We start from the raw sequence: 60,948 nt of genomic DNA on the forward strand, positions 1-60,948 counted from the left end.
ACACTGGGAACAATGGAAAGGTTCTTCTCCTGTGTGTGTCCACTCATGAGCTTTTAGGTCCCCTGATCGGGAAAATCTATTTTCACATTGGAAGCAATGGTAAGGCTTTTCTCCTGTGTGTATTCTCTCATGCCTTTTCAGGTTAGCTAACAGGGTAAAAACATTTCTACACTGGGAACACTGGAAAGGCTTTTCTTCTGTGTGTGTCCACTTATGTGCCTTCAGGCTCGCTAACTGAATAAAACTCATTCCACAGTGGGAACAGTGATAAGGACGTTCTCCTGTGTGTATTCTCTCATGCCTTTTCAGATTAGCTAACAGGGTAAAACTCTTTCCACACTGGGAACATTGGAAAGGCTTTTCTCCTATGTGTTTCCTCTCATGAGCTTTTAAGTCCCCTGATCCGGAAAATCTCTTTTCACATTGGAAGCAGTGGTATGGCTTTTCTCCTGTGTTTGTTCTCTCATGGTGCTTTAGATTCCCATGAATCGCTGGTTTGGGCGTCTCTGGGTCTGGTTCCCCTGAAGGACTCTTCCCGCTGTCAGAGTGAGAGTCTGGACTCTCTCCTGCCAAAGACAGAGTTTCTAGTTAAACAGAGACCTGAATGAAACCTGCACATGATAAAACTGTCTTCCTATGAGGTTTAATCTAGACTGGATCCCTCAATAAAAGAGCAGAACTGGTCATCACAGAGTGGCTGTAGTGCTTTGTAGGCTGGGTAAATCCATTTGAATTCAATGATTGTTTGACAGCATCCCTTTTGATTTAAATAAAGCTTTGCTTACATGTTTGCCTGTGGAAGGAGTGGTAAGAAAGTGACTTGTAAAAACATTAATGAGATATACAGTACCAGTCAAAAGTTTGGACACACCTATTCATTCCAAGGTTTGTCTTTATTTTCACTATTTTCTACATTGTAGAGTAATAGTGAAGACATGGAAACTATGAAAACACATATGGAATCATGTAGTAACCAAAAAAGTGGTAAACAAATCCAAATATATTTTTGATTCTTCAAACTAGCCACCCTTTGCCTTGATGACAGCTTTGCACACTGTTTTGTTAATCACCCTGTCATCGCTGATACTCAAAATATGCTTTACAGCAAAAGCAAGACAAGCATTTGTGTAAGTTTATTGATAGCCTAGCATAGCATTATGTCCAGATAGCAGCAGGTAACTTGGTCACGAAAATCAGAAAAGCAATCAAATTAAATTGTTTACCTTTGATGATCTTCGGATGTTTTCACTCACGAGACTCCCAGTTACACAGCAAATGTTCCTTTTGTTCCATAAAGATTATTTTTATACCCAAAATACCTCTGTTTGTTTGTCGAGTTATGTTCAGAAATCCACAGGAAAGAGCGGTCCCGACAACGCAGACGGAAAATCCAAATAGTCTCCATAATATCCAACATGTCAAACGTTTTTTATAATCATTCCTCAGGTAGTTTTTAAAGTATATATTCGACAATATATCAACCGAATGTGTAGGTTTTTCAATAACAGCGGGAGGAACAATGGTCGCTTTACTCTGTAGCGCAAAAACTCACTCTGAGAGCCACCATCTATCCACTTACCCAATGTGATCTTTCACGCTCATTTTTCAAAATAAAAGCCTGAAACTATGTCTAAAGACTGTTGACACCTTAGGGAAGTCATAGAAAAGGAATCTGGTTGATATCCCTTTAAATGAAGGATAGGCATGCATAGGAACAGAAGGGTTTCAAAATAAGAGGCACTTCCTGATTGGATTTTCCTCAGGTTTTCGCCTGCAATATCAGTTCTGTTATACTCACAGACAATATTTTGACAGTTTTGGAAACTTTAGAGTGTTTTCTATCCTAATCTGTCAATTATATGCATATTCTAGCATCTGGTCCTGAGAAATAGGCTGTTTACTTTGGGAACGTTATTTTTCCAAACATAAAAATAATGCCCCCTAGCTTCAAGAGGTCATGTTAGCAGGCAATATTAACTAAATATGCAGGTTTAAAAATATATACTTGTGTATTGATTTTAAGAAAGGCATTGATATTTATTGTTATGCACTTGAGTGAAGACCCAAAAGCGGTTTAACAGAAACAGAGTTCTTTTAATGAGAAAACAGGAATGGCATAGATCCTCTTCCGACGTTGTCAATGGCACAATAGACTACCCGCAGAGAGGGCGACAAATGAAACATAAAGTTCCTCTGATGAATAGCTAGAGAGTCCCCGTCTTAGCAGCAGAGGAGAATAGCTGGGTAGCGGCGACAGGCTGCAGGTCGCTCTGGGTCGGTGCGGGTCACAGAGGAACGGTGGTACCTGATCACACGTAGCATCAGATGAACTGGACACAGTGCAAACGAAAGACAGTTAGAAGTGTACAGGATGCACCTGCCAGGCAGACTCCGACAGGATAGGACTAGGAGGAAGCAAACGAGACGATAGCTTGCTTCTGGCATGAGAAACACAAACGAGAATCTGACACCGAAAGTAGCAGGAACAGAGAGAGAAATAGAGACCTAATCAGAGGGAAAAAAGGGAACAGGTGGGGAAAGGGTGAACGAGGTAGTTAGGGGAGATGAGGAACAGCTGGAGAAGGAGAGAAAGAGAAGGTAACCTAATAAGACCAGCAGAGAGAGACAGAGTGAAGAGAAAGGACAGGAACAGACATAATAAGACATGACATTTATGGTTAGGTACACGTTGGAGCAACGACATACCTTTTTCGTGAATGCGCACCGCATCGAATATATGCAACACAGGACACGCTAGATGACTAGTAATATCAACCATGTGTAGTTAACTAGTGATTATGTTACGATTGATTGTTTTTTATAAGATACGTTTAATGCTAGCTAGCACCTTACATTACATTTACATTTAAGTCATTTAGCAGACGCTCTTATCCAGAGCGACTTACAAATTAACAGGTAGTCAGTCTCCTCGTGGAGTGCAATGTAATGGGCCATTCCGATTAATCGGTAGACCTCTACTCCACACGTTATGAGCTAAGTATCTCTGTGTTGAAACAGACTAACGAGACCCTACTGTAAATCAACATCAATTTGTTAGGGATGTTGGATCCAACGTGGAGCACGGCATAACTGTCTTTACAGAGTAATGAATGAAGAAGAACTTTGGTTGTTGTTACACGTTGTGATGTTTGTCATGTGACTGTCATTCAGAAAATTATTTCCTGGGTCAGCTGATGATAGTTGAACAAGTGACTAACTAAACAGCTACAGTATTAAGAATTATGTGTAATTATTGAAGAACCATGTTAATGACAGTATCCAGTTGGGTGTTGTGAATCAACTTAAGGTGACTCTTGGATTGAGCAAACTCTGAAATGATTTAGGATTTATGTGCCCATGAAAACTGTTTTCCCAGAATAACATAAGGAAACACTAAATGTTACGTAGTTAGAGAGCATTTCAGAGATCTGAATACAAAAAACTGTCCCACAGCAAGATCCAGTATTTAAGTTGAAGTTCATCATATGACAACTTAACGTTATGACTATAACTACTGTTCCCTGATGGAGGGAAACTAGGTACAAGATACTATTAATTTCAAACCTCGCTAGAAGCCCTGCAGGTGATGAATGTGAGACTCGGATTTATTCCTTAAATTTAATACTGCTCTTCACCAACACAGGAAGTGGCGGGGCCAAACAGATGTTGTAACTCGCTCATAATTGGCACGCAGATCGGTAGAAATAGTAAGATAAATTGGCACTCCAAATGGAAATGGGAAAAAAAAGTTGGCCAATTTTACCGGAAACTTCAGGAGCATAACGTCAGAATTTAGGTAGGCCAGCAGCAGGTCGGTAGGTTTTTTTCTTCTGGTTATACTGATCAATGGCTTCCTCAAGTCATTTGTGTTAATTATTTAATCAAACGCTTGAAGTATCAGTTCAGTAAAAGTTCCTCACAAACAGTTGATTTGATTCAACACATACAATTGATTTGATTCAACACATACAATTGATTTGATTCAACACATACAGTTGATTTGATTCAACCCATACAGTTGATTTTATTAAACACATGGGGTGTGTCTATATGAAAAAATACACGTCATAAAATTTCAAAATTTCAACAAATTTCAATCTATTGGTAGACAGAAAAAATATAATTTTTCCATCTGAGACAGCCCTAGAGCATTCAGACCCCTTCCTTTTTGACAAGTTTTGTTAAGTTACAGCCTTATTCTGAAATGGATTACATTTTTTAAATTATCATTCTTCAGACAATACCTCAATGACATCACAATACCCCATAAAAGAGAGAGAAAAAGTTTAGAAATTCATGCATACAAGGGGTTGTTTTTCTCTAGGTCACGCCAGTAGGTTACAGTAGGTTGAAACTCTCGGTCAGGCCAGTAGGTTACAGAAGGTTATATCTCTCTCGGTCATGCCAGTAGGTTACAGTATGTAGTAACTCTCTTGGTCACGCCAATAGGTTACAGTAGGTTGTATCTCTCTAGGTCACGCCAGTAGTTTACAGTAGATTGTATCCAAGTGGTTCTCTCTCTCTAGGACATGCCAGTAGGCTAAGGTAGGTTGTATCTCTCTAGGTCATGCCAGCAGGTTACAGTCGGTTGTATCTCTCTAGGTCATGCCAGTAGGTTACAGTAGGTTGTATCTCTCTAGGTCATGCCAGTAGGTTACAGTAGGTTGTATCTCTCTAGGCCATGCCAGTAGGTTACAGTAGTTTGTATCTCTCAAGGTCATGCCAGTAGGATACAGTAGGTTGTAACTCTCTAGGTCATGCCAGTAGGCTACAGTAGGTTGTAACTCTCTAGGTCATGCCAGTAGGCTACAGTAGGTTGTAACTCTCTAGGTCATGCCAGTAGGCTACAGTAGATTGTATCCAAGTGGTTTTATTTCTCTATGTCAAGCCAGTAGGTTAGAGTAGGTTGTATCCAAGCTGTTTTATCTCTCTAGGTCATGCCAGTAGGTTACAGTAGGTTGTATCTCTCTAGGTCACGCCAGTAGGTTACAGTAGGTTGAAACTCTCTAGGTCACGCCAGTCGGTTACAGTAGGTTGAAACTCTCGGTCAGGCCAGTAGGTTACAGTAGGTTGTATCTCTCTAGGTCATGCCAATAGGTTACAGTATGTATTAACTCTCTTGGTCATGCCAATAGGTTACAGTAGGTTGTATCTCTCTAGGTCATGCCAGTAGGCTACAGTAGGTTGTATCCAAGTGGTTTTATTTCTCTATGTCAAGCCAGTAGGTTAGAGTAGGTTGTATCCAAGCTGTTTTATCTCTCTAGGTCATGCCAGTAGGTTACAGTAGTTTGTAACTCTCTCGGTCATGCCAGTAGGTTACAGTAGGTTGTAACTTTCTAGGCCATGCCAGTAGGTTACAGTAGGTTGTATCTCTCTAGGTCATGCCAGTAGGCTACAGTAGGTTGTAACTCTCTAGGTCATGCCAGTAGGTTACAGTAGGTTGTAACTCGGTCATGCCAGTAGGTTACAGTCGGTTGTATCCAAGCTGTTTTATCTCTCTAGGTCATGCCAGTAGGTTACAGTAGGTTGTAACTCTCTCGGTCATGCCAGTAGGTTACAGTAGGTTGTAACTCTCTAGGCCATGCCAGTCGGTTACAGTAGGTTGTAACTCTCTAGGTCATGCCAGTAGGCTACAGTAGGTTGTATCTCTCTAGGTCTTGCCAGTAGGTTACAGTAGGTTATATCTCTCTAGGTCATGCCAGTAGGTTACAGTAGGTTGTAACTCTCTAGGTCATGCCAGTAGGTTACAGTAGGTTATATCTCTCTAGGTCATGCCAGTATGCTACAGTAGATTGTATCTCTCTAGGTCATGCCAGTAGGTTGCAGTAGGTTGTATCTCTCAAGTTCTACCAGTAGGTTACAGTAGGTTTTATCTCTCAAAAATCATGCAGAAATGCAAAATTGACTGGCCTGATGAGCACAGGATGGCCGGGCAGTGATAGTTGTTCCTTTCCATCGCTCGTTGTGTTGATTTCATTATGTCCATTTGTTTATGTTTTCTCACTATTGAATCATATTGAAAATGCACGTGCATTTGCAATATGTTTCAATGGGCATTTACCATCACAAATTTGTCATGCTCAAAAATCATGCAGAATTGCAAAATTGACTGACCTGATGAACACAGGATGGCCGTGCAGTGATAGTTGTTCCTTTCCATCGCTCGTTGTGTTGATTTCATTATGTCCATTTGTTTATGTTTTCTCACTTTTGCAAATTCAATTTGCAATATGGTTCAATGGGCATTTACCATTACGAATTTGTCATGCTGAAAAATCCTGCAGGAATGCGAAATTGACAGGCCCGATGAACTCGGGATGGCTGGGCAGTGATTCTGGTTCCTCTCCATCGCTCGTTAGGGTTGATTTCAGAATATCACTTTGGTGATGGTACCTCACTGTTTAAACATATTGCAAATTGACAATAGTCACCAGCAAGTCACTGTCCATCAGTCAATTAGATATCATTCTGACACCAAACCCACTTTTTCCAACTCGTTTAGTAGCCAACTATCACATACTTCAGAGCTGGCCCAAAATTCACAACGCCTTCTGTTCAAACCATAATAAAAACGTAAAACACGTAGTTACGTTCCAGCTGCGGGTCCAGTTCTGATATTATGTGTAGGCCTATGTGAGACGACCCCGAATCCCAAGTTTCGGCTCGATAGGTCATTTGGTGCCCGAGCAAGACCCTAATTGTTGTTGAAAATCCACTTTTTTTCCATGCCTTGCTACGGGGTCCTTGAATGAGCTATCGGACAGAAACGTTGGGGTCCGTCTATATGGGCCGAGCCGGTCGCAATGCACCTAGTCTTGCGACTCTGAGACATTTCTAAATGTCGTCATTTTCGTGATGCAAAAATAAATTTAAGTTATTGCAAATGTACGAGGCTGTTTCTCGGTCCGAGAACCTTCTAGAGCCACGTAACTCACCACGCACTATCGACCTGAGGTCTAGAACAGGTTTCTAAAGTTTCGGAACTCTTAGTCTGACGGTTCTTTAAAAGTTCCAACAAGGTTAACTAATGCAGGGAGTGTATGTCTCTATGCACCCCAATGTGTCCCTCCTTCCAAGCTGTGTGTGTGTGTGATTTAGTTTTTCTTTGAAATTTTATGGGTAAAAGGACTGATTTACAGTTCATGGGCGTTGCCTAATCACACATATGAAGTTTTGTAAAGATCTGACTTTTGTAACCCCTGAGACACCAATTATGGCACTTCCGGTTGGCACAGAAAGCTATAAGTAAACACATATCCTCATTGGGGTATGCTTTTACAGAGTCATGAGTTTTAAGTTTTTACGTTAAGAACTGACTGATTTACACAGGGTTGAATGCACTATTTCTATCAAACTGCTGGTAGGGTATGGATATACACTTTTAGGGTGATTTTAACCACTTCCGGTTGGTCCAGGAAGCTTAGAATCAACACAGGTAGACCTCATAGTGGCTTGATGGATTTTCATTGAAGACAGGTTCATCAGGCATTCATAACCCACATAGGCTTCAGGTTGACTTTAGAGGAGCAGGCAATGTATTCCTATGGGGAGAGATGTCATTGTAATCTGTGAGATCAAAAAACCCTGGTTTACTGTTAACCTATTTGAACTCTAGGGGCAGTATTTAATTTTTGGATAAAAAAACGTTCCCGTTTTAAACAAGATATTTTGTCACGAAAAGATGCTCGACTATGCATATAATAGACAGCTTTGGAAAGAAAACACTCTGACGTTTCCAAAACTGCAAAGATAATATCTGTTAGTGCCACAGAACTGATGCTACAGGCGAAACCAAGATGAAACTTCAAACAGGAAATGAGCAAAATATTTGAAGCGCTGTTTTCCAATGTCTCCTTATATGGCTGTGAATGCGCAAGGAGAGAGCCCACAATTTCTGCCGTTTCCTCAAGGTGTCTGCAGCATTGTGACGTATTTGTAGGCATATCATTGGAAGATCGACCATAAGAGACCACATTTACCAGGTGTCCGCCCGGTGTCCTGCGTCGAAATTGGTGCGTAAACCTCAGCTGCAAGTATTTTTCCATTTAATTCAGAGAAGAAAGCAGACCTCCACGAACGATATATCAATGAAGAGATATGTGAAAAACACCTTGAGGATTGAAGTTCTTCAAAGGTAAATTATTTTATTTGAATGCTTTTCTGGTTTTTGTGAAAATGTTGCCCGCTAAATGCTATGCTAAATGCTACGCTAGCTATCAATACTCTTACACAAATGCTTGTTTTTGCTATGGTTGAAAAGCATATTTTGAAAATCTGAGATGACAGTGTTGTTAAGAAAAGGCTAAGCTTGAGAGATAGCATGTTTATTTCATTTAATTTGCGATTTTCATAAATAGTTAACGTTACGTTATGCTAATGAGCTTGAGGCTATAACTGGATACAGGTTTTTTTCATAGCCAAACGTGAAGAAAACGGAGCGATTTGTCATACACAAATAATATTTTTTGAAAAACTGAACATTTGCTATCTAACTGAGAGTCTCCTCATTGAAAACATCTGAAGTTCTTCAAAGGTAAATTATTTTATTTGAATGCTTTTCTTGTTTTTGTGAAAATGTTGCTGGCTGAATTCTAGGCTTATAGCTATGCTAGCTTTCAATACTCTTACACAAATGCTTGTTTAGCTATGGTTGAAAAGCATATTTTGAAAATCTGAGATGACAGTGTTGTTAACAAAAGTCTAAGCTTGAGAGCAAATATATTTATTTCATTTCATTTGCGATTTTCATGAATAGTTAACGTTGCATTATGCTAATGAGCTTGAGGCTATAAATAGGATCCCGGATCCGGGATTGCTCAACGCAAGAAGTTAAAGGTTAATGCCACATGGTCAAGGTTAGGCTTGCAGAGATCGGGAGGACTTCAGGATCGTACCTGAGGTCGAATTGTGCTTCTCACCCTAACGGTTCTCTCACTGCCACCCAAAAGCAAATTACATTTAGGGCCAGGCTTCATTTTAGGACTACTTTTTTTCACGGTCGCTGCACTCAGAGCGAGCTACATGGAATTGCCATTGCAGGCTCTGTGTGTCTTTAAGCACCGCTCTTTGTCACTCCATCCTTGCTGTGTGTGTGTGTGTGTGTGTGTGTGTGTGTGTGTGTGTGTGTGTGTGTGTGTGTGTGTGTGTGTGTGTGTGTGTGCGTGCGTGCGTGTGTGTGTGTGTGTGTGTGTGTGTGTGTGTGTGTGTGTGTGTGTGTGTGTGAGAGAGCTTTTCTTTGACATCTGTTGGGAGAAATGATTGACTTTCAGTTCATGGGGGTTGCCTAATCACACATATGAAGTTTTGGAAAGATCTGACCTTTTTAACCCTTGGAAACAGCACCTATGACACAATTTTAAGGCACTTCTGGTTTACACAGGAAGCTGAAAGTGAACACATATCCTCCTTGGGGTAGGCAATTATAGAATTTTGAGTTTTAAGTCTTATGTTCAGAACTGACTTATTTACGGAGGGTTTAGTGAGTGTGTGTTATTTCAGAAAATCACAGAAAATCACAGAAATCTCGCAGAGCTCCAAAGCACACTTTAAAAAGATTTGTATGAACACGCTGCAACTGGATCTGTAACTGTTTAAAAAAAAAAAACTATTTTTGAACATCACCAATTTGACATTGTACGATTTCTCTTAAATGACGATAGATAAATGGCTGGTTCTTTTTTTATTGACACCGGAGGCTCCTTGACTTTGACGTGAGGCGGAAAAATTATTGCTCTATTTTCATTTTGGACCTTTAATCCCAGAAAAATGGGCAAAACTCAAAAACCGTTGAGGCCTAGACGTCATCTTTTTTGGGACCAACTGCCCATTATACCAAACCTATGCTCACCAAGTTTCGTCTTCAAAGTCTTTTCCATTTTGGAGATAAGGCCACGTCGTGATTCGTGATGTTTTGTACATTTGCAATATGATTCCATCCGCCCTCTTGTGGGATTTATCGGGACAGCAGGAAAATGACCAAAATTTGATTATTTTATAAAACCTCAACCGAATGTCCGAGAGAGTTCGTTTGATGACTTGCCGGTAGGTCCGGCCCTGCCGCACGGCCCGACACCGTCCGCGAATTTTACAAACATTTTCGGACATCTGGTAAGGGACCGTACATTTGCAATATGGACTTTCTCACTAACCATATGGCGAATGTCAAAATGTTCCCTTAAGGTATTTAATGTACACTACCCTCTGTAGCGCCTTATGACCAGATGCCCAGCAGTTGCCGTACCAGGCGGTTATACAACCTCTCAGGATGCTCTCGATGGTGCAGCTGTAGAACTTTTTGAGGATCTGGGGATCCATGCTAAATATGGTCAGTCTCCTGAGGAGGAAAGGTCTTGTTGTGCCCTCTTCACAACTGTGTTGGTGTGTTTCGACCATGATAGTTTGTTGGTGATGTGGACACCAAGGAACTTGGAACTCTCGACTCGCTCCACTTCAGCTTTGTCGATGTTAATTGGGGCCTATTCGGCCCTCCTTTTCCTAAAGTCCACGATAAGCCTCTTTGTCTTGCTCACATTGAGGGAGAGGTTGTTGTCATCAGGCCAGGAAGTCCCAGGTCCCCTGGGAGGGGAGGGAGAGAGATAGAGAATTAGAGGGTGCATGAGACAGGAGAAATACTCCAGATATAACAGATTGACCCTAGCCCTCTGACACAAACTTTTGCAGCATAAATACTGGAGGCTGAGATACGAGGGGTAGGGAGACACTAGGCCATGTCCTATGATTCCCCCAGACAGGGCCAATGATTCCCCCGGACAGGGCCAATGATTCCCTCGGACAGGGCCAATGATTCCCCCGGACAGGGCATATGATTCCCCCGGACAGGGCCTATGATTCCCCCGGACAGGGCCTTTGATTCCCCCGGACAGGGCCTATGATTCCCGCGGACAGGGCCTATAATCTAGTGGACCCTACCAGAAAACATTTAGTTATTTTTTTGCATTTATTATGCTTTATGTCTTACATATACACAAGAACAACACATTTCTCAATTTTGGCCATTAGCTAACCACAACTTTCCTGTCAAAGACATTCATGAACTATGACAACTATAACTTGACGATCTGACAGTGTGGGTAGAGAAATTCCAACTAACGGAGGAAAAATTAACCAGGTTCTTTATGTGTATATGCAGAACAGTATACAAATACACAAATACACAAATAATACATCCAGTCTCTGGTTATTGGTGATACTTTCCATTCTGCCCTATTGTGACCTTTTCCACATTCTGGATGACATCCTGCTGAACTTTCATTGTTTGATCTAGCGTGTGAAAAAAAATCCCTCTCATTTGACCTACGATGCAGTTAGATGGAAAGGTGCTACTTGATGTAGACATGACATGAGATTTGGGATGAGGGGAAATGTCAATCATTGAAATTGTTAATTTACTCTTCACATTGCTATATTTGTTCATGTAGACATTGAATATGCTTCATATGTGGGTGATGCATTTCATTTGTAGTCTTACTTAATTTGTCCTTTTGAAATATATTTAACATCATTTGGTGAGATGTCTGTAAGAAATCACTTATGATGATCAATATTTCAATTTAGTGTAGTGTAATGACATCAAACACTCACTTCTCCTGAAGGGCGTACATAATGATTCACTATTCGCCATAAATGTAAAAGCATTAGATTGGCCCAAAAGGAGTTTCCACCATATTTCCTGTCCATGCAGAGAATTGAAATGGGGCACTGTGGGAGAACTGAGATGTTTGATAAAAATTACTGAGCAACGCCTTCCTCCCTTCTTGAAGTAATCATTGCTTAGACAGGAATTGGCAGGGCGCCACTACTTGGCTTTAACCTGTCTAGTCATTTCTAATCAGTGATTTCTTCTAGGGAGGACAAAAGGAGGAATATATGTAAAGATTGAGCGAGCCACTACTGTCAGCTGCACAACCCAATCCTGTTATTTGCATATAATATACTTCTGACCTCTCACCTGTATATTGTCTGTAACCATTCCACAGATATCTTGTACAGTGGAAACACTTGAGCCTCTGCCTTGTCCACATCAGCAATAACTCATTACTCCTACTTCAGGTAAATACATTAGCATGAAGTTTGATACCCATATGACCCCACTCAACACCAGGGACCAAGTGTTAACATTCAATCTAGTCTTGGGCCTTATAAGTATCAAGTGTCTCAGAGTAGGAGTGTTCCTCTCGGTTCAGTTTAGCAGTTTACAACAAAAATAAGATAATAGACACATCCTAGATCAGCAATTACTCTGAGATGATTTGTGGATGAAGTCCCAGGTCCCCCTGTGTCCATGTTATGCTGTCTGCGCATTATGCCCTAAATATATTCTACCATGCCCAGAAATCTGCTCCTTTTATTCTTTGTCCCCAACGCTCTAGGCGACCAGGTTTGATAGCCTTTAGCCGCACCCTCATACTATTCCTCCTTTATTCCGCGGGTGATGTGGAGGTAAACACAGGCCCTGCATGTCCCCAGGCACCCTCATTTGTTGACTTCTGTGATCGAAAAAGCCTTGGTTTCATGCATGTCAACATCAGAAGCCTCCTCCCTAAGTTTGTTTTACTCACTGCTTTAGCACACTCTGCCAACTCTGATGTCCTTGCCGTGTCTGAATCCTGGCTTAGGAAGGCCACCAAAAATTCTGAGATTTCCATACCCAACTATAACATTTTCCGTCAAGATAGAACTGCCAAAGGGGAGCAGTTGCAGTCTACTGCAGAGATAGCCTGCAAAGTAATGTCTTACTTTCCAGGTCCATACCCAAACAGTTCGAACTACTAATTTAAAAAATTACTCTCTCCAGAAATAAGTCTCTCAGTGTTGCCGCCTGCTACCGCCCCCCTCAGCTCCCAGCTGTGCCCTGGACACCATTTGTGAATTGATCGCCCCCCATCTAGCTTCAGAGTGTGTTCTGTTAGGTGACCTAAACTGGGATATGCTTAATACCCCGGCAGTCCTACAATCTAAGCTAGATGCCCTCAATCTCACACAAATCATCAAGGAACCCACCAGGTACAACCCTAAATCTTTAAACAAGGGCACCCTCATAGACGTTATCCTGACCAACTGGCCCGCCAAATACACCTCCGCTGTCTTCAATCAGGATCTCAGCGATCACTGCCTCATTGCCTGTATCCACTTCGGGTCCGCAGTCAAACGACCACCCCTCATCACTGTCAAACGCTCCCTAAAACACTTCTGCGAGCAGGCCTTTCTAATCGACCTGGCCTGGGTATCCTGGAAGGATTTTGACCTCATCCCGTCAGTTGAGGATGACTGGTCATTCTTTAAAAGTAACTTCCTCACCATCTTAGATAAGCATGCTCTGTTCAAAAAATGCAGAACTAAGAACAGATATAGCCCTTGGTTCACTCCAGACCTGACTGCCCTAGACCAGCACAAAAACATCCTGTGGCGGTCTGCAATAGCATAGTATAGTCGCCGTGATATGCAACTGTTCAGGGAAGTCAGGAACCAATACACGCAGTCAGTCAGGAAAGTAAAGGCCAGCTTTTTCAAGCAGAAATTTGCATCCTCTTGCTCTAACTCCAAGAAGTTCTGGGACACTGTAAAGTCCAGGGAGAACAAGAGCACCTCCTCCCAGCTGCCCACTGCACTGAGGCTAGGTACACGGTCACCACTGATAAATCCATGATAATCGAAAACTTCAACAAGCATTTCTCAACGGCTGGCCATGCCTTCCTCCTGGCTACTCCAACCTCGGCCAACAGCTCCGCCCACCCGCAGCTACTCGCCCAAGCCTCCCCAGCTTCTCCTTTACCCAAATCCAGATAGCAGATGTTCTGAAAGAGCTGCAAAACCTAGACCTGTACCAATCAGCTGGTCTTGACAATCTGGACCCTCTATTTCTCATACTATCCGCCACCATTGTCGCAACCCCTGTTACCAGCCTGTTCAACCTCTCTTTCATATTGTCTGAGATCCTCAAGGATTGGAAAGCTGCCGCAGTCATCCCCCTCTTCAAAGGGGGAGATACCCTGGACCCAAACTGTTACAGGCAGGGCAGGATTGATATAGGTCTATCTAAGGTCTTCGAAAGCCTAGTTAACAAACAGATCACTGACCATCTCGAATCCCACCGTACCTTCTCCGCTGTGCAATCTGGTTTCCGAGCCGGTCACGGGTGCACCTCAGCCACGCTCAAGGTACTAAACGATATCATAACCGCCATCGATAAAAGACAGTACTGTGCAGCCGTCTTTATCGACCTGGCCAAGGCTTTCGACTCTGCCAATCACCATATTCTTATCGGCAGACTCAGTAGCCTCGGTTTTTCTAATGACTGCCTTGCCTGGTTCACCAATTACTTTGCAGACAGAGTTCAGTGTGTCAAATCAAAGGGCATGTTGTTCGGTCCTCTGGCAGTCTCTATGGGGGTGCCACAGGGTTCAAATTCTCGGGCCGACTCTTTTCTCTGTATATATCAATGATATTGCTCTTGCTGCGGGCGATTCCCTGATCCACCTCTACGCAGACGACACCATTCTGTATACTTCTTGGCCCTTCCTTGGACACTGTGCTATCTAACCTCCAAACGAGCTTCAATGTCATACAACACTCCTTCTGAGGCCTCCAACTGCTCTTAAACGCTAGTAAAACCAAATGCATGCTTTTCAACCGTTCGCTGCCTGCACCCGTGCACCCGACTAGCATCACCACACTGGATGGTTCCGACCTAGAATATGTGGACATCCATAAGTACCTAAGTGTCTGGCTAGACTGTAAACTCTCCTTCCAGAATCATATCAAATATCTCCAATCTAAAATCAAATCTCGAGTCGGCTTTCTATTCCGCAACAAAGCCTCCTTCACTCACGCTGCCAAACTTACCCTAGTAAAACTGACTATCCTACCGATCCTCGACTTCGGCGATGTCATCTACAAAATAGCTTCCAATACTCTACTCAGCAAACTGGATGCAGTTTATCACAGTGCCATCCGTTTTGTTACTAAAGCACCTTATACCACCCACCACTGCGACCTGTATGCTCTGTATGTCCTCGCTACACATTCGTCGCCAGACCCACTGGCTCCAGGTCATCTACAAGTCCATGCTAGGTAAAGCTCCGCCTTATCTCAGTTCACTGGTCACGATGGCAACACCCACCATTAGGACGTGCTCCAGCAGGTGTATCTCACTGATCATCCCTAAAGCCAACACCTCATTTGGCCGCATTTCCTTCCAGTTCTCTGCTGCCTGTGACCGGAACGAATTGAAAAAATTGCTTAAGTTGGAGACCTTTATCTCCCTCACCAACTTTAAACATCTGCTATCTGAGCAGCTAACCGATCGCTGCAGCTGTACATAGTCCATCGGTAAATAGCCCACCCAATTTACCTACCTCATCCCCATACTGTTTTTATTTATTTTACTTTTCTGCTCTTTTGCACACCAGTATCTCTATCTGCACATGACCATCTGATCATTTATCACTCAAGTGTTAATCTGCTAAATTGTAATTATTTGCCTACCTCATGCCTTTTGCACACAATGTATATAGAGTCATTTTTTTCTTTTTTCTACTGTGCTATTGACTTGTTTATTGTTTACTCGATGTGTAACTCTGTGTTGTTGTCTGTTCACACTTGTCACGTTCTGACCTTTATTTCCTTTGTTTTGTATTTATGTAGTATGGTCAGGGTGTGAGTTGGGTGGGCAGTCTATGTTTGATTTTCTATTATTTGGGATTTCTATGTTTCGGCCTAGTATGGTTCAGAGGCAGGTGTCATTAGTTGTCTCTGATTGAGAATCATACTTAGGTAGCCTGGGTTGCACTGTTTGTTTGTGGGTGATTGTCTATGTTAGTGGCTTGTGTCAGCACAGGTCTCATTTGTAGCGTCACGGTTGATTGTTTTTTTGTTACTTTTTTGTATAGTGTTCAGTGTTCTCTTTATTAAAATACACTATGAACACATACCATGCCGCATATTGGTCCTCTGATCCTTCTCACCTCTCCTCTTCAGATGAAGAGGAGGAAGACCGTGACAACACTGCTATGCTTTATCTTGGCCAGGTCGCAGTTGTAAATGAGAACTTGTTCTCAACTAGCCTACCTGGTTAAATAAAGGTGAAATAAAAATAAATAAAATAAAACATGTTGCTCATTTGGATCTTAACATGGCTTTTGGGGGCCCTAACCAATATTTGGTTTGGGGGCTGCCCACCTCGCTGGCAAAATGTTGTAGTGCCCTCTCCCCTCTTGACGGTGGAGAGAAATTTGTTGAATTATTTACATTTCAATTGTGGCCATTGTGCAGGGAAAGGTTTAGCAATTTTGAATACATTTCATGCAATTAGACTAATTTTGCCATGGAACAGAGAAAAGGTGCAGTAATACAGTGAATTTGCTGCAATTGTACACATTTTGCCAAGATTTATGCGGTGTTAACCATATCTGAGTGAGAGTGACTAACACAATCATTGTGGGCTTCCTGGAGGTCAGGGCCCTTGGGCACATGCTCCTGCGTGCCCAGTCGGTATCGGGCCATTATTACAAGAAGTTTAGATAACTGGCTAGACTAACTTACCAATCAACATTTTTGTAGCTGACATGACTAATTGTGACTCAGTGACTGGCAATATTTGTTCTGATATTTACTGCATACATTTTTAGGATTGTGTGTTTTGTATTGTTAGGTATTACTGCATTGCTGGAGCGAGAAACCAACATTTTGCTGTCCGTGCGATAACATATGTGTATGTGCCAACTTTTATTTGGTAACCAACTGCTGATTCACAACCAAATCTCTAAATGTCACCTTGTGTATTTTACTATTGTAACACAACAGTAAGTGACCGCTGATAAAAAATAAATAATAATGATAATACTGGTCGGTGGCCCCCTGGCTACTGCTTATGTGGATTATGCCTGCAGCCCACTGTGGTTATGCATCATAGCGCAATTCCATCCTCACTGGAAGTAATTATTGCTGAGACATGATTGGGCAAGTTATGTATTTAGAAATGATCATTGATAAGTATGGAGATGACACATAGGACAAGTTTTCCAGACAGTTCCAGGCTAATACCAAAAAGAAAGAGGGCCCCAAGCTAGATTGGAGTCCATTCAGAATTAAATATACCTGTTACATTCTACATCAGTTACTTCTTTTTGAATGGAAATAATCAGTGGGCAAGAGGCTAGGCCTCTCACCAGACGAAGTTAGAGCAGCGTGCTGGCATCAGGAAAATTATTATTTTCTGTGCTGGTCATTGAACTGGAAAGGTCTAACTGTCATGTCTTATTATGTCTGTTCCTGTCCTTTCTCTTCACTCTGTCTCTCTCTGCTGGTCTTATTAGGTTACCTTCTCTTTCTCTCCTTCTCCAGCTGTTCCTCATCTCCCCTAACTACCTCGTTCACCCTTTCCCCACCTGTTCCCTTTTTTCCCTCTGATTAGGTCTCTATTTCTCTCTCTGTTCCTGCTACTTTCGGTGTCAGATTCTCGTTTGTGTTTCTCATGCCAGAAGCAAGCTATCGTCTCGTTTGCTTCATCCTTGTCCTATCCTGTCGGAGTCTGCCTGGCAGGTGCATCCTGTACACTACTAACTGTCTTTCGTTTGCACTGTGTCCAGTTCATCTGATGCTACGTGTGATCAGGTACCACCATTCCTCTATGACCCGCGCCTACCCAGAGCGTCCTGCAGCCTGTCGCCGCTACCCAGCTATTCTCCTCTGCTGCTAAGAAGGGGACTCTCTTGCTATTCATCAGAGGGACTTTATGTTTCATTTGTCGCCCTCTCTGCGGGTAGTCTATTGTGCCATTGTCAACGTCTGAAGAGGATCTATGTCTTTCCTGTTTTCTCATTAAAGAACTCTGTTTCTGTTAAACCGCTTTTGGGTCTTCACTCAAGTGCATAACACTAACACCCTCAGCTATCATTGTCAACTCTACGACGTGTGGAGGAAGGGAAGGATAGCCAACCCCCCTCTGTCTCCCAGATTGCCCCTATACTACGCAGGTCCCTTAATCAATACCTTAATCAATGCCCCTGTCTGGTAGAGTAGTGGTTATGGTGTTTTCTCCCCAAACCAGATTTTGAGAGTTCAAATCTGAGGAGAGCAAATTTTAGAGAGCCATTTTTTATGGTGCCTTTTGTTGGCATGAAAAAGCTAACTTGAGGTGTGTAGGGGCTAGTTCCCATCAAAAAGAAGGGATGAAGTGACACCTTGTATAGAATATCATTTTAATAGAGTAGTGATAACATACTATGTCGTGGAGTAACAATAAAATCCTTGACTGCAAAAAGACCAACTTTGACCTGGGGGCATGCTTTGTAGACCATTCAAAAGCGTTCCGATACCTTGTCCCCAAGAAAAACCCCACATGTTATGATAGCTTATTGACAGTAGTAGGCAAATAAAGGGGCAAACGTCCAATATTAAGATGATGGAATAACATTTCTAGGGTCTATTTGCTGGTAATTGGAAACACGTCCCTTTCGAATTTCGTCCCCCGTTCCTAAACACATACATCCTATAGTGTAGGTTCTGAAGATTCATAATCTATGCTTGTAGTCATCAGAAGAAGATTGATTGTAGAAAAGTACTCCTCTGTACGCATTTATAAAATGTCTCAGGCTAAAAATGTTGAACTGGAATCAGTAATGTTATTCATTCTACTCACAAATGCTAAACAGATCCGAGTTCAGCACTCCTACTTCAAGCCACCAAGTGAATGTTGGGTATTGGGTGCTAAACGTCTTGAACAGTGGTTGAAAAAGTACCCAATTGTCATACTTTAGTCAAAGTAAAGATATGTTAATAGAAAATGTCTCAAGTAAAAGTGAAAGTCACCCAGTAAAATACTAAGTAAATGTCATTGCTAAAAAATACTTCAGTGGTAAAAGTATAAATTATTGGACATTTCATTTATTAAGCAAACCAGACAGCACAATTCTCTTGTATTTTTATTTAAGAAATAGCCATGGGAACACTCAGACATAATTTACACACAAAGCATGTGTTTAGTGAGTCTGCTGGATCAGAGGCAGTAGTGATGACCAGGGATGTTCTCCGTCATTGCCAACAAAGGGTATATAACAAAGTATTGAGAAACTTTTGTTATTGACCAAATACTTATTTTCCACCATAATTTGCAAATAAATTCATTTAAAAATCATACTTTATGATTTTCTGGATTTTTTTTCACATTTTGACTGTCATAGTTGAAGTGTACCTATGATGAAAATTACAGGCCTCTCATCTTTTTAAGTGGGAGAACTTGCACAATTGGTGGCTAACTAAATACTTTTTTTCCCCACTGTATATAATGAATGGACTAGGTCTATACTGCTCCTACATGGTTTAACAATACATTACTGTTCAAAGGTTTGGAGTCACTTAGAAATGTCCTTGTTTTTGAAAGAAAAACACGTTTTTTCATGAACAGTATGCAGGCCTTCTTGTTCTTTAACAAAGCTTATGTAAACAGTGTTTTTGCATGCAGCAATTCAACCAACCATGAAGGCCTGACTCACGCAGCCTCTGAACAGTTAATGTTGAGATGTGTCTGTTCATCTGTGAAGCATTTATTTGGGCTGCAATCTGAGGTGCAGTTAACTTTAATGAACGTGTCTTCTGCAGCAGAGGTATCTCTGGGTCTTCCTTTCCTGTGGCAATCCTCATGAGAGCCACCCATACCTTGTCACCACACAACTGATTGGCTCAAACTCATTAAGAAGGAAAGAAATTCCACAAATTAACATTTCACTAGGCACACCTGTTAATTGAAATTAATTCCAGGCGTCTACCTCATGGAGCTGGTAGAGAGAATGCCAAGAGTGTGCAAAGCTGTCATCAAGGCAAAGGGTGACTGCTTTGAAGAATCTCTAATCTCAAATATATTTTGATTTATTTTGATTTGTTTAAGAGGGTGAGGCTGTTACAGTGAAAGAAGAAGAGAAATACGTTACAGTTAAAGAAGAAAACGTTGCGTTCAGAGTGAAAGAAGAGGAAGATGTTACTGTAAAAGGAGAGGAGGATTCCATTTTTGGAGTGAAAGAGGAGGGGGAGATGACTGCCACATCGAAAAAGGAAGAGGAGGAATCTGGATATCTCATTCTCACTTCCGGCGCCGACAGAGATGGCCGCCTCGCTTCGCGTTCCTAGGAAACTATGCAGTTTTTTATTTTTTTACGTGTTATTTCTTACATTAGTACCCCAGGTCATCTTAGGTTTCATTACATACAGTCGAGAAGAACTACTGTATATAAGATCAGCGTCAACTCACCATCAGTACGACCAAGAATATGTTTTTCGCGACGCGGATCCTGTGTTCTGCCTTACAAACAGGACAACGGAATGGATCGCATGCAGCGACCCAAAAAAACGACTCTGAAAAAGAGGGAAACGAGGCGGTCTTCTGGTCAGACTACGGAGACGGGCACACCGTGCCCCATTTCCTAGCATTCTTCTTGCCAATGTCCAGTCTCTTGACAACAAGGTTGATGAAATCCGAGCAAGGGTAGCATTCCAGAGGGACATCAGAGACTGTAACGTTCTGTGCTTCATGGAAACATGGCTCACTGGAGAGACGCTATCCGAAGCGGTGCAGCCAACGGGTTTCTCCACGCATCGCGCCGACAGAAACAAACACCTTTCTGGGAAGAAGAGGGGTGGGGGTGTATGCCTTATGGCTAACGAGGCATGGTGCGATGAAAGAAACATACAGGAACTCAAATCCTTCTGTTCACCTGATTTAGAATTCCTCACAATCAAATGTAGACCGCATTCTCTACCAAGAGAATTCTCTTCGATTATAATCACAGCCGTATATATCCCCCCCAAGCAGACACATCGATGGCTCTGAACGAACTTTATTTAACTCTTTGCAAACTGGAAACCATTTATCCGGAGGCTGCATTCATTGTTGCTGGGGATTTTAACAAGGCTAATCTGAAAACAAGACTCCATAAATTTTATCAGCATATCGATTGCGCAACCAGGGGTGGAAAAACCTTGGATCACTGTTACTCTAACTTCCGCGACGCATATAAGGCCCTGCCCCGCCCCCCTTTCGGAAAAGCTGACCACGACTCCATTTTGCTGATACCTGCCTACAGACAAAAATTTAAAAAAGAAGCTCCCACGCTGAGGTCTGTCCAACGCTGGTCCGACCAAGCTGACTCCACACTCCAAGACTGCTTCCATCACGTGGACTGGGACATGTTTCGTATTGCGTCAGATAACAATATTGACGAATACGCTGATTCGGTGTGCGAGTTCATTAGAACGTGCGTTGAAGATGTCGTTCCCATAGCAACGATTAAGACATTCCCTAACCAGAAACCGTGGATTGATGGCAGCATTCGCGTGAAACTGAAAGCGCGAACCACTGCTTTCAATCAGGGCAAGGTGTCTGGTAACATGACTGAATACAAACAGTGCAGCTATTCCCTCCATAAGGCTATCAAACAAGCTAAGCGTCAGTACAGAGACAAAGTAGAATCTCAATGCAACGGCTCAGACACAAGAGGCATGTGGCAGGGTCTACAGTCAATCACGGACTACAGGAAGAAATCCAGCCCAGTCACGGACCAGGATGTCTTGCTCCCAGGCAGACTAAATAACTTTTTTGCCCGCTTTGAGGACAATACAGTGCCACTGACACGGCCTGCAACGGAAACATGCGGTCTCTCCTTCACTGCAGCCGAGGTGAGTAAAACATTTAAACATGTTAACCCTCGCAAGGCTGCAGGCCCAGACGGCATCCCCAGCCGCGCCCTCAGAGCATGCGCAGACCAGCTGGCTGGTGTGTTTACGGACATATTCAATCAATCCCTATACCAGTCTGCTCTTCCCACATGCTTCAAGAGGGCCACCATTGTTCCTGTTCCCAAGAAAGCTAAGGTAACTGAGCTAAACGACTACCGCCCCGTAGCACTCACTTCCGTCATCATGAAGTGCTTTGAGAGACTAGTCAAGGACCATATCACCTCCACCCTACCTGACACCCTAGACCCACTCCAATTTGCTTACCGCCCAAATAGGTCCACAGACGATGCAATCTCAACCACACTGCACACTGCCCTAACCCATCTGGACAAAAGGAATACCTATGTGAGAATGCTGTTCATCGACTACAGCTCGGCATTCAACACCATAGTACCCTCCAAGCTCGTCATCAAGCTCGAGACCCTGGGTCTCGATCCCGCCCTGTGCAACTGGGTACTGGACTTCCTGACGGGCCGCCCCCAGGTGGTGAGGGTAGGTAACAACATCTCCTCCCCGCTGATCCTCAACACTGGGGCCCCACAAGGGTGCATTCTGAGCCCTCTCCTGTACTCCCTGTTCACCCACGACTGCGTGGTCACTCACGCCTCCAACTCAATCATCAAGTTTGCGGACGACACAACAGTAGTAGGCTTGATTACCAACAACGACGAGACGGCCTACAGGGAGGAGGTGAGGGCCCTCGGAGTGTGGTGTCAGGAAAATAACCTCACACTCAACGTCAACAAAACTAAGGAGATGATTGTGGACTTCAGGAAACAGCAGAGGGAACACCCCCCTATCCACATCGATGGAACAGTAGTGGAGAGAGTAGCAAGTTTTAAGTTCCTCAGCATACACATCACAGACAAACTGAATTGGTCCACTCACACAGACAGCATCGTGAAGAAGGCGCAGCAGCGCCTCTTCAACCTCAGGAGGCTGAAGAAATTCGGCTTGTCACCAAAAGCACTCACAAACTTCTACAGATGCACAATCGAGAGCATCCTGGCGGGCTGTATCACCGCCTGGTACGGCAACTGCTCCGCCCTCAACCGTAAGGCTCTCCAGAGGGTAGTGAGGTCTGCACAACGCATCACCGGGGCAAACTACCTGCCCTCCAGGACACCTACACCACCCGATGTTACAGGAAGGCCATAAAGATCATCAAGGACATCAACCACCCGAGCCACTGCCTGTTCACCCCGCTATCATCCAGAAGGCGAGGTCAGTACAGGTGCATCAAAGCTGGGACCGAGAGACTGAAAAACAGCTTCTATCTCAAGGCCATCAGACTGTTAAACAGCCACCATTAACATTGAGTGGCTGCTGCCAACACACACTGACTCACACACTGACTCAACTCCAGCCACTTTAATAATGGGAATGGATGGGAAATGATGTAAATATATCACTAGCCACTTTAAACAATGCTACCTTATATAATGTTACTTACCCTACATTATTCATCTCATATGCATACGTATATACTGTACTCTATATCATCGACTTCATCCTTATGTAATACATGTATCACTAGTCACTTTAACTATGCCACTTTGTTTACATACTCATCTCATATGTATATACTGTACTCGATACCATCTACTGTATCTTGCCTATGCTGCTCTGTACCATCACTCATTCATATATCCTTATGTACATATTCTTTATCCCCTTACACTGTGTATAAGACAGTAGTTTAGGAATTGTTAATTAGATTACTTGTTGGTTATTACTGCATTGTCGGAACTAGAAGCACAAGCATTTCGCTACACTCTCATTAACATCTGCTAACCATGTGTATGTGACAAATAAAATTTGATTTGATTTTGATTTGATTTGATATCTGAGCCCGTTTTCCCAAATGCATCTTAAAGGCATCCAATGGTTCTAACAATGAACTTAGCCATAAGATGGTTTTGAGAAACCGTTCCCTGATTAACACTAGTAAGTAGTGTCTTAAAAACAGAGGCACATACTCTGCAGTTGTTGAACTGATGTTTGGTGTTAAAGCGGAAATCTGCAATTGCTACATCCATATTGTGACTTTTAAATTATTTATTTATAGCCATTGATTCTTGAAGAATATAACACATGCCGCATAATTCAACTGTTGTACCCCATCAGAACCCAAAATAAGCTTTTTTACTCCAATGTTTAGAAACAATGTAAATCAACACTGTATAGCCTCAACATGGTTAAAACTATAATGTTGATATCATGGATGGTCAGTCCTTGCATCCATATGTCTGTCAATGAATTTGAGAGTAGTTACATTTCTCCAGCCCCATCATCATCTTATTACCAAAACAGTGGTGGAATGACAGCTTTGTTATTGTTTCAACTGCAGATTAGTTGTGTGTTTTTTTTTAAATCAGCAACAAACTGGCTGCCCAGAGACTTGGTTTGGTAAACAGCTGATGGTTGGGGGCTTGAGAAATGTAACCACTCTCAAATTCATAGAGAAAGCTATTGTAGCAACCGTAACCCAACACATAGCGACCTCATCAAGAAGTTCAGACATCTTGGCGTAACAGTTATAAGGTGTTGGCTTGACAGTCACTGGTCCCAGGTTTGAGTTCAGTTCAGGGATACCCCCCGAATTCACCAAACTATAAATACAAAGACTGGCCATCCATGAGGTCAAAATTATAGTTTTAAACAGATTGAGGCTATATAGTATATTCTAGATTTTATTTATTTATTTAAATTTTATTTCACCTTTATTTAGTCAGGTAGGCTAGGTGAGAACCTTGTTCTCATTTGCAACTGCGACCTGGCCAAGATAAAGCATAGCAGTGTGAACAGACAACAACACAAAGTTACACATGGAGTAAACAATAAGCAAGTCAATAGCACAGTAGAAAAAAGGAAAAAAGAGTCTATATACATTGTGTGCAAAAGGCATGAGGAGGTAGGCGAAATAATTACAATTTAGCAGATTAACACTGGAGTGATAAATGATCAAATGGTCATGTGCAGGTAGAAATACTGGTGTGCAAAAGAGCAGAAAAGTAAATAAATAAAAACAGTATGGGGATGAGGTAGGTAAATTGGGTGGGCTATTTACCGATGGACTAATAAAGTAGAAGAGAATAAATAAAAAAGTCTATATACAGTGACTGCAAATTAGATAAGTTAAGGAAATAAATAGGCCATGGTGGCGAAGTAATTACAATATAGCTATGGTGACCAGTGAGCTGAGATAAGGCGGGGCTTTACCTAGACTTGTATATAACCTGTAGCCAGTGGGTTTGGCGACGAGTATGAAGCGAGGGCCAATCAACGAGAGCGTACAGGTCGCAATGGTGGGTAGTGTATGGGGCTTTGGTGACAAAACGGATGGGACTGTGATAGACTGCATCCAGTTTGTTGAGTGTTGGAGGCTATTTTATAGATGACATCACCGAAGTCGAGGATCGGTAGGATGGTCAGTTTAACGAGGGTATGTTTGGCAGCATGAGTGAAGGATGCTTTGTTGCAATATAGTTTTGGATTGGAGATGCTTAATGTGAGTCTGGAAGGAGAGTTTACAGTCTAACCAGACACCCAGGTATTTGTAGTTGTCCACGTATTCTAAATCAGAGCCGTCCAGAGTAGTGATGCTGGACGGATGAGTAGGTGCGGGCAGTGATCAATTGAATAGCATGCATTTGTATATAATGATGTAATTACCTGTGGGAGGTCTCAGATGCGAAGCTCCGCGTGGGTCATTTAGTGTTCTCAATGACGCACTTCTCCGGCGCAACTCTCTGGACGTCCTCATGATGTCAGTGTCCATTTGGTCTGATTCCTCGCCCTTGCTCTGGGAGGAGTCTTCTGAGGACAGACAGATCTGTAGCTCAGGGCTCACAGCATAGGAGTGAAACAGTGTAGATACCACGATTTGATGGAGGGTGGAGGTTAGGTGGTCTGGCTTGAATTTACCCGCTGAGACACAGCTACTCATCAGTAGCATGGGTAGAAAAAGATGTCTTTGTCTTCAACCTTGGGTTGAGTTTTGGGTTCGTTGACTTTTTAGACCTTGGCTGCAGCTTGGGTCACTTAGTCTGATCTGTTCATTTTGCCTCACAGGTCTTATACCCTCGGGACAGAAGTGGGCGTAACCGCCTTTAGGGCACTTCTCTGGGCATACCAAGTCAAGAGGCATGGTCCAGATTTTACTCAAATCCAATTTTAGACAACTAACTTCACATTTCGTCTTTACCAAAACATTCCCTTTGATTTGGACATGTTCCACACAACGTCCAATGTATAAACATCAAGAGTATCCTAGGAAAACTCTTACAGTTACAATGTTTTTGTAATAACGTAATCTATTAACCTATAATAACAAAACAAAAATGACATATATTTCCATATTCCATCTATCGTCATGACCACCATTGTGGCTGACGGAAATCATTGTTCCAAAGTCTTTTTATTGCATGTTTAATGTTCTGAGGCTGGTTCTCCATAGTGAGAGGACAAAGGAATGTTGTCTGTGGCCTAACATTTACCATGGGTGTGAGGGGTCATAAAACCGCCGCATCTTCAGACCCCTAGATCTCTCCTCCTCTGTTGGGGGTGAGAGATAAACTGTAGGGTTGTGGTCTCCTGTAACCTGACCACACCAGAGAACACACACAGGAGCGAAATCCTATAGCTGTGATCAATGTGGGAAGAGTTTTGTTCAATCTAGCCATCTGAAGATACACCAGAGAACACACACAGGAGAGAAACCTTTTTTGCTGTACTCAATGTGGGAAGAGTTTTGTTCAATCTGGTGATCTGACAGTACACCAGAGAACACACACAGGAGAGAAATCGTATAGCTCTAATCAATGTGGGAAGAGTTTTGTTTCATCTACGGGTCTGACAGTGCACCAGAGAACACACACAGAATATAAATCATATAGCTCTAATCTATGTGGGAAGAGTTTTACTCAGTCAAACAGCCTGGTAGAACACCAGAGAACACATACAGGAGAGAAATATCTTAGCAGTGACCAGAGATAATCTGATAAAAGATCACAGATCAAATATCAGAAAGAGCATATATGAAGGAGTTGTTTCATGATATCAATGAATTAATGTCACAATGTAAAATGTTTTAACATTGTAGAAGGAGTATTTTAATATTGTCACAATGTTGAACCATAAATGTTTGCCCCTTTATCAATTGATTACAACATGATATGGATATTAGCCTCAGGGGAAAATACAGACTCTGATTTGATAGTTGTGTTGTGTTACACTTACCACGTTGGTGACCCACTGGAATCAAAATGTAACACTTCAAAATATAGCTAGCTGTTTTCTACAAATTGTCCTCTAACCAGTGATGTTTACATTATTCCCAAATTCCGTGTGGTTTTTGAGCTGTTGGTTTTAACAGGACGTGCAATCTCATCTCCCTCCTTTTGCACAGTTGATTTCAACGTGATATCGATGAGTGATGACAAATAAGTGTTGTGTTCCTTTGTTTAGTGGCCCCTAAATTGAAATGCATCACTCCAAAATGTAGCTGACTATCTTCTGCAGGTTCTCCTGCAGATATCTCCCATTTCCATGTGTTTTTTTTAGTTGTGTTCGTTTCAAGAACACATACAACCTAATTGAAATCATTGATTTATTGCTACTTGTCAAAACAATGTTTTTGGTGCTTGTGCAGTTTATTTTTTAGCTTGTTTAAAAAAATACAAGTAATATGATTATTGTGGCAGATGTTTGTGTACATAGTACATTTTATGTTTAAGTTTTCAATGTATCCCAAATTGTTTCTGCATATTGGTTATCGATGGACACGTTAACACTGTGTTTTGACATCGGGCTTTCCCACCTAGCAAAAATGTAATTGAAAAAAGACTATGCCCGACGTCCAATATACGTTCGGTTGAAAGTATGTATTTTCTGGTAGTTTTTTCAGTGACTTGAAAATAACTTAATTTCAACTTACTTGCAGGTATCCTAGTGGTTAGAATGTTGGGCCGTCATTGTAAGCCAGAAGTTGTTCTGAACTGACTTATTTACAATGATGATCTACCGGTGAACAGTGGGTTAACTGCCTTGTTAAGGTGCAGAATGACAGATTTTTACCTTGTCAGCTCAGGATTCAATCCAGCAACCTTTCGGTTCCTGTTAAATGAAGGTTAAAATAAATAAATAAATACACATGGATGCAGTATAATAAATTGGTCTATAATCAATTTTTATTAACAATCTTTCATCATTCAAGTATTTCTTGACAACATTCAAGTGCTAATTGTCTTTATTCCACTACTGAAGAAGCATGACTCAAATCACCTCATATTTCAAACATCCAGCCTGACAAAAGATACGTTTTATTATTCCATGCCTCACCATTAAGTTAATTATTGCCAACACATATTAACAAAGGGATGTATATTTGGTTTTGATAATTCATATTTACAGTTCATGTAACATTTAGTAATTATTTATGCAACCAACTGACAATTTTGGGGTACAATTATACTGACATTGTTGCCCTGCTTTTAGAATATCAGGGTTCATTCTCAGATGTACCAACCCAAATGTACTAGAGCATGACATTGGACTGGGCCCAGATCCAACAACATGCCTATCCAGTGAACCCTGAAAAGAGAGAGAAGCTCTGCAGTGATGTGGAAAGTTACTACGGATATTGCAGGAGTTTCCTCTTGAAATCAGACATGTCTGTGGTAAGGACAACTTGGTTGCTGATTGTCTCAATGGTGGGCAGTTAAAAATATTTGCGTTTTGCGTTTAGCCCGTGGGTTGCCATGGATCACAATTTATTTTGACTGCATGTTTTTCTGTATTGGAGATTAGTTTTGTTTGGGCTCATTCCAAGGGGACGAGAGTTCCAGAAGCTCGTGAGTTTTAGGAAGAGGAGAGTTCTAGAAGCTCGTGGGGGAATTTTTTTCCTTCATGTTTTTAATTTTTGACAGCCAATGGAAACCATGTTTATAGTTGATAATGTGAAATAGAAAAATATAGGATATATTTGTTGTCCTAAGGGGGAAGGTGTTACAGGTTTTGGTTTTTAGCACGTATAGCTCGTTAGCACGTAGGACGCACTGATTGGTGTCACCTCGTTTGTCAGTATGTGTTACACCTGTGCTGGCTTGTCCATCTCGTTAGTGGGAAGGTGTTTCACCTGAGCTGGTCCAGGTTCTATTTAAGAGTGTCTGGCCCAGTGTTCCAGTTGTTTTTGATAGATATGGAGAATCAACACTTTTTTGGTTTTCTTCCTGTCTTTAAGATTGGTGTGGGTTTTTCTTTTGTTTGACTCTTCTTGGGCAGATTTGGTGGCTGTCTTTTATGTCCCAGTTTTTGTTACTAGTCAACTTTCAGTGTACACCCCCATAGTGTCTTTCAGAACCCCTCCGAAAACCACACCTGTAGTTTTGGTTGTTGTCAATGACTCTTTGTTAGATCCCTCTTCTATGTAAGGGACAGTTTTGGTTTTCTTGCTGAGAAACACAAACAATGGAGTAAAACAAGCTTCAAGATTGCATCCAATTCTTACTATTTTAATCGATGGTATTTCCATAGAATGTTCAGTCTTTCAGTTGTTAATCTTCTGTTTTTTATCCACTTATGTTTGATTGGTAAATAATTGTTTATTTTCATTTCCTGTGAAGCCATTGCATTGCATCCATGTCTGAAATGTGTTGTAGAAGTAAAGCTTGTTTTGATAACAAATTAACCCAATGACCGACCAACAGACTCTTGCTAAACCAATTTATAAATAACATATCTTCCACTTTGTCAATATAGTGCATTATGTATGTTAGGTATCACTTTTCAACCAACACAGTTCATTTGTTGAAAATGGAAAAAAAGTTTAAATCAACAATTCGTCAAAGAATTCAACTACTGAAAACAGAAACAAACAAATGGATCAACCAGATCAATCCCACTTGTCCAGCCTGCTGAAGGAGTGGTAAATACCACCCCCGGCTCTACCAGGGGCTTGAGGTGGTCTCCCACAGCTCTGCTTATGTTATGTTCTGTGGCCTTGCTAATCCATGTCTTGACTGCCCCTGCAACACAGAAAGAAACACATTCAGTCATATATAAAACACTCAAAGTAATGTATATGGAGCATCTATGGCCTCAGTTACACCTGGCACCTAAATGTGACTTCTGTCATCCGATCACTCTAAGTTGCATTAGGTTCAGATCTACCAGGATGGGCCTATGACAGTCTGGATGCAGTCAGGCCACTGAATATAAATATTCAATGTAAAGAGATGGGGTGAAAAGTACACTTGACACAAATTACCGTCATAATATCAAAGAACAAATGTTTGTGTCTGAGGGGAAATTAACTTTCATACAGCCAAAAGGGGTGAGAAATCACACCAACATCAGTGGATAACTTGCACTAATGTAAATAAACAGATGGAACATATTCTCTTTTGCTGACGTGATGAACAGCTAAGGGGACATGCAGTATATCACAAAAGTGATATGCTGTTGTGGTCCTTTAACCATCTGTCTGACTTTGTCTTTCACACAGGAGAGAGACAGGACTATCGTGGGACCTCTTATAGCCCAGGCCATCTTTATGTAGAGCAACAATTCTTTTTTTCAGATCCTCAGAGTTCTTTGCCATGTTGAACTTCCAGTGACCAGTCAGTATGAGGGAGTGTGAGAAAGATGACACCAAATTTAACACACCTGCTCCCCATTCACACCTGAGACCTTGTAACACTAACGAGTCACATGACACCGGGGAGGGAAAAGCGATTGAGACATTAATGGCTGTGTGTTGAGTTATTTTGAGGGGACAGCAAATTTACACTGTTATGCAAGCTGTACACTCACTACTTTACATTGTAGCAAAGTGTAATTTCTTCAGTGTTGTCACATGAAAAGATATACTCAAATTTACAAACATGTAAGGGGTGTACTCACTTTTGTGATATACTGTAAATATTTACCATCTTAACCATGTGTGACCTCTCACCTCTCTGGCTGTAGAAGTGTTCTTCCTCACCAGTCCCTCAACAGCTCTCTGACTGAGCTCCACCCTCACTGGGTCTTCAGAGGAAAGGAAGGCTGAGGAGGAATGGAAGGATGAATGGATCAGTCAATCAATAAAGTGTAGAGCTGCTGTCTATGCTGTCTGACAAAATCACTATTTTAGTAGTTCATTAAAGTAAATAAGGCTTCATGACTGATGAATACCAACTATCAATCACTTAGATCATGTATTTTCAGGTAGAGATACATCCTTGGGACGCCCCTAGCCTGTCGAAATTGACATTTAAAAATGGTTAGGTTTAGGGTAGGGATGTCCCAAGGATCCTGGATAGCATTGACCGTTGTGCATTCTTCTGTATCTTTTACGTAGCAGGTGATGGTTTCTGACTTTTGAAATTGAAAATATTAAATATCCTTATTCACGTCACTGTTTGAGAGAGGGGAATTTAGAACGTTTACATTCTGTCAAAATGTCTGTCAGCCAAAGTCTGGTACAAGTCAACAGGACAGCCGTGAGATGGGGAGGAGAAGGACCACAGTCTGGTACAAGTCAACAGGACAGCCGTGAGGTGGGGAGAAGAAGGGCCACAGTCTGGTACAAGTCAACAGGACAGCCGTGAGGTGGGGAGGAGAAGGACCACAGTCTGGTACAAGTCAACAGGACAGCCGTGAGGTGGGGAGGAGAAGGTCCACAGTCTGGAACAAGTCAACAGGACAGCCGTGAGGTGGGGAGGAGAAGGACCACAGTCTGGAACAAGTCAACAGGACAGCCGTGAGGTGGGGAGAAGAAGGGCCACAGTCTGGTACAAGTCAACAGGACAACCGTGAGGTGGGAGGAGAAGGACCACAGTTTGGTACAAGTCAACAGGACAGCCGTGAGGTGGGAGGAGAAGGGCCACAGTCTGGAACAAGTCAACACGACAGCCGTGAGGTGGGGAGAAGGGCCACAGTCTGCTACAAGTCAACAGGACAGCCGTGAGGTGAGGAGGAGAAGGGCCACAGTCTGGTACAAGTCAAAGGGACAGCCGTGAGGTGGGGAGAAGGGCCACAGTCTGCTACAAGGAGGTGGGGGGGGAGTCTGCTACAAGAAGGGCCGTGAGGTGGGGAGGAGAACACAGTCTGGAACAAGTCAACAGGACAGCCGTGAGGTGGGGAGGAGAAGGACCACAGTCTGCTACAAGTCAACAGGACAGCCGTGAGGTGGGGAGGAGAAGGACCACAGTCTGGAACAAGTCAACAGGACAGCCATGAGGTGGGAGTAGAAGGGCCACAGTCTGGAACAAGTCAACAGGACAGCCGTGAGGTGGGGAGGAGAAGGACCACAGTCTGGAACAAGTCAACAGGACAGCCATGAGGTGGGGAGGAGAAGGACCACAGTCTGGTACAAGTCAACAGGACAGCCGTGAGGTGGGGAGGAGAAGGACCACAGTCTGGTACAAGTCAACAGGACAGCCGTGAGGTGGGGAGTAGAAGGTCCACAGTCTGGAACAAGTCAACAGGACAACCGTGAGGTGGGACGGAGAAGGGCCACAGTCTGTAACAAGTCTACAGGACAGCCATGAGGTGGGAGGAGAAGTGCCACAGTCTGGAACAAGTCAACACGACAGCCGTGAGGTGGGGAGAAGGGCCACAGTCTGCTAAAAGTCAACAGGACAGCCGTGAGGTGGGAGTAGAAGGGCCACAGTCTGGAACAAGTCAACAGGACAGCCGTGAGTTGGGGAGGAGAAGGACCACAGTCTGGAACAAGTCAACAGGACAGCCGTGAGGTGGGAGTAGAAAGACCACAGTCTGGAACAAGTCAACAGGACAGCCGTGATGTGGGGAGAAGGGCCACAGTCTGCTACAAGTCAACAGGACAGTCGTGAGGTGGGGAGGAGAAGGGCCACAGTCTGGTACAAGTCAACAGGACAGCCGTGAGGTGGGGAGAAGGGCCACAGTCTGCTACAAGTCAACAGGACAGCCGTGAGGTGAGGAGGAGAAGGGCCACAGTCTGGAACAAGTCAACAGGACAGCCGTGAGGTGGGAGGAGAAGGACCACAGTCTGGTACAAGTCAACAGGACAGCCGTGAGGTGGGAGGAGAAGGGCCACAGTCTGGAACAAGTCAACAGGACAGCCGTGAGGTGGGGAGAAGGGCCACAGTCTGCTACAAGTCAACAGGACAGTCGTGAGGTGGGGAGGAGAAGGGCCACAGTCTGGTACAAGTCAACAGGACAGCCGTGAGGTGGGGAGAAGGGCCACAGTCTGCTACAAGTCAACAGGACAGCCGTGAGGTGAGGAGGAGAAGGGCCACAGTCTGGAACAAGTCAACAGGACAGCCGTGAGGTGGGAGTAGAAGGGCCACAGTCTGGAACAAGTCAACAGGACAGCCGTGAGGTGGGAGTAGAAGGGCCACAGTCTGGAACAAGTCAACAGGACAGCCGTGAGGTGGGGAGGAGAAGGACCACAGTCTGCTACAAGTCAACAGGACAGCCGTGAGGTGGGGAGGAGAAGGACCACAGTCTGGAACAAGTCAACAGGACAGCCATGAGGTGTACAAGTCAACAGGACAGGGAGGTGGGAGTAGAAGGGCCACAGTCTGGAACAAGTCAACAGTACAGCCGTGAGGTGGGGAGGAGAAGGACCACAGTCTGGAACAAGTCAACAGGACAGCCATGAGGTGGGGAGGGAAGGACCACAGTCTGGTACAAGTCAACAGGACAGCCGTGAGGTGGGGAGGAGAAGGACCACAGTCTGGTACAAGTCAACAGGACAGCCGTGAGGTGGGGAGTAGAAGGGCCACAGTCTGGAACAAGTCAACAGGACAGCCGTGAGGTGGGAGTAGAAGGGCCACAGTCTGGAACAAGTCAACAGGACAGCCGTGAGGTGGGGAGGAGAAGGACCACAGTCTGGAACAAGTCAACAGGACAGCCGTGAGGTGGGGAGGAGAAGGACCACAGTCTGGTACAAGTCAACAGGACAGCCGTGACGTGGGGAGTAGAAGGGCCACAGTCTGGAACAAGTCAACAGTAAAACCGTGAGGTGGGACGGAGAAGGGCCACAGTCTGGAACAAGTCAACAGGACAGCTGTGAGGTGGGAGTAGAAGGGCCACAGTCTGGTACAAGTCAACAGGACAGCCGTGAGGTGGGGAGAAGGGCCACAGTCTGCTACAAGTCAACAGGACAGCCGTGAGGTGGGGAGAAGGGCCACAGTCTGGAACAAGTCAACAGGACAGCCGTGAGGTGGGGAGGAGAAGGACCACAGTCTGCTACAAGTCAACATGACAGCCGTGAGGTGGGGAGGAGAAGGACCACAGTCTGGAACAAGTCAACAGGACAGCCATGAGGTGGGAGTAGAAGGGCCACAGTCTGGAACAAGTCAACAGTACAGCCGTGAGGTGGGGAGGAGAAGGACCACAGTCTGGAACAAGTCAACAGGACAGCCATGAGGTGGGGAGGAGAAGGACCACAGTCTGGAACAAGTCAACAGGACAGCCGTGAGGTGGGGAGGAGAAGGACCACAGTCTGGTACAAGTCAACAGGACAGCCGTGAGGTGGGGAGTAGAAGGGCCACAGTCTGGAACAAGTCAACAGGACAGCCGTGAGGTGGGAGTAGAAGGGCCACAGTCTGGAACAAGTCAACAGGACAGCCGTGAGGTGGGGAGGAGAAGGACCACAGTCTGGAACAAGTCAACAGGACAGCCGTGAGGTGGGGAGGAGAAGGACCACAGTCTGGAACAAGTCAACAGGACAGCCGTGAGGTGGGGAGAGAAGGCCACAGTCTGGAACAAGTCAACAGTAAAACCGTGAGGTGGGACGGAGAAGGGCCACAGTCTGGAACAAGTCAACAGGACAGCTGTGAGGTGGGAGTAGAAGGGCCACAGTCTGGTACAAGTCAACAGGACAGCCGTGAGGTGGGGAGAAGGGCCACAGTCTGCTACAAGTCAACAGGACAGCCGTGAGGTGGGGAGGAGAAGGGCCACAGTCTGGAACAAGTCAACAGGACAGCCGTGAGGTGGGAGTAGAAGGGCCACAGTCTGGAACAAGTCAAGAGGACAGCCGTGAGGTGGGGAGGAGAAGGACCACAGTCTGGAACAAGTCAACAGGACAGCCGTGAGGTGGGGAGAAGAAGGGCCACAGTCTGGTGCAAATCAACAGGACAGCCGTGAGGTGGGAGGAGAAGGACCACAGTCTGGTACAAGTCAACAGGACAGCCGTGAGGTGGGAGGAGAAGGGCCACAGTCTGGAACAAGTCAACAGGACAGCCGTGAGGTGGGGAGAAGGGCCACAGTCTGCTACAAGTCAACAGGACAGTCGTGAGGTGGGGAGGAGAAGGGCCACAGTCTGGTACAAGTCAACAGGACAGCCGTGAGGTGGGGAGAAGGGCCACAGTCTGCTACAAGTCAACAGGACAGCCGTGAGGTGGGGAGGAGAAGGGCCACAGTCTGGAACAAGTCAACAGGACAGCCGTGAGGTGGGAGTAGAAGGGCCACAGTCTGGAACAAGTCAACAGGACAGCCGTGAGGTGGGGAGGAGAAGGACCACAGTCTGGAACAAGTCAACAGGACAGCCGTGAGGTGGGAGTAGAAGGGCCACAGTCTGCTACAAGTCAACAGGACAGCCGTGAGGTGGGAGTAGAAGGGCCACAGTCTGGAACAAGTCAACAGGTCAGCCGTGAGTTGGGGAGGAGAAGGACCACAGTCTGGAACAAGTCAACATGACAGCCGTGAGGTGGGAGTAGAAGGGCCACAGTCTGGAACAAGTCAACAGGACAGCCGTGAGGTGGGACGGAGAAGGGCCACAGTCTGGAACAAGTCAACAGGACAGCCGTGAGGTGGGAGTAGAAGGGCCACAGTCTGGAACAAGTCAACAGGACAGCCGTGAGGAGGGAGGAATTTAGGCCACAACAGTTCTGCCTCGCAACAGAGGTGTAAGGAGGAGACTCAGCATAAAGGGTTAAATACCAGTAAGGAGGAGACTCAGCATAAAAGGGTTAAATACCAGTAAGGAGGAGACTCAGCATAAAGGGTTAAATACCAGTAAGGAGGAGACTCAGCATAAAGGGTTAAATACCAGTAAGGAGGAGACTTGGCATAAAGGGTTAAATACCAGCGCTTGTGTGAATATGTCTTGGTCTTATGCAGCTGTGTGACTCAGTGGGTGAATAAACTTGGTTTGAGCTTTACTTATCGTCTGAGTTTTTACTCTTTATTTACAACTTAACTCAGGTGTAAAAGAAACACAGACAAGACAAGTAGGCGTGCAGTGGATTTTGGTCATTGTAGTTAATTACGTTTTATGCGCTAAACTATGTAGAACATTGGCCTGTTGGAAACTACAACTCTACAACATCATACAGTTCAGACTGGATCTGATTGATCTCTGTGCAATGTTGCGAGGGAAAAATCGATGTTTGCCTCTTTAAGTTTATATGAATTCTAATGTGTTGTTTGTCTGGGTGTGCAACCACACACCCTCTCGGCAGACAGGCCAAAGGAGCTTGCTTGCCCCAATTCAGGGAACCGTTGATCTACTTCAGAGGAACTGTGTCTAGAGTGATTTCCTGTTGTTTTGACACCTCACTGGTAAACTAGAATAACTAGCTGTTGCTACAGAACGAGACAACCAATTCACAGTCTGTGTCTCGTTCTCCACACGGACACATACCAAGATCACGTGTTTTCTATATGCACAAGATAGTTTGACTATATAAGACTTCAGAACTCCTTGTGTCATCGAGCTCTCGGCCTTCCACCTCAGAGTGTAGGGCTGACCAGCTACATTATTGAAATTCTTATCAAATAAAGGTTGATTGTATGAAGAAATAACAAACTCTCTCATGATTGGTTAGATTTTCCACCACAATGTGCAGTAGGCTTTTTCAATACCAACAACGATAGACAAGACTCGAAGTACAGAATGAATGACTGACTGCCCAGATCAACATCAGTTCACCGTCTCACCTCATGCTGTATTGGAGCAGCAGCAGCTGACATGATCGTTGATGCTAATCATCATGTTTTGAATCTGAGAGTAAATAGAGCCGACTACAACTCTAAAAATGAAGGGTTCAACTGGAATTGTTCTCAGATCCCCTAAGAACCGTAGGGTTCTTGGTCAATGAAAACAGCCCCAAAAGGTTCTTCAAAGAACTTGTTGGAAGGTGGGTTCATCAAGGAACCTCCGTTGTTGCTGGACTTCTTCCGGGAACTTCGTAATTACAACTGAAAACGATGGTGACAAGTTCGGATGCGACAACAAGATAAAAAGGTGAAGTTTGGGTTGATGTTTGGCTCTGAGTATGTCTCAAAAGAATTTATATAACATACTAATAATGAATAACGAAGACAATGATGTTTTTCTGTGAATAGCTGCCATAACGTTACTATAGTTAATTAAGGTATGTACAGTGCCTTGCGAAAGTATTCGGCCCCCTTGAACTTTGCGACCTTTTGCCAAATTTCAGGCTTCAAACATAAAGATATAAAACTGTATTTTTTTGTGAAGAATCAACAACAAGTGGGACACAATCATGAAGTGGAACGACATTTATTGGATATTTCAAACTTTTTTAACAAATCAAAAACTGAAAAATTGGGCGTGCAAAATTATTCAGCCCCCTTAAGTTAATACTTTGTAGCGCCACCTTTTGCTGCGATTACAGCTGTTAGTCGCTTGGGGTATGTCTCTATCAGTTTTGCACATCGAGAGACTGACATTTTCCCCCATTCCTCCTTGCAAAACAGCTCGAGCTCAGTGAGGTTGGATGGAGAGCATTTGTGAACAGCAGTCTTCAGTTCTTTCCACAGATTCTCGATTGGATTCAGGTCTGGACTTTGACTTGGCCATTCTAACACCTGGATATGTTTATTTTTGAACCATTCCATTGTAGATTTTGCTTTATGTTTTGGATCATTGTCTTGTTGGAAGACAAATCTCCGTCCCAGTCTCAGGTCTTTTGCAGACTCCATCAGGTTTTCTTCCAGAATGGTCTTGTATTTGGCTCCATCCATCTTCCCATGAATTTTAACCATCTTCCCTGTCCCTGCTGAAGAAAAGCAGGCCCAAACCATGATGCTGCCACCACCATGTTTGACAGTGGGGATGGTGTGTTCAGGGTTATGGGCTGTGTTGCTTTTACGCCAAACATAACGTTTTGCATTGTTGCCAAAAATTTCAATTTTAGTTTCATCTGACCAGAGCACCTTCTTCCACATGTTTGGTGTGTCTCCCAGGTGGCTTGTGGCAAACTTTAAACTACACTTTATGGATATCTTTAAGAAATGGCTTTCTTCTTGCCACTCTTCCATAAAGGCCAGATTTGTGCAATATACAACTGATTGTTGTCCTATGGACAGAGTCTCCCACCTCAGCTGTAGATCTCTGCAGTTCATCCAGAGTGATCATGGGCCTCTTGGCTGCATCTCTGATCAGTCTTCTCCTTGTATGAGCTGAAAGTTTAGAGGGACGGCCAGGTCTTGGTAGATTTGCAGTGGTCTGATACTCCTTCCATTTCAATATTATCGCTTGCACAGTGCTCCTTGGGATGTTTAAAGCTTGGGAAATCTTTTTGTATCCAAATCCGGCTTTAAACTTCTTCACAACAGTATCTCGGACCTGCCTGGTGTGTTCCTTGTTCTTCATGATGCTCTCTGTGCTTTTAACGGACTTCTGAGACTATCACAGTGCAGGTGCATTTATACGGAGACTTGATTACACACAGGTGGATTGTATTTATCATCATTAGTCATTTAGGTCAACATTGGATCATTCAGAGATAATCACTGAACTTTTGGAGAGAGTTTGCTGCACTGAAAGTAAAGGGGCTGAATAATTTTGCACGCCCAATTTTTCAGTTTTTGATTTGTCAAAAAAGTTTGAAATATCCAATAAATGTTGTTCCACTTCATGATTGTGTCCCACTTGTTGTTGATTCTTCACAAAAAAAATACAGTTTTATATCTTTATGTTTGAAGCCTGAAATGTGGCAAAAGGTCGCAAAGTTCAAGGGGGCCGAATACTTTCGCAAGGCACTGTATGAGCTACAGTAAAGTATCAAGCTAGCGTTATGAAGCTAGCGTTATGTCCTAACTAGGCACAACCAGGTTTGGATTATTTCCCTTAACTATATTCTTTCCCATATATTGTATATCGTTTCCATAAAGCACACATGGCTTTACACTTCATTAATGTAAGTTCAATCTAGAGCCGTTCTCACTATTGTGAGAATAAACTAGCTAACATTAACTAACGACGGTGACCTGTCCAGACGAGATGTTACAACGAACTGAATCGTCAATGGAGGTCTTCCTATTTATATAGCCTGCTACAGCAAGCAATACTATAAACTCACAAGGGGTCATAACGTTACATGTACAATACTATCCTATTTTGGAAACGTTACATGGACAATACTATCCCATTTTGGAAACGTTACATGGACAATACTATCCCATTTTGGAAACGTTACATGGACAATACTATCCCATTTTGGAAACGTTACATGGACAATACTATCCCATTTTGGAAACGTTACATGGACAATACTATCCCATTTTGGAAACCATTTTGGAAACATGTTACATGGACAATACTATCCCATTTTGGAAACGTTACATGGACAATACTATCCCATTTTGGAAACGTTACATGGACAATACTATCCCATTTTGGAAACGTTACATGGACAATACTATCCCATTTTGGAAACGTTACATGGACAATACTATCCCATTTTGGAAACGTTACATGGACAATACTATCCCATTTTGGAAACGTTACATGGACAATAATATCCCATTTTGGAAACGTTACATGTACGCCCCCTTGTGGAGGGAAATTAATATCTTAGATGGAAGCTGTCGATGGGATTCAAATGCAATATGATATTAATACAGTGTCTAGACTACCTCTTTTGTATAAATGCCCGTCAGAATCCAAACACAGTATTGCCACGCAGCAAAATGTTGCGTATGATCTTTCAAGTGAGAAAATATTGAACAATTTGTGTACAAAGATATCTTGAAATGTGATATTAGGCCTGTATGGCAGTACTGTTACTGTATGGCAGTACTGTATTGGCTAGTGCTTTCTACAATATGTTCTTCAATTTTGAATTCAATTGTATGTTGATGCCATTCATCTTTCAATGTGTATTTAATATATAACATCAGTTCACTGTCTCACCTCATGCTGTATTGGAGCAGCAGTATATATATATTTTAGTGCTTGTATTCTTTGACACATTTTCTCTTCCTTTGAAATTCTTATAGGACAGAACATGGACACAATGCAATTGGGATCAAGAAGAAGGTACAGATGTGTTGTAGGACAGCTGCATTTGAAGTGTACATTTAACCTACATAGCAGTCAATACAAACTGAAATCTATTAGGATACAAATGTGTGCATATTATCTTTTCAGATCTTCTCAGAAATGAATCAAGTCCATGGAATGGATATAGACGAGAAATAAAGGACAATCAGAGGGAGAGGCGAGGCAGGGGTGAAGACATCATCCTGCTATTTTGACAGTCCCTGAAGGACAGTACAGAAGAGGTACTTGCTCTTATTCCTTCCCTTTCTCTAATGTATTTTTTAAATCAAATTAGCAACTGTAGTAAGATCATTGCTTTACCAGGACTGGAGATCACAGCAGTGATTCTGCTCTTGCCCAACCTCTTCAATGAGGACCCGCTTGGCCTTTATGTTCGTGACAAGGTATGCCTCTACCCCAATCATCTGTTTCTTCAGAAACATAGGTGCAAGCTTATATAAAACTACAGCTGAACATTTATGTTCTTTGTTAATTCTATGTGTATTCATCTTTTCTTACTTTTGTTGGCATAGATTTCACCGCTCTTCACTCCTTTACTGCACATCGGTGGAAATCCATTTCACCATGAGTGAAATCCCGCTGACCTTTGATGGGGAGAACATCTACACCTCGAGGACGTCTCCATGGGACTTGGGGCTCTGCTAGGGCTGAATTTTTAATATTCCCCAAAAAGTCAGAAAAACACATGTTGATAAGTTACTGTGTTCTGGGGATAAGAGAAGTTGGGGTGAAGTTACCAGGGCCGGTCATAAAGATGGCAAACTTCCTAACATAACTAAGTGAATATGATATACACACTAAAGCTGAAAAATCTGTATTTAGCATCAGGTCTACAATATTGTTAGTTTACCTATGATTCATTTTTAATGTATGTTTTTATTGTACATCATTTATATATATTTATCAAATGAGGAGACAAACGTATCACACAAGTCAGAGTTATTCTGAAACTAAATCTTTATTCACTTATTAATAAGGGAGCAGGTCACTACAAAGCACACATACAAAGTTAATCAATTGAGTGTTCTACAATAATGATGGCTGGTCGACGAATCGCCCCCAGATGATTCGTTGAGAGCCACGAGACAAAAGTACAAAGGTCTTGTATAGCCAATATATACCCTTTTCAATCTACATGATAAACAACAGATGTATAGAACAGGTCACAAGATTAAGATTTAAATGAAAGATATGTCTGCTGAGAATTATAAGTATCTGCTGCAAAAACAGTCCTCTTTGTGTAGAGACCAGGGTCTGGCCCTGCAGTCATCTCCCCCTGGTACCATATAGAACAGAAACATTAACTCATGCTCTGGAATCCGGTCTCGTTAGGTTTTATCACCCAAAAAGACACTGTAAATCTCCTGTCAGTGTTTTCTCCCAGAGACCCATCCTCAGTAGAACACACAGACACAAAAATTATAAGAACCCTCTATTCTGTTGCATAAAACCACCATTTGATGCAATAAAAGTATTACAAATAATCTTGCAATTTTGCTCTCAGTATCCACTGAAAGTGCACTAGTAACAACAACTGGGACATAAAAGACACCCACCATGAGACCGCACTAAATCTGCCCAAGAAGCGACAAACAAAAGAAAAACCCACAACAAACTTAAAAACGGGAAGCAAACCAAAACGGTAACGCAACTAAAAGGTGTTGACTCTCCACATCTATCAAAACCACTGGGCCAGACACTCTTAAATTGAACCTGGACCAGCTCAGGTGAAACACCTTCCCACTAACGAGATGGACAAGCCAGCACAGGTGTAACACAGACTGACTAACGAGGTGACACCAATCAGTGCTCCCTGCGTGCTTACGAGCTATACGTGCTAAATAAAGTTCAACCTCAAACCATAAATGTAAAAACCAAAGCCTGTAAAACCTTCCCCTTTAAGACAATATATCCTATATTTTTGATGGACGAGTTTGCTCACCACCAACAGAAAACAAGTTCCATTTCTCATTATAATCAACGACAATGCTTCACCTTCAAAAATATAAACATGGCATCTACTGGCTCTCAACAATTAACACGTATTTCTAAATAATAATATACAATATTAATTTTCTTTACACAATCTGAACTCACTAGCTTCTAGAACTCTAGTGCACTTTTTATAAAAGTGGACTAATGAATGTAAAAATAATTTGACAATTGTCTTAAAATGAGCAAGAACAATCATATTTTGTCTTGTTTTCAAATTAGTAGTGACATCGATGATTGTCGGCTAGAAATAAGTTATTCATGTTGTTGAAACAAAGCAATGTGCCAGAAGACCTTTGGTCTCCAATACAGGCCCCTTTCTGTGTTTGCTAAAATTGCGGCACGAGGGCGATGAACATGCAATTTAGTTGTAGAAACTCCTCCCTGCTAATGAGGAAACCGATAGTTATGGATGTAGTATATCTGCCTGCAGCAAAAATGGTGAACAAAGATATTCGTTTTTCACAATGTTTTCTGAATGTGAACTGGGGAAAACTCAGGGGAGTAACCTCCATTTCCAGGTTGCTTATGAGTGCATTTCACACTACTTTGGAGTATAATTGTAAGGCTCGTTTGAATGTCCTGTTTAATATAATGTTTGCGTCATCCTCGCAAATCAACTGCTTTATATTTTAAAAAACACTTCAACCAGTTAAATACTCTTTGGCTAGCTTTTCCATCAGCCTGACAATGAGGGTTTGTAAACTAAGTGTTTGCCAAATTGGCCCATAACTTCACCTAACAACAACATAGACCTACTGTTGGGCCCATAACTTTACCTAACAACAACAACAACATAGACCTACTGTAGGACCCCAACGTCACCTATGTCGTGATGTTTGTCATTTGACTGGCATTCAGAAAATTATTTCCTGGATCAGCTGATGATAGGTGAACATGTGGACTGTAACTAAACAGCTACAGTATTAAGAATGTGTAATTATTGAAGAACCACATTAATAACAGTATCCATTTGGGTGTTGTCAATAAAGTAAAGTTTTTTTACATTATTTTTTACTTCACCAGATAGGCCAGTTGAGAACAAGTTCTTATTTACAACTGCAACCTGGCCAAGATAAAGAAAAGAAGTGTGACACAAACAACAACAGTTACACGTGGGATAAACAAATGTACAGTCAATAACACAACAGAAATATCTATATACAGTGTGTGCAAATGGAGTGAGGTAAGGCAAATAGGCCATAGTAACTTAGTAATTACAATTTAGCAAATTAACTTAAATAAAAACATGTGGATGAGGTAGGTAGTTGGATGAGCTATTGGATGAGCTATTTAAATCGAATCAAATTTTATTTGTCACATACACATGGTTAGCAGATGTTAATGCGAGTGTAGCGAAATGCTTGTGCTTCTAGTTCCGACAATGCAGTAATAACCAACAAGTAATCTAACTAACAATTCCAAAACTACTGTCTTATACACACAAGTGTAAGGGGATAAAGAATATGTACATAAAGATATATGAATGAGTGATGGTACAGAGCAGCATAGGCAAGATACAGTAGATGGTATCGAGTACAGTATATACATATGAGATAAGTATGTAAACAAAGTGGCATAGTTAAAGTGGCTAGTGATACATGTATTACATACGGATGCAGTCGATGATATAGATTACAGTATATACGTATGCATATGAGGTGAATAATGTTGGGTAAGTAACATTATATAAGGTAGCATTGTTTAAAGTGGCTAGTGATATATTTACATCATTTCCCATCAATTCCCATTATTAAAGTGGCTGGAGTTGAGTCAGTGTCAGTGTGTTGGCAGCAGCCACTCAATGTTAGTGGTGGCTGTTTAACAGTCTGATGGCCTTGAGATAGAAGCTGTTTTTCAGTCTCTCGGTCCCAGCTTTGATGCACCTGTACTGACCTCGCCTTCTGGATGATAGCGGGGTGAACAGGCAGTGGCTCGGGTGGTTATTGTAAGTCGCTCTGGATAAGAGCGTCTGCTAAATGACTTAAATGTAAATGTTATTGTCCTTGATGATCTTTATGGCCTTCCTGTAACATCGGGTGGTGTAGGTGTCCTGGAGGGCAGGTAGTTTGCCCCCGGTGATGCGTTGTGCAGACCTCACTACCCTCTGGAGAGCCTTACGGTTGTGGGCGGAGCTATGGTGACCAGTGAGCTGAGTTAAGGCGGAGCTTTACCTAGCAGAAACTTACAGATGACCTGGAGCCAGTGGGTTTGGCGACGAATATGTAGCGAGGGCCAGTCGACGGGAGCATACAGGTCACAGTGGTGGGTGGTATATGGGGCTTTGGTGACAAAACGGACGACACTGTGATAGACTGCATCCAGTTTGCTGTGTAGAGTGTTGGAGGCTATTTTGAAAATAACAATGCCCAAGTCAAGGATCGGTAGGATAGTCAGTTTTACGGGGGTATGTTTGGCAGTGTGAGTGAATGAGGCTTTGTTGCGAAATAGGAAGCCGATCCTAGATTACAATTTGAATTGGAGATGCTTAATATGAGTCTAGAAGGAGAGTTTACAGTCTAGCCAGACACCTAGGTATTTGTAGTTGTCCAAATATTCTAAGTCAGACCATTTAGGAGATGCATTTAGTTTTACTTGCATTTAAGAGCAGTTGCGGGCCACAGAATAAGTGTTGTATGGCATTGAAGCTCGTTTGGAGGTTTGTTAACAGTGTCCAAAGAAGGGCCAGATGTATACAGAATGGAGTCGTCTGCATAGAGGTGGATCAAGGAATCACCCGCAGCAAGAGCGACATCAATTGATATATACAGAGAAAAGAGTCGGCACAAAAATTTAACCCTGTGGCACCCCCATAGAGACTGCCAGAGGTCCGGACAACAGGCCCTCCGATTTGACACACTGAACTCTGAGAAGTAGTTGGTGAACCAGGCGAGGCAGTCATTTGAGAAACCAAGATGTTGAGTCTGCCGATAAGAATACAGTGACTGACAGAGTCGAAAGCCTTGGCCAGGTCATTAGTACTGTGCAGCCATCTTCGTCTTTTATCGATGGTGGTTATGAAATCGTTTAAATAATTTTGCACGCCCAATTTTTCAGTTTTTGATTTGTTAAAAAAGTTTGAAATATCTAATAAATGTCGTTCCACTTCATGATTGTGTCCCACTTGTTGTTGATTCTTCACAAAAAAAATACAGTTTTATATCTTTATGTTTGAAGCCTGAAATGTGGCAAAAGGTTGCAAAGTTCAAGGGGGCCGAATACTTTCGCAAGGCACTGTACATAAAGCTGGGCGAAGTGTGCTAAAGCAGTGAGTCAAACTTAGGGAGGAGGCTTCTGATGTTAACATGCATGAAACCAAGGCTTTTACGGTTACAGAAGTCAACAAATGAGAGCGCCTGGGGGAGACACAGGGCCTGGGTTAACCTCTACATCACCCAAGGAACAGAGTGGGATGAGGGTATGGCTAAAGGCTATCAGAACTGGTTGTCTAGTGCGTTGGGAACAGAGAATAAAATGAGCATATTTTTGGGTGTGTTAGGATAGATTCAGGGCATAATGTACAGACAGGGGTATGCTGGGTGCGAGTACAGTGGAGGTTAACCTAGGCATTGAGTGATGATAGAGGTTGCATCTCTGGAGGCACCAGTTATGCAAGCTGAGGTCACCGCATGTGTGGGAGGTGGGACAAAAGAGTTCTCTGAGGCATGTTGAGTGGGACTAGGGGCTCCGCACTAAAATAAAACAATGATAACTACCCTAAACAACAGTATACAAGGCAAATTGACAGCGAGGGACATAAAACGAGGCATAAAGCAATCACAGGTGTTGACTGGGAGAGCTAGCTAAGACAACAACAGGTAAGACAACAATAGTTCATCAGCTAAGACAACAACAACTGGCAAAATGGCAATGCATGGGCAGAGAGGGCCAGTTAACTACACACAGGGCCTGAATTTGAGGCTGGGCCCGCCAGATAAACAAAACAAACAAAATGGAGTACCGTGATTAATGAACAGTCCAGCAGGCATCAGCTATGTAGCCAAGTGATCATAGGGTTCAGTGAAGAGCAATATATGAACCAGGGAAGCCGTTAGGTAGTCATTACTACGCTAGCCGGGAGAGGCGCCTGGGTCCAGGCTAACTGGTGCTAGCTTCGGGACAAGGGCGTCACCGACGTCCGGCAAAGGCCGGTTGAGGGCACATTGGACGGAATTACGTCGGCAGACCAGTCGTGATGGATCGGCGGGGCTCCGTGTTGACAAAGGGACCAGGCCAATTGGCAAAAGAGGTATTGTAGCTGGAGTAATTTTGTTTGCTAATTTTGTTTGCTAGCCGGGAGATGCACCTGGCTCGAGGCTCACTGGTGCTAGCTTCGGGACAAGGGCGTTAGCCACTATAACCAATCCGGAGCAAAGGTCCAGAGCTTACAGCAGGAATCCGGTGATGTAGTCGATTCTAGTCGTCTTAGTTAAGAGGCATCTGGGTGGCGTCTTAGTGAAGAGGCGTCTGGGAGGCATCAGCTGTGTAGCCGAGAGATCATAGGGTCCACTGAGTAGGCCGGGAGATGGACCTGGCTCAAGGCTAGCTTCGGGGCTGGGCCACTCGGTGGCAGCTAGCTAGCTACGATTATCCGGTGTAATGGTCCAGAGCTCACGGCAGGAATAAGATGATGTAGTGGAGAAAAACAGTCCGATATGCTCAGGGTTGATATCGCGCTGTGCAGACTGGAAGGTATTATCCAGGCTAAAAGCAGCTGGTGTCTGAGCTAAAAAGGTAAAGGCCGCTAGCAGTGGCTAACAATGACTAAATAGCTAGTAGCTAATCAGCTGGTTATCTTCTGATGGCGGTTCTAGCTATAAGGTCTAAAAAATTGCAGATTCGTATCACATTGGGTGAGGCGTATTGCCGGAAGGTATATTTAATTTAAAAACAAAAAAAGAGATTGAAAAATATTGCAATATTTACAAAAAAAGACCAAAACAAACATAACAAACACATCTTACTGCTACGTCATCTTGGATTACAAGATGACTCTCAGTTAAAAACCATTGGATTTAGCAAACTCTGAAAATATTTAATATTTCCGTGCCCACAAAAATTCCCAGCGCAAGATAAGGAGCCACTAAATGATACAGTTTAAGTGCATTTCAGAATACAAAAAAAACTGTCCGACAGCAAGAGCCGGTATTTAAGTTGAAGTTCATCATATGACAAGCGTAACATTGTGACTATAACTACTGTTCCCTGAAGGAGGGAAACAAGGTACAACATACTATTAAACTCACACCTTGCTGGAAGCTCCACCTTCTACAGGTGATGAGCGTGATGCTCAGATTTATTCCTTAAATTTAATACCACTCTTCACCAACCCAGGAAGGGGGGTGGGGCCAAATGTGTTGTACCTCGTTTCCCCCTTCAGGGAACAGTAATTATAGTGTTTGGTTCTAATTTTTCAGAGTAAATAACTCATACTATGGGAAATACATTTATCCCTCTTGCCGACCCAAACGGATACTAAATGAAACGGTCCCTGGCAGACCACCCAGACCTGACCCCGCAAGATGCGTCAGTTGTCAATTTATTGTATCTTGTTTGAAACACTCCTGTCAATGTTGAGTAAGAACGCACACTTAATTACACATATAGAAGTAGGACTAGTCTACCTGGCCTGCACGCAAATGTAGGCCTATAAATGTGCCAATTTTGGGATGTCTGATAGTATTTCTGTTTGTCCTAACGCACCACCACTAATTAGTTGTGGAGCTTCTCAAATACATTTTTTCTTCACCTCAAACAGCAAGTAGACAAAGTCTAATCAAAATCAAATGCGAATGACAACAGTTCCTCAAAGTATTTTCGTAAAACATTTCCAACTCTCACCATTTCGATAACCACTCGGCATGAAAGGGAAAAATGTAAAGTTCTGATCCAGTGGAAATGTCATAAAATACCTGATGACTTCTTATCCATTGCAAAAATAGCCGACAGCTATGTCTGTCCCGAACTCACTGGCGACTGGAAACTGAGGGCCCAGAATATTTTATACAATGTTTCAAGTTTGTTGTAGACAGGCCATGTGCAGCCAAAGTGATTTTTAGGATATTTATTCTTATCAGGATATTTTCTACCTGAAAAATGAAATGTATTTATTTGTTGGCTTTATGTACACTATTTTCTTTACATAGTTGGCAATGGCAATAAAAGTTACTTTTAGATTTGTACAATTTTCATTTAGATTTAGATAGAATGTAGATTAATCACAGACAATAATTTTGAGATAATATTCTTGGTTGACCAAGATGTATTTTAGTTGGGGACAGCACTAGAACATGATTTTGGGGCTCCCGCTTGAGGCATCATTACAGACACCCGGGCTCAAATCCAGGCTGTATCACAACCGGCCGTGATTGGGAATCCCGTAGGGTGGCGCCCAATTGGCCCAGCCCCATCCGGGGTAGGCAGTCATTGTAAATAAGAATTTGTTCTTAACTGACTTGCATAGTTAAATAAAGGTTACATTTAAATACATTTTAAAAAGTGTTTCATGACAAACCACTTCTTACAAATCGGCCAAGGCACCAACATTGAGAACGGTTTAAAACAAAGGTTTTAAACCAATTCATGAATGTAATTGAATCTAGGTATGTCTTGCCTTTAATGCAATGGCATGAACAAAAATTGGCTGACTATTATACAATGACTTATCAACAGCTCTAAACATTTGACCACCACAGGAAATCTACACTGGCAGTTGTATAATATATTATATAGCCTAGAAACCTGGTTAAACTATCATTATGACATCATGGATGGCCAGTCTTTGTACTCAGAGTGTAGTGAATTCTGCACTGGGGCAGGAGCACTGACTGTCCCACCTGGGCCAGGCTCCTCTCTTTCTCCCTGCACTGCTGTTCTTTGCATTTCTGAGTGAGGTACTTATTCTTGATGTTCTGCAGCTCATGGGCCAGTCTCTCAATCCCATCCTGTGTCTGGGACTCATCTTGACACAATGCCTCTTATTACCCCTCATAGGGGTACTCATTGAAAATCATTGTTATCGATACTGTTTTTAAGAGAACTTATAAAGGAAAAAAATATATTATTCCATAAATACAGCTAACTTCATGTAAACAATAAAATAAAATAAATGGTGTAGTGAATTCAGCGGGTATCCCTGACCTGGACTCAAAGCTGGGTCCATTGACTGTCAAGCCAACACCTTATAACTGTTACGCCAAGATATTACTGTTACGCCAAGATGTCTGAATTCTAGAATATACTATATAGCCTAGAAACCTGGTTAAACTATCGTTATGACAATGGATGAATTCTAGAATATACTATATAGCCTAGACACCTGGTTAAACTATCAATATGACATCATGGATGGCCAGTCCTTGTATTTATAGTGTAGTGTAAATCAGTGAACGGTTTCTCAAAACCATCTTAGGGTTAAGTTCATCGTTAGAAACATTGGATGCCTTAAGATGAGTTTGGGAAACCGGGACCAGATATCCAGTTTCCTCTTCTGCCTCCTCCTTTTTGGATGTGGCAGTCATCTCCCCCTCCTCCTCTTTCACTCTGAACGTATCTTCCGATTCTTTCACAGTAACAGCCTCACCCTCCACTTCTTGTTTGATTGTGATATCCTCCTCTTTCTCCATCCAGCAGACCTCATCTTCTTTAGCAGGAGGAGAGTAGTTTAGTGACCTCATGGTCGAGGATGTTAGCTAGCTAGGCTAATGCTAACTTAACCAGCCCGCTAGCTGACGAATGACAACAACACGGTAAATATGAAATTTCATCGGATAACCAACTCGACGACAGAAGTTGGTTTATAACACAGTGACTAATATCAACTAAAGCGTCTAAAGAGCTGTATTGGTTCAGCTATGTTGTCGAGCAAGCGACCGAGGTGGCTGGCAAACTGTTGCTGCAATTGAAAGAAGCGTTCCGTCCACTAGATTATATGTCACACTAACAGCATTGCCTTAAATTCCCAGACCGCCACCTGCTGACTGGAGTGGGTAACGCAGTTGAGTTAAATGAAGATTTGAATTATTTTGCAGCACCATGTAGGAGCAGTACAGACCTAGTATGTTCATTATATACATCTACATGATGTATTGTTATACCATGTAGGAGCAGTATAGACCTAGTCTGTTCATTATATACATCTACATGATGTATTGTTATACCATGTAGGAGCAGTATAGACCTAGTCTGTTCATTATATACATCTACATGATGTATTGTTATACCATGTAGGAGCAGTATAGACCTAGTCTGTTCATTATATACATCTACATGATGTATTGTTACACCACGTAGCAGCAGTATGGAGGTACTAATTGGTGGACAAATTGTTGACACCCATGATAAAGATGAGCAAAAATTACTCTATAAAGTACAGAATTCAAATACTGAGCTATATTGTATGTAAAAACAAATAAAGGAAATTATATTATTCTGATACAATTGCTCAGAGAAAGAGATATAGTTTAACATGTAATTCTCAAGAGGTAGGGGTCTGAATTATTGCCACCCATCTTTTAGTTTACCTTTATTTTACTAGGCAAGTCAGTTAAGAACAAATTCTTATTTTCAATGACGGCCTAGGAACAGTGGGTTAACTGCCTGTTCAGGGGCAGAACGACAGATTTGTACCTTGTCAGCTCGGGGTTTTGAACTTGCAACCTTTTGGTTACTAGTCCAATGCTCTAACCACTAGGCTACCGCTACTCCAGCACCCTCCCCTTGGGAGGATAACGACACTGAAATATTTTATGAGATTAGAGAACACATTGGGTGGGATCTTAGACCATTCCAACATACAGAATCTCTCCAGGTCATTGATTTATTTTGTCTGCGCTTGTAGACTGTTCAATTCAACCCACAGGTTTTCAATGGTGTTCAAGTCCGAAGACTGAGATGGCCATTGAAAATGTTGATTTTTGTGCCCAATTAACCGTTTCTTTGTGGATGTTGATGTGTCCTGCTGGAAGATCCACTTGTGGCCAAGTTTCAGCCTGCTAGCAGAGAGGGAACCAGGTTTTGGGCTAAAATATCTGGTAGTGGGTAAAATTGATTTATTTATTTTATACATACATTTCTGCTCATCTTTATCAAGGGTATCAATAACTAGGTGATACTTTTGATATCTAGTTATTTGACTGAATCAGAAATAAAGATGTGGAGTAAATGTAGAGTTTGTTTCAAATTCTCAAAAAACATCTGACCTAATCAAACAACACTTGTTGCTCTTTGTACGTGTTGATATAATATTCTTATTTCATGGAGAGGAATAAACGTTTCCCTAAACTGATGTATAATATTATAATTAAATTAAGAAGAAAAAAAGTTTTCCCTCCTCCTTTTCCCTGCGTTTACTCCCCCCAGACAGCAGATGGCGGTATGTGTCTTTCAGGCGATATTTCTAGTGTGACGTTTAATCTAGTGGACGGAACGCTTCTTCAACAACTGCAGCCACCTCGGTTGCGCGCTAGCCAACAAAGTCGGAACATTCAAGTTCTTTCGACAATTTCGTGGTTTAATTGCCATTTGGATTTAAACATACTTATGTGTAAACAACTAGCTACCCCATTTAATTTAATATTTACGTTGTAAGTCAACTAGCTGGCTGGTTAAGTTAGCACTAGTCTAGTCGCTAATGCTAACTAGCTATTATCCCCGACCATGAGTTCACTAAATTACTCTCCTCCTGCTGAAGAAGATGTGGTCTGCTGGACGGAGAAAGAAACTCTGGTGAAAGAGGAGGAGGAAGAGGAGGCTGTTACAATACAACAACAAGTAGAGGGTGAGGCTGTTACCGTGAAAGACGAAGAGAAAGACGTTACAGTGAAAGACTCGTTCAGAGTGAAAGAGGAGGAGGATGTTACCGTGAAAGAAAATGAGGATGATGCCGTTTTTGGATTAGAAGATGAAGTTTTTGGATTAACGGATGAAGAGGGGGAGATTACTGTCACACTTGAGGAGGACGAAGAAGAGCAGACTGGAGATCTGATTAACACCAGTAAATACAGTGAGTACTATCTTATTAAACAGGGACATTGATCTGATTAACACCAGTAAATACAGTGAGTACTATCTTAAACAGGGATACAAACTCTGCAATTGTTGAACTGGTGTGCGATTTTTAAAAGGGCGTTCTACACTTGAATATGTTTTTGTACTGTATGAATGGGATGTTTCACATTTTCCTGTTGAAATTATATATAAATACAGTAAAGTATAAACACACTAAAGGGAAACAAATAAATGTTTTGAGCAAAATAGTGTGTTTTTTTTTGACAACTGCAGCCTAGAAGGGGCGGTAGGGTAGCCTAGTGGTTAGAGCATTGGACTAGTAACCGGAAGGTTGCAAGTTCAAATCCCTCAGCTGACAAGGTCGTTCTGCCCCTGAACAGGCAGTTAACCCACTGTTCCTAGGCCGTCATTGAAAATAAGAATTTGTTCTTAACTGACTTGTCTAGTTAACTAAAGGTAAAAAAAAGGAGTGAGTGATGTCATAGTAAGGCATTCAAGTAGTTTGCTTGATGGGAAGTTGTGATGTCATCCAATAGGTGACTGATCTTCATGTGAATATTCATTATTCTTTTAAAATTCTTCCTGCTCTGTCAAGTTGGTTGTTGATCATCGCTAAAAAGCCATTTTCAAGTATTGCAAGAGACTTTCAAGACGATTTAAGTCCAAACTATCTAGGCCACTCAATGCCATCTTGGTAAGCTCCTCCAGTGTAGATTTGGCCTTGTGGTTTAGGTTATTGTCCTGTTAGTACAGTTTTTTGTATTCAGATCTCTGAAATGCTCTCTAACTAGGTAACATTTAGTGTCTCCTTATATTACACTGGGAAAACAGTTTTCATTGGCACAGAAATCCTAAATCATTTCAGTGTTTGCTAAATCCAGTGGTTCTAACCGAGAGTCACCATAACTTTATTGACAACACCCAAATGGATGCTGTCATCAATGCGGTTCTTCAATAATTAGACATCATTCTTAATACTGTAGCTGTTTAGTTAGTCACATGTTCAACTATCATCAGCTGATCCAGGAAATCATTTTCTGAATGCCAGTCAAGTGACAAAAATCACGACATGCAACAACAACCAAAGTGCTTCTTCATTCATTACTCTGGTAAAGACAGTTATGCTGTGCTCCACGTTGGATCCAACATCCCTAACAAATTGGTGTTAATAATGTGTTATTGTCTGCTTGATTTATAGTAGGGTCTCGTTAGTGGAAACAGAGTTACTTTGCTCATAATGTGTAGAGAACTGTTCCTTGATGGATAGGCTATTGTACAATACACATAGCTTTTTTCCTTAATTCAGGGCATTTAGAATGACAACACATTACAGCGTAGCCTAGTGGGATTATTCACAAAATTATCTGGTGATCAGGTTATGAAATGTCATGACAAATACATTTTAGATTCCATGTTTCACCTGAAATATTAAATGATTAAAAGTCCTAGGTCTATGTTGTTGTTAGGTGAAGTTATGGGTCCTACAGTAGGTCTATGTTATTGTTAGGGGACGTTATGGGTCTTACAGTAGGTCTATGTTATTGTTAGGGGAAGTTATGGGTCCTACAGTAGGTCTATGTTATTGTTAGGTGACGTTATGGATCCTACAGTAGGTCTATGTTATTGTTAGGTGAAACTATGGGTTAATTTGTTAAACACTTAGTGTACAAACCCTCATTGTCATGCTGATGGCAAAGCTTGCCAAAAAGCGTTTTACTGGTTGAAGTGTTTTTTAAGTGTAAAGCAGTTGATTTGTGACAACACAAACGTATTAAGCAGGAGATTCAAGCGAGCCATATAATTATAATCTGAAGTAGTGTGAAATGCACTCATAAGCAACCTGAAAATGGAGGCTATTTTTGCAGTCAGCCAATGATGATCCCCTGAGTTTTCCCCCACAGTGGTGAATTAGAGAATAGACACAGAGCTGAATGTGAGTTTCCTTGAGTTGCACTCCTGATCTTGCGCTGATAGTGTGCTGTAATATTCAGAATACATTGTGAAAACTTAAATCTAAGCTCACCATTTTTGGCCCATGCAGATATACTACATCCATAACTAGCTGTTTCCTCATTAGCAGGGAGGAGTTTCTTCAACCAAATTGCATTTGCATCACCATCGTGCGCCAATTTTAGCAAGCACAGAAAGGGGCCTATATCGAGACCAAAAGTTTTTTGGCTCACTGTTTCACGGAACCCAAACTGGCTGCGCGCTTGCGCCATCGCGCATACCTGTATTTTGTTCCCTCACACCAAACACGATCACGACACGTAGGTTAAAATATCAGAACAAACTCTGAACCAATTATATTAATTTGGGGACACGTCAAAAAGCATTAGACATTTATGACAATTTAGCTAGCTGGCTTGAACTTGCTAGCTAATTTGTCCTATTTAGTTAGCTTGCTGTTGCTAGCTAATTTGTCCTGGGATACATTGAGTTGTTATTTTACCTGAAATGCACAAGGTCCTCTACTCCTACCAATTAATCCGAACTTAAATGGTCAACCGACTCGTTTCTTGTTATCTCTCTTCCTTCCAGGCTTTTTTTTCTCTTGACTTTATACTACGATTGGCAACTTTCATAAATTAGGTGCATTACCACCACGTTCGTCTTTCAGTCACCCATGTGGGTATAACCATGTGGGTATAACCAATGAGGAGATGGCACGTGGGTACCTGCTTCTATAAACCAATGAGGAGATGGGAGAGGCAGGACTTGCAGCGCGATCTGCGTCACAAATAGAACTGACTTCTATTTTAGCCCTTAGCAACGCAGACGCTCGTTGGCACGTGCAAGCAGTGTGGGTGCAATAATTGAATAATATAGATTTCAAATTTTATTTTGCAACGCGAGCCTGTTAGGATTTCAACAATTTTAATAACTTATTTCTAGTTACTACTAATGTGAAAACAAGACAAAATGACTATTGTTGCTAACTTGTCTTAATTGTCAAATTTAACAGACATCAATTGTTGTTCAACTTCATGGGAATGCTCTGGGCATCACCTTTTACCTGAAACAGTGGATTTCTGCTGTTGTGGGCATTTAACCATCTGTCTGACTTTGTAATTCACACAGGATTGAGACGGGACTATCGTGGATCCTCTGGGGATCCTCAACAACATCATGATGCTGACGAGGCAGAGAAAAGTCTTTCCAGATCAGAACTACACAAGAAACACCGGCAGAGACCTACAGGGAAAAAAACTCACTGCTGCTCTGACTGTGGGAAAATGTTAAATTCTTCAGTAGACCTTAAAATACATCAAAGAATTCACACTGGAGAGAAACCTTTTGGCTGTGATCACTGTGGGAAGAGTTTTATTCGTCTACAAACCCTGAAATCACACCAGAGAATTCACACTGGAGAGAAACCTTATGGCTGTGATCAATGTGGGAAGAGTTTTACTCAGCTAAACAGCCTGATGGTACACCAGCGGGGACACACAGGAGAGAAACCGTATAGCTGTAATCAATGTGGGAAGAGTTTTTCTACATCTAGCTATCTAACTATACACCAGAGAACACATACAGGAGAGAAACCATATAGCTGTAATCAATGTGGGAAGAGTTTTATTCGTCTACAAACCCTGAGATCACACCAGAGAATACACACTGGAGAGAAACCTTATAGCTGTGATCAATGTGGAAAGAGTTTTACTCACCTTAACAGCCTCATAGTACACCAGCGGACACACACAGGAGAGAAGTCTTATAGCTGTGATCAATGTGGAAAGAGATTTTCTACATCTAGTTATTTAAAGATACACCAAAGAACACACACAGGAGAGAAACCACATAGCTGTAACCAATGTGGGAAGAGTTTCACTCAGCTGAACAGCATGATAGTTCACCAGCGGACACACACGGGAGAGAAAGTTTTTAAATGTGATCAATGTGGAAAGAGTTTTGGTACATCTGGATGTCTGAAGACACACCAGAGAACACACACAGGAGAGAAACCTTATAACTGTAGTCAATGTGGGAAGAGTTTTGGTACATCTGGATGTCTGACAACACATCAGAGAACACACACAGGAGAGAAACCTTATAACTGTAGTCAATGTGGGAAGAGTTTTACCACATCGAGCCAGCTGACTTTACACAAGAGAACACACACTGGAGAGAAACCTTATAGCTGTGATCAATGTGGGAAGAGTTTTTCACGGCCAGACAGCCTGAATATACACAAGCGTACACACACAGGAGAGAAACCTTATAGCTGTAGTAAATGTGGGAAGGGTTTTACTACATCTTGCCAGCTTACTTTGCACCAGAGAAGACACACAGGACAGAGTCCTTATAGCTGTACTCAATGAGGGAAGAGTTGTACTTTGCTAAACAGCCTGGTGTCACACCAGAGAACACACACAGGAGAGAAATCTCTTAGCTGTAATCAATGTGGGAAGAGATAATCTGATAAAAGATCTCTGACTAAACATCAGAAAATACATAAAGGAGTTGTTTCATGATATCAATGAATTAATTTCACAATATAGAATGTTTTAACATTGTAGAAGGAGTATTTTAATGATGTCACAATGTAGAATGTTTTAACATTGTAGTAGGAGTATTTTAATGATGTCACAATGTAGAATGTTTTAACATTGTAGTAGGAGTATTTTAATGATGTCACAATATAGAATGCATTAACATTGTAGTAGGAGTATTTTATTGATGTCACAATGTTGAACCCTAAACGTTTACCACCTGTTCTATTGATTTTAGCCTCAGGCGAAAAATCCAGGCTCTGAAATGAAAGAGTACTATTTAGGTGATTTAACAAAAAGTGAGTAACAAAAAAAAGAGTTGTGTTCCACTTACTGCATTGGTGAACCACTTGAATCAAAATGCAACACTTCAAAATGTAGCTTGCTAATTCTTCAAATTAACACACTGATTGGTGTCACCTCGTTAGTCAGTATGTGTTACACCTGTGCTGGCTTGTCCATCTCGTTAGTGGGAAGGTGTTTCACCTGAGCTGGTCCAGATTATATTTAAGAGTGTCTGGCCCAGTGCTCCAGATGTTTTGATAGATGTGGAGAGTCAGCACCTTTAGTTGCTCCACCTTTTTGGTTTGCTTCCTGTCTGTACGTTTGGTGTGGGTTTTTCTTTTGGGTGCTTCTTCTTGGGCAGATTTAGTGGGTCTCATGGTGGGTGTCTTTTATGTACCAGTTGTTGTCCTTAGTCAACTTTCATTGGACACCCCCATCGTGTCTTTCAGAACCCCTCCTAAAAAACAAGCTTATATTTTGATGTGGATATTTTAACATTTTAATCAATGGCATTTCTTTAGGATGCTCATTAGTCTTTAAGTTGTTAACCTTGTTTTTTATCCTCTTATGTTGTGTACTAAATATTTCTGTGTATTTTCATTGTTTTTTCTTGTGAAGACTGTATAAATAAAGCTTGATTTGAACATATATTGCAAAACAAATTAACCTATTGACTGACCAATCAACAGACTCTTGGTCCATTTTAGTATGAAAAATTGTATCAATCGCACTTTTCCAGCCTGCTGAAGGTGTGGTGGAATGGTAAACACCACCCCCGGCTCTACCAGGGTCTTGAGGTGGTCTCCCCAGTTCTGCTTATGTCATGTTCTGTGGCCTTGCTAATCTATGTCTTGACTGCCCCTGCAACACAGAAAGAAACACATTTAGTCATATTATATAAAACACTCAAAAGTAATGTATATGGAGCATCTATGGCATCAGTTACACCTGGCACCTAAATGTGACTTCTGTCGTCTGATCACTCCAAGCTGCATTTGGTTCAGATCTACCAGGATGGGCCTTTGACAGTCTGGATATAAATAAGCAACGTAAAGAGATGGGGTGAATGAGTGGGGAAAAGTACATTCTACACAAATTACCTTCATAATATCAAAGAACAAATGTGTGTGCCTGAGGAGAAATTAACTTTCATACAGCCAAAAGGAGTGAGAAACTACACCCACATCAGTGGACAATTTGCACTAATGTAAATAAACATAGATAATGGAACATTTTCCCTTTTGCTGACGTGATGAACTGCTAAGGGGACATAAATATTTACCATCTAAACCATGTGTGACCTCTCACCTCTGGCTGTAGAAGTGTTCTTCCTTACCAGTCCCTCAACAGCTCTCTGACTGAGCTCCACCCTCACTGGGTCTTCAGAGGAGAGGAAGGCTGAGGAGGGATGGAAGGATGAATGGATCAGTCACTCAAAGTTTAGAGCTGCTGTCTATGCTGTCTGACAAAATCACTATTTTAGTAGTTCATTCAAGGAAATAAGGCTTAATGGCTGTGGAATACCAACTATCAATCACTTAGATCATGTATTTGCAGGTAGAGATACATCCTTGGGACGTCCCTAGCCCGTTGAAGTTGACTTTTAAAAGGTTTAAGGTTGGGGTTAAGAGAGAGAATAAAGTAGACGGCACGGGTCAAAGTTTTGATTGATGACCCTGTGTCCATGATGACGTGTACATGTCCAAATATGGGCCTCCGGCCAGGCCATGCTGTTCCTGTGGTCACGTGTTAGAGGGTGTGTTATTTTATATCTATAAAGCAGGAATGTCCGGGGTATTGGCTGCGGCATACGCATTATAAATAAATGTCCAGAACAAGGCGTGCGATCCCAGAACAGTAAACAAGATTTTAAAACATGGATTTTGCAATCAGTTGCAACGCTGTGTTGACTGTAACAACGGAAGCAGGACCGCGGCTGAAACATAGAGAAAGGGCAAAGTATACTGCCGGCAATATAGGATGCTCCAAAAAAGCTGTTTCAAAGTGTGTATAGAACCCAGATACCGCCCGCGACTGCACTGAAAGATCAAGTGCTGATGTCTAATGGACAGCAATGGGGGTATCTGATTGATTACTTGGCCTGTAGAGTGAAACTCTATACGGTAGCCGAAGGAGAAAAATATACCGACCAGACATTAGGAGTGGACTATGGGGTTGAAGACTGGACTGTTTTTTTTTTTGCCAGTTTTTGTGTCCCGAACTGAGACCTATCACCAAGGGGTACAGCTTGGTCACAGGCTACGAGACCTGTTGGGAAGGTACCCCTGACTCTGGAAGAGTATTTCACAGGGTGACAATACGGAGAAAGAATTGACTTCCCTGTGGCTGCGTGGAGTTCTATATCAGCACCGAGGAAATCCGCAACCAAAACATTCGTGATGGAGGCTTGGTCGGGGATTTTATGTTGCGCATGTTTAAAAAACAACAACATTTGTAACATTTGTTTATATTTATTTTAATGAGAAGTCTTGTTTGTAACACACGGTTCATGCACCTCTTCTCTTCCTGAAACACTAGATTTTTGAGGATAATGGAATTGAAAATTCAAACGCTCTGTTTGTACAGCCCCAGAGCAGAAGGCATAATATACATCGATTCAAATGAGCCCCAAGAAGGTACAGGGTCACCCCACGAAGAAAACTAAGTCCGCGGCTGCGTCAACCACGCCCTGATACCCCGAGGGCTGGTTCAACAATAAAAGGAGGGTCCTTAAAACCTACAGTTCTTCACTTACGCATTTTAACGCCCATGTCCATAGAGTCTGAAACGCCACATGATGTTTTTGGGGAATTGGAAAATTGTTTAATAAAATCTGTAGGGAGATGGTATTGATAGACGTGTCCGGGTTGTGTACCGGAATAAATTCAACAATACAGAGATTTGACAGTTTTTCAATTTCCTATGGGCGAATCAGAATCTTGACTATGCTGTGTTTTACGTAATGATAATTGACACTCTGAACGATCTGTTAGAGATGGCAAGAGATTATGGCGAAATACGTGATATCTTACAATTGGAGATTTGTGGAGATAGCCTGCATAACACAGTATCTCTTATTTTACCCAATGGCGAAGCAGATCTTGAACAATTTATCGCGCTGCTAGAACGCCTTGTTCAGTCAAATTTAGCCGTCATAGCAGATCGGACCCTCGAGCTTGTAGTGCAAATAATACGTCAACCCCAGGGTGGTGGTGGGCAGAGAAGGAAGCTTGATAGCCTAATGCAGTCAGAAATCATGAACAATAAAAAGGGCCTACCTCATAAACGTTCACAATCCCGATAATAAGCTATGTTTTGCAATAGGCCTAGCGCATTTACTTAACCCTGGATGTACTGATCAGACGGCATTGCAAAAGGCTAGAGAGATCCAAACGGCCGTGGGTCTCGGTATACAGGATGCTGTGGCTTTCTCTGACATAGTCAAATTTGAAAACTTTCTGATTATCAAGATTGTGGTTTTGTACCACAGTAGAGCTAATGCAGCTCTCTTGAAGTTCCAAAACACCCCCAACCGCATCCTCAGATTCTGTACTTTTATGTGCAAAACGAACATTACTACGCCGTTACCAACATCACTGCTTTTTTAGGCGCACCATATGTGTCCATCCTGCCATACCGGCTACACCCGAAAGGGGGGGCACTCGTGCCGTTATAACTGTTCAGTATGTCAGGATGCAGATTGCCCAATGCATCCCTTAAATTTGACACCCTGTAAGGATTGCCACCGCACATGTCGTTAAGAAAAGCACCACTTATTTTTAAAATTAGGAATCCAATGTGCCATTTGTTTATTTCTGTGTTTACGTGACTAATGCTACTACTTTTTGGAAACTGTGTTGTATAAGCCTACGACTCTTACCTTCTTCTGAACCCCTTGATACAGCAAGGCGTGGCACCCAGTGTCATAGCTCAAGAGAGTAAAATCTTGTGTTTTGTAGACCCAGCCTTCAACCAGAGATACATTGACAGTTTAAGCTTCTTACCCATGCGATTGGCTCAAATGCCAGAGGCCTTGGGTTTTGAAAACTCTGTGAAAGGCTGGTTCCCCCACTTCTTCAAATCTGAGGAGAATCTACATTATGTCGGATCATATCCCAGCCCAGAAATGTACGGGTG

At 42.4% G+C, this 60,948-nt stretch overlaps 1 protein-coding gene across 1 annotated transcript; it reads left to right on the forward strand.

Moving 5' to 3' along the window:
• Positions 1-51,459: 51,459 nt before the first annotated feature.
• On the forward strand, positions 51,460-57,425 carry LOC135521425 (zinc finger protein 883-like). Its single transcript, XM_064947299.1, has 2 exons — positions 51,460-52,028; positions 55,115-57,425. Exons 1-2 carry the CDS (start codon positions 51,683-51,685, stop codon positions 56,353-56,355), a joined length of 1,587 nt encoding a protein of 528 aa, XP_064803371.1. The 5' UTR covers positions 51,460-51,682; the 3' UTR covers positions 56,356-57,425.
• The last annotated feature ends 3,523 nt before the right edge of the window (positions 57,426-60,948 follow it).

This window comes from Oncorhynchus masou, chromosome 4, assembly GCF_036934945.1.
Source record: "Oncorhynchus masou masou isolate Uvic2021 chromosome 4, UVic_Omas_1.1, whole genome shotgun sequence".
NCBI classification, from domain to species: domain Eukaryota; kingdom Metazoa; phylum Chordata; class Actinopteri; order Salmoniformes; family Salmonidae; genus Oncorhynchus; species Oncorhynchus masou.

What these genes read in the sequence shown, in the direction of transcription:
- LOC135521425 (XM_064947299.1), top strand. Translation starts at nt 51,683, where the DNA reads ATGAGTTCACTAAATTACTCTCCTCCTGCTGAAGAAGATGTGGTCTGC. An exon ending in GATTAACACCAGTAAATACA is followed by an intron (nt 52,029 to 55,114) that starts GTGAGTACTATC and finishes TAATTCACACAG; the next exon opens with GATTGAGACGGGACTATCGT.